Raw genomic sequence first — 72,089 nt, 5'->3', positions numbered from 1 at the left:
TGGGGTCCGTCCTGATTGGCATTGCGTTGCACACGTGTGACATTTGTGATGACGTGCGTGCTTCCTGGGGGGACCACGCACGCCATCACGAAGAGCTGCGTGGCAACGTGGCACAGTTGGGAGGGGCCCTGGTCGGAGGGTTCCTATATGTGTTGAGCACTCTGGCGGCCCTCTCCTCCTCTGTGGAGACTGTGCGCCAGTCGTTCTCCCTGCTGTCTTCCGGCCCAGATTCCACCAGGGCCCCCTGTGGACCTGGCTCGACCAACGCAGCCAGCTTGGTGGAGATCACATCCCTGCCACAGTCGGGAGTCGGAGGTCCAGCAGGGATCGACACTCCACCAACTGGAGACCAGCAGATGGAGGATATTCCGGCATCATCGGGCAGGGCACATGGACAGTAGCAGCAGGCTCAAGGTGGGAGCGATGATGGCTCGGGGCCATCAACATCAGACGGGCAGGCATTGGCCGGAGGGCAGGAGGACCCTGGAATGGGAGTGTCTTCCGTGTGGCAGCGGTTGGGCCAGCGGATAGATGCAGAGCAGCGGCAGGTGGAAGAGGCTTAGCTCACCATGGTCAGGGCCGAGATGTCCATGCGCAGGGCGTTGAGGCGGCTGAGTGCCTCGAGGCAACTTGCAGGGAGTTGGAACAGGCCATGACTGCATTCCTGCGAGACCTCGGGGCCAGGGGAGAGCCCCACCTCTGCGACATCGACATGGAGTTCGATGATGCCCTGGCCCGGGACATCACAGAGTGAGCCTTAGGACTTGCCCGCCGCCATTGTATATAGTTAATTAGTGTTAGGTTTCCTTTCTGTTTTTATTTCTTTTGGGGCGCTTGGACAATGTCCCACCTTTTTGTATATAGTTGTTCATTAGGGGTTTTGTAGGTTTCCTTTCTATGGTTGGGCTCATGGACCCTGGATTTGTACTTCGTATATAGTTCAACACTGGATTTCACTTCTTTTTTTTTTGTTCCATGGATCAATTGTTTTGTCTTATTTTTTCACTTTGGATTTATTTTGACGGACAGATACTTGGACCCATGTGCTTTTGGATTGATTTGGATTCTGCTTACACACATTTTTTATTTTATATTTTGGACATGCAGCTTTTTCTTAATTATTTCCATTATTGTGTGTTTCATTTCATTCCCTTGCTTTTGTGTTTAATACATTTTTATTTCATACTTCAATGTGTGGTATTCTCTATTTGGTTTCATGCATGTCACGATGTGTGTTTTCTCAATCACATGCACCCATTGTGTGTGTGTGACAGAAATGTGTTGATGTGCATACTTGTCATTTGGGATGTATCATGTGATGTGGATTTCAATGTGGGGTGGATGTAATACTTGGTTGTGTGTTTGGACTGGGGTGGCGTGGGGTGTGATTTGGGTGGCCATAATGCCCTATATTGTGGATCGTGATTACATGTTGGGGGGGACATGAGTCGAGGCCTGCTGGCAGGTGACTGTCACTGGTGGGTGGGTGGGTTGGTCGAGTGGGTGGGGGGACGTGGGGGGACGTGAGTCGGGGCCTGCTGGCAGGTGCCTGTCACTGCTGGGTGGGTGGTGGGACATGAGTCGGGGCCTGCTGGCAGGTGCTTATCACTGCTGGGTGGGTGAGTGGGTGGGGGGACATGAGTCAGGGCCTGCTGGCAGGTGCCTGTCACTGCTGGGTGGGTGAGTGGGTGGGGTGACATGAGTCGGGGCCTGCTGGCAGGTGCCTGTCACTGCTGGGTGGGTGAGTGGGTGGGGGGACATGAGCGGGGCCTGCTGGCAGGTGCCTGTCACTGCTAGGTAGGTGGGGGTGCAGGGGCATGAGTCGGGGCCTGCTGGCAGGTGCCTGTCACTGCTGGGTGGGTGGGGGTGCAGGGGGTCATGTGTCGGTGCTCACTTGTGCATGGTGACATGTGGGCTGGCTGGGGGGCATGGCCAGGGTGGATGGGCTGCCTGCGGGGGATGGCCAGGGGTGCAGGGTAGTCCCCTTTGTTGTGGGCTGCCTGCAGGGCATGGGGATGGGGGAGAGGGCACACCTGGGAGGACACACACTGCCAATTCGCTTTGGGGCACCCCAGAAATATATGTACCCCTTCCACGGCAGCGAAAACACGTGTAAAACTCCCTGCGCACCCCTCTGAATACACGTACCCCGCTCGGCCAAGGCCTATTGCATGTAAAACGTACAGCGCACCCCCGAAATACACTTACCCCACTCGCACAAGGCCTATCGCGTGTAAAACGTCCCACGCACCCCCAGAATACACGTACCCCTCTTGCAGCAGCGAAAACACGTGCACGGGAAGTTTTACACACGTTTTCGTGGTTGGGGGGCTGTACTCTGGTCCACTGGCCTTTGCGCCATGTGCTGGATTTGTGCGCTGGTCATGGGCCGGGTTGGGGGCGTAACTGGCACTGCTGCAGGGTCGCTGCGCCACTCTGTGCCACGGCTGCTTATGGATGTTGAAATCCATGAATACGCTGTGCGCTGAAATGGGTTTTGGTGCACGCGGCTGACACTGTGCGCCAGCCGCGTGCGCCACATGTACACCAAATTCTATGAATTACCCCCTGAACCTCTTTCTCCAATACATATTCACAGTAGGCAAATTTCCAAGGGTGCCCAGTTTGAGAAAATGTCAAGTTTACAAAATGTATCCACAAATTCGCCAATCATTGTCTCTCTTTCAGTTTTCAACATTATGTCACAAAATCCAATGTTTTTTCTAATTACATCATATGTAATACCAGTCATCTCTAGCTCTAAATATACTAGTTCAACTGGCAAGGCTGAGGGCAGTCCAAACAACTTACGAAGAGGCACACATGCTGTATCTTATGTAGTGCGTGTGATGCACTGCATATGACATTTGGGGGTTATAAATATGTCTATTAAATTGTGTTAATTAAAGTGTGTGTGTCCTTGAACTGATTATGTTTTCTTTTTTATCAGATACAAGGGTATTTTTATTATAATTTTTTTTTAATAGATGAATAACCACCACTACGGTGTAGTTCAATGGGCTGTTGGATGAGGAGGCGCAGGTACCTGCAGCAAAGACTGGTAGGTTTCCTAGACAAGGTTTTGATGAACTATACCCACGGCAATAGCTGTAATGCGCAAACATTCCACTCTTTATGTACTTTTTTATTACTGTTTGTTTTGTACTTATTTTTTAACAATAGGCATATGAAATTAAACATACACATTTTAATAGCTGCAGCTACAAGACTTGGGCCATTACTGGATTTTTCTGTAACCGTGGATGTACACATTTCCGGAGAAACAAAATTAAATGTTGATATTTTTTTAAAGGTGTATTGTATTGAGTGCAGGGTTTGTAAACAGTGTAACATTTTAAATACTTTTTAAACATTTATTAAACATATAAGTGTACATATTTGAAAAAGGTAAATAAATATGCAAACAATGTTTGTTGAAAACAGATTTATTTGGGGGATGTCGTTGTGGGTTTTCTTTTTTCTTTTTGTCTGAACACATGATATATCATTTTCTTTAGCCCAATTATCAGGATTTTTACTGTCCATGATTTGACATAATTGTTCAATGTCTGTTTTCATTGATTAGTTTTGTGGTTATTGTTTATGGTGTTCTTGCTTGATTCTTCTTGAACCGTGAATGACTTCTTCATCTGTTGGAACATATTTGCAATAGTTTTAAACAGCTGAAGATCTAATACACTTTAAAAATGTTTGCGTTGGTTGTATTTGCATTTGATAATAGGTAGATAAAGTATATCTGCTTGGTGATTGATATGTGTTCCCTAAAAGGTTATCTTTAGTCTCATTTTAAATAAATATAGAGAATAGACTTTACAAATTCCTGAATGTGGTGTATTTTCGTCTGGTTCATTTTCTTCAGCATCTTCTTTTTTAATATCTTCCTCTGCATGATAATTGTCCTCCATCCATTGCATGTAGTTTTGCATTTTAGTGTGGTAGAAATAAATACTGCTTGTTACTTTATAGACTAGAATTAGCAGTGGAGTAAGAGTACATGAGGAGAGAAGGTGGAATGTTTGTATTTATTTTCTGATTGGTTATTCAATGTCTGTGTGGTGGGTGGCTCACAATAGGATGTCCAGTACCTCAGATCCTGTTGAATCGTGAACGCATCAGACAATGTATTTTTTTGAGTGATGTATATATATGGCAATAAAACTGTAGGTTATATTGTATTATTGTATTAAATAAAATATAACACACCTGAGCCTACTGAATTAGGGGGGGGGCATTTTTTTTATATAGTGTGTAATTGTTGTATATAGTATTCTTTGGAAGGATTGTGTTGGGGTTTATTGATTGACATGGGTTGCAATAAAAATGCGTTTGACATTTTACTTGTTTGCTTTCTACAGTCCTCTTTTTGTGCTATCGATATATGAAAGCTATGAATTTGACCTTTTCATGAACTTTTCACATTCTGGTTCCAAATTTCAGAGTGTGCACATGTTCTGTGTTAGGCTATTGTGAAGATCTCTTCATTAATTGGAGCAGCTGAAGGCGATTGATTGCGTGTTTTTACATATTGTATGTACATTTTGAATTGTTTTATTTCTTACATAAATGCAGCATGTTTAGGTGTATGATTTAGTCAACTATATAAGTATTGTTTAACAAGTAGGGTTTTCCATATTTTACTTCTGTTTTTTTAGGATAGATTGATGAAGCCGTATGACATGTTATGCAATGCTTATGTGTGACAAAAAATATATTTCATAATAAAGGTAGTTTCTTATTGACATTAGAAGACATGATATGAATGTGGGTGTACAAGAAACCCTAATGTGAACCAAGGAGTATAACTCTACCCATGACCCATAATTTCAATGGGCCTCATTAGGACCCTGGCGGATTTCGCGGTGCTAAATGCACCGCGAAGCACGGCGGAAAGCCGTCGATAGCGCCATGGGGGTTGGCGGATTTACCGCCCCATTCCGACCTTGGCGGAGCGGTAAATCCCCAATCCCCATTCTGCCCTTCCCCATTCCCATTCTTGCCCCATAGGGTATAATGGGAGTGGGGAAGGAGTTAATTACGCCACCGTAAAATACGGTGGCGTAATTAACAACGAGGTCCCGTAGCGCCATGGTTTTCTCCGCCTGGTAAAACCAGGCGGAGAAAACCTCCATGGCGCTAAGGGAACTCGTAGTACGGCGGACGGGTCCGCCGCGATTAGCGCTGGCGGAAACCCACTCCGCCAGGGTCCTAATGAGGCCCAATGTGTGTGTGCTTTGTAGTTGGATATTACACTGTTTTTCTGTGACCCTATATTGTTCATTTTGTACTGTCTTCGAATTGTAAACGTGTTTGAATGTTTCTTTAAAATTGATACATTTTATGAGGCAGTGCACCTGGCAAATGTGAAATTGATAGTATTTTAGAAATAATAGTCAAGAACCTTATTTGGCAGTTCCACAATTTGCTTTGAAATGATGTGCTTTGGAGGGGCACAATTCTATTTGGGGTTCATGCTATGTAATGCAATATGTTGTTATGCAATACACTGACAGAGGGGGATGTAAAATGAATGGGGTTGCATAGTGGGATGGGGAAACAGTATTATTTATGAGGTTTGCTAAGATAGAGTTCTGGGACTAGCCAGTGCACTTGGATATTCAAACCCTAGTGAGGTGGGGATGGGCAGTGAAGGGAGGACATACTGCAAATATCGTTTGTTGAGTAGTAGTGATTAGTTTGTAGGTGAAATGTAGAATAGTGTGTCAGGCAGTTGGACCTTTGATGGTTGAATATGTGGAAACAAGTGAAGTGCTTGACTTTTCATGTTATTTGATGAGGACGACTAAGAAGAACTGATTAAATGGGTGGTAGGAGGAGGTTGGTTGTGACAGGGCACAGTTCTGTGACTAGCAGTAGACTGAATGATATGATATGATATGACATTTATAACAGGACTATACACAATTGTTTCAAGGTGCGATGAGGCAAGGGATGAGAGACATGGGGGGACAAAACAATGATATTTCTAGGCATAGTGACAATGAGATTGCGCAAGTGTAGGGAGAAGGGAGGGGGAAAGTGTTGAGAAGTTGGAGGATGGGTAAGTGCAGGGCATCAGATCAACAAGTAGTGTAGCCAACAGGTGGCAAGTGTGAGTGATACAAGTGCAGACAGCAAGTGTCTAATAAGTGCAAAAAGGGGACTGTAGAGTTACAGATACAGACTACAAGTGCAAGGGATACCAGGAGGTAATGCAGGTGTGCAACTGGATTGGTAGGGACCTGGGCCCCAATTCAGAGGGTGGCCAGGTGACCAGTGCAGTATCAGACATGAGATCAGCAGGGGAGAGGAAGCGAGAAGGCAGAAGTAAAGAGGAAGGTCTTGAGGTGCTACCAGAACCGGATATGGTTCTGCTCAAGTTCCAGAGAAGCAGGGAGGCTGTTTGTGATGCATGAGCTAAAACATGGAGCTGGTGCGCAGTGCATTCTCGGGGCACTTAAGGCCATAATGGATATTTATTCCATGCCTCAGTGGAAGCTACACTTGCTTTGCTGAAAAAACATGTTTTCAACATTATTCGTTGCTGAGCCTGGTATGCAGGCCTCAGCCAAGGACACTGCGCTGGGAAAGCTAGGATCCACAGGTGCTAGCTGGTACCAGATAAAAAGGTTTGTTATGGTTTGCTATGCGTGTGCCAAGGTCTCAAGATGAGTTATGGAATTGTTTTCCATGGTGCTTTAGGAGAGGGGAGCGCTTTGCTCCTTGGGGTTACTGTCAGTTGGCCTGGCCGGCAGCCAACAGTCACTCATCAATGCGCAGGCGCTAATGCCAGAAGGTTCGAGAAATTGCCACCCCTCTTGAGGAGGGCATACATGCGGAGCTCTGGAAAGGTCAGGCGGAAAAAGAACAAAGACCTCAGTCGGTGGGGGGATGCCTTGTTCCGACATACCTGTGGGCTGTTGTGCTCTCGGTCTGACTGTTACCGGGTTCTTCCAGCCGCTTTTGGCGAGATGAGGGATTCAGTTACGCCCATGGTGATGTATTCTTGCTAACTTTACTATGTTTACTGTGATTTATTTCTGTGTTATCGCTTATTGCTTATGTATGTTTAACTATGAATAAATAGCTGTATAAGTGCTCAATATCAAATAACTGCGTGTGTGGATGTGAGTTATTGTTCCGTCTACCTGCGTTCAAAGTATTTGCTCTGCTCTGCAAATGTACTGGTGATAAATAACTATCTGTGCAATCTTGGCGAGCAATACACTGTTCCAGAGGGAGGAGCCAGGCAAAGGAAGAGATCTGCCCAACTCGTTGCTTGGAGAAGCAACTGACCCTCAAGGTGCTGGAGGTGGAGGACCGAAGAGCTCAAGTAGGAAGATATTTAGGAAGAGAGAGTTGGAGGTATATCAGTCTCAGTCTCCAGAATGCCTTGTACACAATGCAGAGGGTCTTGAACTTGATCTTTGCTGCCACTAGGAGCCAATGGAGAGGTTTCAGGGCTGGAGAGATACGATCCCTGGGCTTGAGGCCAATGACAAGTCTATCAGCCTGTTCTGGATTAGTTGTAGAGGACGGAGAGTAGAGACATGCAGATTTAGAAAGGGGCTGTTGCAATAGTCCAGACTAGAGAGAATCAGAGCTCTGGAGACAGTGAGCTTCTGGGGGAAGGTGGGGAAAGGAAGAATACCTCTGAGGAGGTGCAGATGGTAGTGTGCCTTCTTAGATACATCAGAGATGTGAGGAGAGAAGGAGAGTGAGGAGTCAAAGATGACCCAGAGGTTTGTAGCCTCACATGTGGGAGCAGGAAGAGGGCCAGGGTGGGCAGCCGGAGAGAGATAGGAAAGAAGGTTGCAAGTGTACCGATGAGGAGGATCTCCATATTACTGGCATTAAGGCAGAGATAATTGGTGGCACACCACTCCTGTATTGCAGACAGACATTCCGGAATGAGAGAGGGAGAAGAGGCAAATGAGCCTGAAAGTGAGCTCAGTGTCATCCGCATAGCACTGAAAGTTGGAGCATAGAGCAGCGATGCAGTAAGCGAGAGGTGCCAGGTATTGGTTGAACAGCCAAGGAGGAAGGGTAGTCCCCTGAGGAACACTACATGTAGAGAGTGAGATAGAGTAGAGGAAGGACCCAAGTTGGACCTGCGATGGTCGGTCAGAGAGGAAATAGGTCAGCCAGGCCAGGGTCTGATCAGTGATACCCAGGTTATCACAGAGCCGGTTGAGCAGGATGGCATGGTTAACCATGTCAAAAGCAGAAGAGAGATCGAGTAAGATGAGGACAGAGGGTGTTTGACATCAAGGTGAAATAGCAGGTCTTCACGGATGTTCAGGAGAGCAGTTTTGGTGCTTCTGGCTGCTCTGAAGCCAGACTGATGGTCTTGGAGACAACCAACAGATTCAGTGGGCCTCATTATGAGGTTGGAGGTAGCCACTATTTGCGCCATGGCTGCCTCCAAAATCGTTCCGACTCCGGTCTGGTGGAAGGTGCAATTACCGGTCCATTCCGAGGTTGGCGGGACCGGCAATTCCCCATTCACCAGAGCCAGCCCCATTCCCATTTGAGCCTCCATAGGGCATTATGGGAAGGGGGAAGGCGGCAATAACGGTACCGCAAATTGCGGTACCGTTATTGACCCCGGCATCCCTTTGCGGGTCCCGTCCTTAATACCTGGTAAAACCAGGCATTAAGGAAGGACCCGCAAAGGGAACTCGTTGTAGGGCGGTAAGGGATTACCGGCACCGGTGCCTTTACCGGTGCTGGTAATTCCTTACCGCCCACCTCGTAATGAGGCCCAGTGTGAAGATTAAGCTGGGCGAAGCCAGAGGTAGATGAGAAAGTAGAGGGAGAAGAAGGAGAGGACGAGAGGGTGGAGAGGATGTTCTGGGTTTTAGAGATGAAATGAGTAGCCAAGGATGTGCAGAGGCAATAACAAAAGTACAATTGTCACTGGACATGCAGTGACTCTCTTTGCGTTTTTGTTATTTGTAGATAAATTGGATACAATACCTTCTGAAAGGATCAATTTCCCAAAATTAGATTTTTTCAAAACATATTCACTTATTTATTCATTATTTAGTGTTTAATGTTTTTCTTTTTTCTTCTGTAAACATTGTTCACACACTTATTCAAAAATACAGAAATACAAAAGTGCAAAAATGGCAATCACTAGTTAACATTACATACAAAGCCTAAATACTTAATAAGTAGACCTAAAAATTCAATTTATTGCATTTTAATTGTCTAAAAACACTACACCATACTGTGATATCATGCAAACCCATTCATCACAAACACTTCCAAACGCATTCAAACAGACTAATTCATACATGTGCAAATAAAGCAATAATAGCATTTGGTTAAAAACAACCATTATTTGTACCATCGATGTTATGACGTTATTCGTCGTCCTCTACGATACATCAATTACCTAATGTACTGTTGGCATATATTGTAATCATTCAAATATATTCAATTGCCACATATTTGTATATTGCAAGGAAAAAACACATTATTTTTCCTGAAAGGATTTTAAACTGTTGTTGTGTCGACTCGAGTTTCGAGCTAGGCTTGAGAAAACTCTCCTATCAAGGCCCTCATCAGGACAGAAAAACACATTTCTAATTTTAGATTTTTTCCATTAAGTTCTTTGCTGATTTTTTTCTCTGTGTATTCCTAGAATCCTTGAATAGGCAGTACTCTGTATTGAAGCTCCATCTTCAGTTGGTGCTGTCGCTTGTCTATATCTCAATACCCCAGAAGAGCATCCTTATTGTTTACAAGAGGCCCCGTGGGTCCTTGTTGTGGTAATTTCACATTGGGTTTTCTGGGTGGTAAATCACACGCTGCTTGAGCCCTGAGAGAGCTGCGCCAGTCCAAAATTGATACCAAGGAAAACCAAATGAGGGGTCGTTGTTTCATATACCTTAGTTTACTACATACATTACTGTCTGTTTGAGCCGGGTATCGGTGCTTCCTAAGTTCCTCTGATGGTTGCTCACCATAGACACTGCCGTGTACGGTAGCCGAATGTTCAAAGACTTACAAAAATGTTTTTTCAGAGGGCCTAGGAGGGGACAGGAGAGGTCACAACTGTGGCAGGATTGGCCAACTCCTTGCAAATTTTAAAGAGTTTGGCTGAGTTGTTAGATGCCAGAGAGATGCAAGCTTGGATCTGGGCTCCCTTCTGAGCATGGAAAGAGAGTCGGTATTGCCTTTGGAGCAGGCGGCAGGCCAGTTTGTCAAAGGATACACAGGATACCATCCATTTCCTCTCAGCCACCCTACACATGGGTTTAAGGGTGACAAGGTCTAAGTCATACCAAGAGTCGCACTTGGCTTTGGGCTTCACAACAACGGCAAGTACATCAGGAGTATCAGCAATAGAAGAGTGCAGTTTAGAAAGGGCTGTGTCAGGATTTAAGTCAGCCATAGGTGCAAGAGGGGGAGAGAAAGTGGCAGAAAAAGCCTAAACTGACACACGCTTCATGGGTTGGATGACCAAAAAGGTGGGTGGCAGTGTAGGGTTGGCTCAGGTTGAGGGTTAGAGAGAGAGAGATGAGAGGAGAGGAGAAAGTGGTCACTCCAGGAGAGAAGAGTGGTGAGAGGGTTAGAGAGGGAGAGGTCTGAGGAGATCAGAACATCCAGGGTGTGCCCTGCAGAGTGAGTTGGGCCAGAAAGGAGAATAGACAGAGAGTCACAGAGGTTGTGAAAGAGTCCAGAAGAGGGACAGGGAGCATCTAGGTGGATGATGAGGTCGCCTAGGAGGAGGAGATCAGTGGTTGAGGCCATGAGGGAGGAGGAGAGGCCTGGCCACTTGGAGAGTAAGCAGGTTACCTGACCATTTGGCTGGCAGATAGTAGCCACAGTCAAAGAGCAGCCAGGAGAGAGAGAGAGCCTGTAGACCAGGCATTCAAAGAAGAAGACAGACTGCAAAGGAATTATAGAGGCAGGGATCACCTCTGGGAAGATCAAGGCTACACCCCCACTGGGACGGTTGTGTCTGGGCACAGAGAGGATCATATAGCCATCAGGGAGGAGATTGTCAAAACCTGTGACGGAACTGCCCGTGAACCATGTCTCGGTGAGATCGAGAACATCAAGGTCGAGTTCTTCCGGGAAACGGCAGATGTCAGAAGAGTGTTTGACAGCTGAGCGAGAGTTGAGAATGTCAATGTGGAGAGGGTTGCCGCCTTTGAAAGACTTCCGGAGAGGGGAACAGGACAGAGGTACTCCCTGCAGAAGTGTCGAAGGAGCAGCAGAGGAAGGAGGAGAGGGCAGAGTAGCCAAAGAGGAGGATGAAATTGCCAGAGAGGAGGCAGAGGAAGGACGCAAGGAAGCTGGTGAAGGGAGAGAAGGGACAGCAGGAGAGGAAAGGAAGTTGATAAGGTGCGGGAAGCGCCTATCAAAGAGGAGGAGGTTGGCCTGAGGGCCTTGGACCAAGATGGTGCCATTTAAGTAAACAGTAATAATGATCTTAGAGGTGTGAACGGGGGCCAGTAGGGCCTCCCACCGGGTGCCACCATTAATGGGAGAGGAGGAAAAAGGAGAGAGCAAAGAGACCATATGTGGAACCATAGGTCTGGCAAATGAACATCAAAGAGGATGTTGGTGAGGGTCTGTCTGGAGGAAGCACTTTTATAGGTATCAGCGATAGAGTGGCTTTGGTTGGAGACCAGGTTTTCCTTTTTGAACTTCTTCCTACCAGACTTAGTGAGAAGGACAGGATAATCAATAGGGAAGCGCTTAGAGAAAATAGGAGAAACAGAGAGCACCATAGAGGATGCAGAGGTAGGGGAAGGGGAGAAAGGAGGAGGGGAGGGGTAAGGGGTATGGGAGCAAGGTAGGTGGGGGATACAAGTTAGTCGAGTAAATGATGGGCTCAAGGGACAAGAAGATGAGTAGTTAAGTAAGTGAAACACACTGGTTACAGAGTATGGACGAGGAAACCTCAAAGAAAATGGAACCGCATGAGGAAAACCAGGCAGAGCAAAGTACAATGCTCAAGGGAAACTAAAGAGAAGAGTGAAAAACTTACAGGGGTAGGTAGTACAGTAAACAGCAAGAACAAGAAACCTGAAAGAAAAGGGCACAGCAGGTAACAAGCAAGGCAGAAGATAAGAGAACAGTGATCATGGGGAACCTGTAGAGAAGAGGGTGGCAGTACAAATAACAGTAGTCAAGGGTTACAGGAACAGTGAAGCGATCAAGGATTGCGAGGAGCCAAGATGGCGAGTGTAGCCAAGATGGATGGGGCACGGAAACATGCATGATCAAAGATTGTGAGAGACCGTGTAGGCTGAGGTCGCACAGGTGCAAGTGTAGACACGGATGGAAGAGGAGCGGGGCACACGCGACCAGGGATTGCGAGGGACCACACGGGCAGAGGACGCTCAGGTGCAAGCGTAGCAAGGAAGGGATGGGGTGCAGAAGCATGCACAATCAAAGATTGTGAGGTACCACACCTGCTGAGGATGCATATTCGCAAGTGTAGGCAAGAATGGAAGGGGCACTGAAGCGCACGCGATCAAGGATTGCGAGGGACCACACAGGCTGAGGATGCGCAGGCACAAGTGTAGCCAAGGATGGAAGTTGTGCGGAAGCATGCATGATCAAAGGCTGAGGGCACGCCGGCGTGACAGGCAAGGATGCATGCAACGTGGAGCACATGCTATCATGGAATGCGGGGGGACACACAGCGGGAGAACGCTGGGAGGGGGAGACCGGGTTGGAAGAGCAAGAGGTGAACTCAAGGAGAAGTAGGAGCAGGCTGTGCAGGTAGGAAACACAGGGGATTGTGCACACCATGACAAGGGCAAGGGCAGAGGCAGGACGCAGGGGTAGGTGGGGTGCAGTGAGGGGAAAGGATACAGTCAGAAGAACTAAGAAGCACAAGCAAGTGATTCCCTGCAACGTCTTACCTGCTGGCCGCGGACAGGAGGGTGAGTCGTCTGGACCCACTGTCAGTGCAGCAGACCCCTTTGCTGTCAAACACCTGCATCATTGAACACAACAGCCATGTACTGCATGGGCTTTGCTGCAGAGGGTCTGAATCTTGCATTTTATATGCTCGGAAGCATGGACGCAGCAAACGTGCTAAGTGTTGTTGGGCAGTGTCTCCTGTGAACCTGTGTCGCTCAACACCGCAGCATTGTCCTGTGAGGGATTTGCTGCAGAGGGTCTGAACGTCTGATTTTATAGGCTTCGAAGCGTGGATGTAGCAAACGTGCTACGTGTCGTCAGGCAGCGTCTCCTGCAAACCTGCGTCATTCAGCACTGTGGCATTGTCCTGCAAGGGCTTTACACACCACCAACTCCAGACAGATGCTGACTGTCTGAAGTTGGTGATGAGTTCTTTTGGAGAGGCTTGTAAGGTGTTAAAACTGGACCTGGGTGGAGCAAGTAAGTGGCAGTGCATTATCTTGCAGCTCTGCTCTGATATTACTTTTCTCATTAATTGAGTACCCACTAGAGATGCTTGAATGGTTGGTTGGTACATCAAAGCAAAGATGTGTTAGAAAATTATCTTGCAACATCTTTTTGAATGTGAATGAAGAAATTATGCAAATAGTTATCATATTGTTTTCAGCAAACATTTTTTCTCTTTAGAAGTTGTTTGGAAATTGTAGTCTGAAGTTATGGTTACAGTATGTGAGGTGTTACTGAAGAAATGTATAGCGGTATGGGGGAAACAGTATTATACATGAGGTTTGCAAGGGTAGATTTGTGGGCTACCCAGGGCAATTGGCTATGAAAACCCCAGCCAGAGTGGGGTTGGGCAGTGGAGGAAGGATATACATGCTGAAATGTTTTATTGAATAGCAGTAGTAGCAATTAGTGTGTAGTTGAAAGGTGGATGGTGGGTCAGGCCATTGGCTTATGATGCTTAAATAGGTGGAAACAGGTGAGGTGGCTGATTTTGCATGTTTTCTTTATGAGGATGAGTAAGGAGAACTAATTAAGTGGGTGGTGGGAGAAGCAAAAGTGTGCCTGGAGTTGGCCTACAGTTGTTAAGTAGAGGTATTTAAGGTGTGAAAACTGGAGCTGGGTGGGGGAACTAAGTGGCAGTGAGTTTTGTTGGAGCTGTGTTGTCTTATCACATTACTTATGAATTTAGACACACCAGAGATGAATGAATAGTTGGTTGGTATATAAAAGGAAAGATGCTTTACATATTATTTTGGAACTATAAATGTGAATGAAGAAATGATGGTCGTTTTTGTCATGTTGTTTCAAGTGAACAATTCTTCTATTTTGAATTTTTTTGAGAATTGTAATCTGAAGTTTGGTTTGTTTGTTTGTTTGTTTGTTTGATTGTTTGTTTGTTTATTGATTTGTATAGCGCACCAAACCCAGGGGTATCTGGGCGCATTGCAAGATATTTCAAATGTTACTGTTAGACACATACATAGTCATACATAAATAAATTGCTAACATTATAAAATACATCGAGTGAGATGTTATACATATTGTACAAAGCAGGTTGATGGTTACTGATGTGACCTGGGGAGACATGCAGGATAAAGTGACATCAGATATCATTCGTAATTAGCCACCTTTTTGTGTTATTCCTGAAACTTTGGAAGGGCTGGTCAATTTGCAGGTGAAGAGGGAGGGCGTTCCAGAGTTGGGCGGGAAAACTGACACCACCAGCCTTTTTCAGGTTGAATCTGGGGACTGTAATACAACACAAATATGCAGTTCTTGTGGGACGTGATGATGGTTTTTTGTAATTTTGTCTCTTAAGTACTGTGGAGCAGCCTTATTTAGACATTTGTCGGTGATAGAGACTATTTTGAAATGAGTCCTATCCTTAATAGAAAGCCATTTATTATTTCTTCTGGTCTCAGAGATGTGTTGCCTCCTAGGAATGCTTAATGCTGTTCTTAGTGCAGTAGTTTGTAAGATTTGGAGTTTGTTTATGATGTATTTGCTAGCTCATTCATAGAGTGCATTGCAGTAATCCAGTTTGGAAAGTATTAAGTCTCTCGCTAGGGTAATGCAGCTCTTAGTCAAGAGGAAGGGTTTGCATGCATGTATCAGCTTGCACGTGTATGCATTTGCAGATGCCGTTGCATTAATTTGTTTGCCCAGGTTCAATACTGAGTGTAGGGAAAAGCGTAAGGTTTTGGTCTCCTTGGTGACTTTAATGTCGATGCCATCAAAATTAAATGAGGTGTACTGACTGTCAAGTTTGCCGAGGTTGGCCGGGGCTCCTAATATCAGGATCTCCGTCTTGTCATCATTTAAACATAGGCCATGGATTTACATTCATGCCTGGATGACAAGATATATTTTATTGACTAGGACCAGGTCTGTGTCGTAATCACCAGAGAAAGGTATGTATATCTGGGTGTCATCTGCATAGTTAGTGTAGGTGACATCCAGATGATCCAGATCATCAAACAATGGCTTCATAAATATGTTATAGGCAGTAGGTGAGACGCATGCGCCTGGCGGTACACCACATGTAATAGGGGACGGGTCAGCAGCGGCCGACTGAGAGAAGACACTCATTGACCTATTGTTGAGAAAGGATTGAATCCAGTCTGTGGCTTCTTGGGAGAAGTTGGCTGCCGTAGACAAGTGTTTGCAAAGCACTTTTGGCCTACCAAGTCGAAGGTGGCAGATAGGTCTAATAGGAGTAGTAGGGATAATTGGGCCTCATTACAAGTTTGGAGGTGGCCATGCTTGTAATACAGGCAGGCTGCCTCCAAACTTACGAAGAAATCAGGCACCCGCAAATGGGCAATTACCGGGGTATTCCAGCCCCTCCGGAGCCCTGTCGCGGGTGCCGGAATCGGGTGATCCCCATTTCCATTGAGCCCTATGGTGCCTCATAGGGCTCAATGGGTATGGGGATGGCTATAGCACCAGCACCAATCATTACAGTGCCTGTGCTACAGGCATGCTGTGCTCGTGGGTGCCTTTCATTCCACCAGGTCAGACCTGTGGAATGAAAGGCACCCGCTAGCACAACTCAGAGTTTGCCGGTCCGGATCCAACATTACCAGCAAGCTTACCAGAACCGTTGTATCCGGACCGGCAAACTCGTAATGAGGCCCATTGTCTCTTATCTTTAAGTTGCTCAATTTGCATTTTCAGATCTATCAGAGCAGTTTCAGTGCCATGAAGTGGTCTGAAACCCGGCTGTCTAAGTCCTAGGAGATTGTTGTTCTCTAGATAAAGCTGGATCTGGAGGTATGCAGCCTTGTCTATTATTTTAAGTAAGAACGGGACAGTTGTGATAGGCCTGTAGGTATTTGGGATGGTTGGGTCCAGAGATGATTTCTTTTGTAGTGGTAGAACACACGCATCCTTAAGGTTAGTGAGGACATTACGAGCACAGAATGAGGCATTTATTAGTTTGGTGATAAATGGAGCCAAGTCTCTGGCAGCTTCTTTGATTATTTGTGCTGGGCAAATATCGCCCTGGCATCAAGAAGGCTTAAGCAAGGCGATACACCTTTCCACCTCTTCAGTAGTGACTTGCGAGAATTTGAATTCCTGCAAAGAATTATGGGGGTATTCCTGGGGAGTGACATGGGAATCTGATTTATTGAGGTTTAGTCTTTTAGCTGCAATTTTATTTTGGAGGGTGGTGATTTTATTGGACAGTGCATTTTGGATGTTGGTACACCATGCTTTATCCTTTGTACATGAATCCTCAGGGGGGACAGGGGATTCCATTTCCCTGAAGATCACAAAGAGTTCTTTAGTACTGGAACTAGCTCTGTCAATCTTGTTATAAGTTTAACATTTGGTTCGTAGAATTTCTGCTTTATACTTGGAGGACGTTTCAAGCAAGTTGTGTTTATTTTCTTTGGAGGGCATATTTCTCCTTAAGACTTCCAATATTATTTCTCAATTCAGATGTTTTTTAGCTGTGGTGTGAACCAAGAGTTAAGGTGGGTTCTAGGTTTACCATTTCGCAGTTTGAGTGGAGCGATGATGTCCAGTGCTTGTTTCATAGTAGAATTGTATAGGTCTACTACGGCAGCTGGGTTCAGAGATGCTGGTGCAGAATTCAGAGTGGGAAGCAAGAGTGGCAAGAGCTTATCTATTGTGATGTTCCATTTTTTCCTAATGAGGAGCAACTGAGTGATCGGGATAGTCTTCACTATTAATTGCGCAGCATGAGTAGTGAAAGATATTAGGAAATGGTTGGTCCATGTCTGGGGTTCGACAGATGTGATTACAGTCTCACAGTTCAAATCTGCCACGCAGTCTAGTATTCTGCCTTTCTCATATGTAGGCTGATTTACTCTTTGTGTGAGCCCTAGTTCAGTAAGGGTATCTGATAGTGCCTTTGAATTTTGGTCATTGGTGTCTTGGAAACCAAGGTTAAAGTCACCTAACATTAATATCTGTGAGGTAAGTTTGATATTTTCTGAGAGTATGGTGGTAATGTCTTCCTCGAAGGATCCGATGGGACCCAGAGGTCTGTAGATTAGGTGTACAGTTAATGTACTTGAGTTGGAAGTGGTTAGTTTACCCGTGAATAATTCACAAGACTTCATGATAGGAGAGGTAGTTACTCTGAGCCCAAGGCTCGATTTTGCAATGAACACGATACCACCGCCTTTCGAGGTTGCTCTATCTGCTCTCACAATGTTGTACAAGTCGGGAATGGCCAGTAACAGAGTGTGTCCTGCCGCGGCATGAAGCCATGTCTCGGAAATAGCTAGTTCCCCAGTTATGTGTAGAGTATGTGAGGTATTCATTAAGGAATGTATAGTGACATGGGATTACTGTATTATTGATTAGGATTGCTAGGTAGCTTTACAGGGCTGTCTTGGGCACTTGGTCATTCACACTTTAGTGATGGTGGGGATGGGTAGTGGAGGGCGGATGTACATGCTGATATGTTTTGGTGAGTAGCAGTCATAATGATTGCTTTGAAGGTTGCTTTTCGAATCATGGCAGCCAATTAAGAACAGGTTTTTCATGGTCGCTGTCATACGAAAAGGGACGTAATCTCTTTTTGATGTGAATGGCGGTGGGATTTTTTTTTGTTCTGATGAGAGATGTGCTCCTGTCAGGATTTTAAAAAAAAGAAAATTATTTGCATCACTGACAGATTCCGAGTTGCGAATAACTGTTATGTCTGGGCTCACGAGTGGCTACAGGGTTTTACATCACACAGCCTTGACTGAGACCCTTGTTTCACTTGGCCCTGCAAAGCCTGGGATGGTGGTCCGTTAAACCTTGTCTTTGCCTGGCAGCCTGGGCATGGAAGTTATACTATATTTTGAAAATGTAAAGAAACACAATGCTTGACCTTCACTATCCCAATTTGTTTATACAGCTTTTTTATAAGATGCCATCCAGAAAGCAACAACAATCCATAAGAAAGGATAGTCTGCAGGGAAGTACATTTCTACAGTGTAAGATTTCAAAAAAGTAGTGATGTTAAATTGGTAGATACAAATCCTGTAGATAATACAATACCTATTATCGATAATACTTTTGAAAATGTGCAATTTTAAATAACCGAATATATCATGGAACAGAGAATATTTTTCTTGAAAGTTAAAAAAGAAAAACATTTATCAAATGTGTTACTAGCTTGTAAAAAAGAAAGATTTCTAGATGAAAAGGTGGCGAATGTGCTACTAACTTGAAACAGAGGAATAAATATATATATATATATAGGAAAATATATCACGCTCGAGTTTTTACAAATCTTTGGAGAAGTGTGAAACCAAAATCTAGATATGTGGTAAAGTGTTTTTTGCAAAAGAAGAAAGTAGAAGTAATAATTAAAAAAGCTTTTGATATGAAAATAAAATTGTTCATTTTCGTATTGAAGAAACATAAGAAATTACTAAAGGGGACTACACCATTCTATACAAATATAGAAACAGTTGATGTATTTACACATGACAACTTTTGTGACGTGTTTGGTGGAGAGTGGAAACACACTCCTCATATGGAAAAATAATGTTATGAGGAGAGTTAAATTGAAGGAAATAATGTTCCCCAAGCTATTGATGACAGTGGACGTAGCTATGAAGTCCAATATGGTGTGATTTCTAAAAAAAGAAGAAATAATACAGTGTGAAAATACCGAAATCGAAATTGTAGGTCAGTCAAAAATGTTATCAAAGATGGATTGTGAGGTATAGGCGTGCAATGTTTTGTGCAATATCGATATGTTTTCTTGAAAAGTGTTAAACATATTTTTTGATGTTTTGCACAAAACTAATAATGTTCAAAGACCGATTAAGATGCTATGAAGGATCGATGATTGTGAAGTTCATGTAAAACAGGACTTTTTGGTCATTTTCTAACTTGTCTTGATAAAAGTAGATGTAAGAGTCAGTTTCATCATATACGGATGCTGGCTTCATATCATACTAAAATGAGATAACTTGTAGTTAAACTGTATGAGTGCAAAACACCAAGTATGTCTCTTGCAGTTTTAAATCTAATACTTATGACTTGAACTGTAGAAAGTTTCGTTTATACAATGCAAATGATAAATATGATGAAGTGGAAATGATGATCCCATGCTTTCAAAGGATCAGATTTTTCAACAGTATAAAAAGTGTTGCATTGTTTGATTTGTCTTCAACTGAAAGTCCTGACATTGTTTGCATATTTTGTCAATGCACTTTTTGTAAGTCTCAATTACAACTAGTGTACATTGAGGAGAAAAACCCACTGTAGAAGATGTTTGGAAAGAATGGTATCTTTATGTGTTTCTAGAAAAACGATTTGACACAAGAGGTACTTTATGCTTGTAGAGACTGTGTTGGGTTTTATAATCAAAGAAATGATCCTCCAAGAAGTGTATTGAATGACATGGTAGTGCCTGATATTCCTTCTGTGCTTCAAAAATTGAACATGTTTGAAGTGATTGCATTTCAAATAGTTCATCATTTCTAAGTTATTGATAGATTGCAAACAAAGATGTCTATCTGCCTAAGAAATCCTTAGTGCAAGGTGTGAGAGGTTGTGTATTTAGCTCTTAATTTGGAAGAACACATGAACACTCTAGGAGTGACGTGTGAGATTGCAAATTCTTTGTTTGTTTTAGTAAATGGTGTTGCCACTAAAGACAAGAGTATTTGGCAACAGCTTGTTGATATTGAAAAAGTGAAAAACAAATTGGTGTTTCTATTGGAGCACTATGATTTATACAAAGGCAGTCTGATTGTATCAGACTTGTCTATGCTTGATGTTGAGTCAATAAACAAAAGCAGTGAATGTCAGTTTCAGCATACTTCTGTTGCAGAAGGGAATAGTTTGTGTGATTATTACACTATTCATCCTCTACACTCACATGAAGTCATGGGTGACAGTTTAGATTTGTATCAAATGAAAGCAATGAAAGGTACACCAATCAGTATCTGGGAAAAGACATTAGAAACCAGTAGTTTCCCAATGCCTTTTCCAACTGGTACAGGAGGGAGATTGGATGATTGGAAGGTGGAAATCTCTGCTTCAAAATATCGTTTATGAGAATGTATTCTAAAGATTCACGATTCCGCACCTATGTTGAATATATTTTTCACATATTGTTTCAAAGTGAATTTTCAACGTTATGTTATGCTCTTGCTCATACACTTCAGACCGGAACTAGATTTCAGAATCTTTCTGCATGTGAGATGCTGCAACAGGTGACAGAAAAAAATGAAGTTTTAGAGGGCAAATTTACTAATTTTCTTGCTACAATGAGATGAAGAAAGAATATTGGTATAGGAGACACTCCAAGGTTAGATGCATAATCAGAAACTCGGGATCTCCACCTTGGTTTGTGATTTTAAGTTGTGCTGAGTATTGTTGGGATGACCTTGCAGAGTGGTTCCGGGAAACTAATGCAGAGAAAGACAACATTGAACACATGACACCAGAAGAATTGTGTTCTATGGACCCTGTAAGTGTATCATTGTTTTTTCATCACAGATTTTAGCCATGTTACACTTCATATGTAATAAAGAAAATGATCCACTAAGCCCTGTAGAACATTTCTTTTGAAGGAAATATGCTGTTGTGGATTAAAGATGCTCCTCGTTTTGGTAAGGAAAGTGATGGCTGTGTGATGGAGTTCATTGAAAAATGTTACTTGTTCTATTCCAGTCAGTATGTGAATAGTGATCTACGGAACAAGGTGGAATTGTTTCAAAAGCATTCATGTGTAAAGTACTGTCAAAGAAAATACAAACGTAAAGACAATTACTACACTAAGTGCAGATTTGGCTTTCCAAGGCTTGTGACACCAGTTTCTCTTGTGAATAGTTTAATGTTATCTGTTTGAAATCATGTTACTTTAAAGTCACCAAGAAATACCTATCATTTAAAAAGAAATGGGGAATGCCAATGTATTCATAATTACAAACTTGCCTTTGCTCAGCTATGGAATGCAAATACTGATGTACAATTCATTGCTGATAATTCTAAAGCTGTTGCTTGTTATATTAGAGCATACATTGCAAAAGCAGAAAAGAGCAATGCAGGTTAAGTATTGGCAGATTTATCATCAGATGAAAGTCTCAGTCAGAAACTTGTATGCTTTGGTTTGAAGATGATTTCACATAGAGAGTGTGGTTGCTATGAAGCTGCAGATCAGCAAACGGATTTGCCTCTGTATGGATGTAGCGTTAATGCAGTTTGGTTAAGTCTTGGACCAGTTAGTGCTAGAAATTGGGTATTGAAGCCTTTGACTGAAATTGAGCAGTTAGCTGTAGCAGCACCAGACAGTACATAGATTTTGAAAACCAACTTGATTGATACATATTATCCAAATCGATCTTATTATTGGTTTATATAAAGTAGCACAATGCTACTCATATCAAAATATTGAAGTTAACAGAGACGTAGGACGGTTTAAAGTACATGGTTGTAGTGGTTGTCTAGTGATACATGAAATGGCAAGTCTCATTAACCACATGAAACTGTCTTTCTAAAGTGCAATGAAAAGGGAATTATTTTATTTTTGTATTTTGCAGTTATTCTTCCCATGGCGTGCAGAGAGTGATTTACTTGGAAGTTTTGAAACTTTTGAAAAATCATTTTTTGCTCAAAAATGCTTAATTGCATATTCAAAATGTGAGCAGTATTTGGAGTTACTGGAGAAAGAACTACGTGAAGAAGAACTTTTGGCAGCTGAATTGGCAAAAGAGACTCCCGAGGGCAGTCAAGATACTGCAGCAGGAAGTAAAAATTTCCTTGGTGGTCCAATTATTCAAACTGATGCTGAGCTTGCTATGGAGGAAATAGGAATTGCAATGGAACAAAGTAAAGTTGCAGACAAGAATTGTGATGAAATTGTTAGTAAACTGAATATAGAGCAAAAAGAAGTGTATAATAAAATTAAAGATAGCCTCTTATATGGTTTACTGCATGACAGGCATGAATGCTCTTGTGTGCAATGCAAACCTATATTGTTGTATGTTAGTGGACAAGCATGAACAGGCCAATCTTTTTTAATTAATGCAATACGTGCTATGATCCAAAGTGTAACATATTTCTCTTTGTCATGAATTGTAACTGCTCCAACAGGTTTAGCAGCATTTAATCTAGGAGGTGTTACTTTAAATCGCCTGTTAATGTTACCAGTGGATCATGACAACCGACTAGAATATTGGAAACTTGTTCCAAGTGCAGCACAAGAAGTAGGAAATGTTCTTAGAAAATGAAATACCCTGATTGTAGATGATTGTATGGTGTCTTACTTGATGCCAGCTTTCATTCACTTGTGAATGCAAGAGGTTTTGAAGACTGACTACAACATTTTGTTTGGTGGTAAACACATACATGTTTTTGGAGACTTGTTACAATTAACTCCTGTGAAAGGTCACCAGTTTTTAGAATGCTGCAATCTAGGGAAGCATTAGTCTTTTTAACCTTTGGAATTGTTTTGAAATACAGGAATTTACCATTAATATTAGGCAATCAGGATTCTTAGAGTATGCAGAAATGCGTAATAAGATTTGTGTAGGTGTTCTTGAGGAAAATGTGAAAGCAGTCTTAAAGGGAAGACTGCTTTCTAGCATGTTTTATGAAGATTTCAGTCCCTCTGATGTTGACTCTTAAGGGAAGACATTTTTTTTTGTGTTGCTTTAATGTACACACTTGCACAGTGTAACAAGTTTAACTGTACAATGCCGCTGTCAGAGAAGCAAAATATTGTAGAGATAAAATCATGCGATGTTAGATGGTCATGTTATGCCTTTAGAGTTGGATAAGAGAGCAAAAGCTTCATTAGGTTGCCAGAGAATTCAATTTCTAAAGCAGCAGGTCTGCAAGGAGTTTTAAAACTGTTCATCAATGCACAAGTAATTTTAAAGAGGAAATTGAATGCAGACATGTCTCTAGTCAATGGAGTGATGGGAAGAATGATTGCATTTCACACTTTTCCTCACAGTACAAGTATTGAACCTGTTGAATTTAAGTTTGATCGTTTAGAAGGAACTCACTTGATTTCTTGAGGCTCTGCATGTTTCATGATTTTTAAGGATACCTTTGTGAAAAGACTGCAGTTCAATTGTTCTCTGCTTATGCAATAACTATTCATAAATCGCAATGGTTGACTTTACTAGCAGCACTTATTGGCATTGGTCATACAGTGTTTAAAGAAGGAATGTCATATGTAGCTGTGTTACAAGGAAAATATAGAAGGTTTCTTTTTAATAAACTTTGATGACAGGAAAGTGACAGCTGACATGTCTTGCATTGAAGGATATAATAGGCTGTGTGTACTGTAGGCTCCTCACCTGAACCCTATACCTGTACCAGTGTAGCACTCATCCAGGAAATGTAAGGAGTCAGTGACAGCACATTCAAACGAAATCAAATCTTGTAAGACTAAAAAATAACTGAATTTAATGAAGTTGGAGAATTGTTTAACTGTAACATACTCTTTGTTGAATGCTATTCTTATGCAGATTTGTGTATGTTATTACAAAAGTCTCCATTGAGGCAAAAAATAGCTTCTACAGCAGAGAAGCAGCTATGTATTGAACTTTCATTTTTTAAAATATCTGTAGATGAAAATCCACACAGTTTACATTCGGCAATGTCAATACGAAATATATTAGCGGTTGCAAGTGGAAATCATCTATGTTCTCAAAATACACAAGAGGATAGTCAAGAATGTTTAATGAATGTCTTTGAGATATTAGTGAAAGAAACTGTTAATATAGATAGGTATGTAGGAATTGGTTACAAGCTGAATCATATGTGTACAAAATGTAAGAAAGGGTATTCTACTCCAGATCTTTGTGAAAGATTTGTGTAACTGCATGTGCTGGATCAGAAAAGTGTCACATTTTCTGATCTTGTATCTAAAGCACTCCATGGGATGCAATGCAGTCACTGTGGTTGTAAATTACAATCAACACTGCAAAATCTAGTTTTTAATAAGTATTTATTGGTTATGTTTCAAAAATACAATGTAGATGGTAGTAAAATTAAAACGTCAATAATTAATTTTATAAATAATCAAGTTTCAGTTAGTAAGAAAACTTTTAAAACATGTGCAATTATTTTTCATGAGGGGGCATCCATTGAATCTGGACATTTCACAACATGGGTGTGTAAAGATGTAGATTGGCGTGTTCTTAATGATGCTATAGTCACACACCTAACTAGATTGCCAAAGGGCTTAAAGAATACTTACTTAATGTTTTTAGAAGCAAAGTTTTAAAATATATGTGTTATATTATTTATGAATATAAACATGGAAAATTAAAATTTGAAATAGAAAAGTAGGCTAATACATTTTGTATGTAAAGTAGGACATGGTTTGTTACTAGGATGTTATTTTTTTAAACTGTACTGAATAAATGTAGAGGTAGTGATGTGAAGATTATGTAATTTAGAAGAGAAAATAACATTCTGCAAGTTTCTACTTCTGTTTTATTGTGCAAAACACTGTGTATTTTAATATGTACAAGTGTTCACTATAAGTGCAAGGTTACATGAATGGTTCCATGTACATTATTTTGAGTGTGAGGGAGTGTAGATGCTAATGACTGTTTACATATGAAACAAGTAAACAATAGGATGTAGATACAAAAACATGTAGTGCAATTAAAATACAAAATCAAAATAACTGACTGAATATGTTACTTTGTTAAATGTATAAATATGTTTTATGTGCAGTGTACAGTTTTAAAAAAAGTAAGACAATCTATTCAGTCATTGAACTATACGCATTCTTTCATTTTGTATGGTAGGTTTAAGATAATGGTGATTAGCTACTAAGGTGTGCACTTGGCCAGAGAAGGATGCACACCAAATTATGAAAGGCGTTATGAAATGGCAATGTAGATATCATTTTTATAATTTAGAATACATTTGATATAGTAAAAAAAGGTATTCCACACTGTGTAGCAGTATCATTGCTAATAGAAGTTTAGATAATAATTTGTAGTTTCACGTTTTTTTAAATATATGTCTATGATATGAAATGTCATTATGATTATGAACGTCTCATATGTGCAGGTGGCCAAAAAAAGGACGCACACAGATTTTATAAGAAGCATGGACATGACATTTGTTATGTTATTAGTGTAGTTTTTGATAAGTGTTAATATGTTTATTCACAACATTTTCTATTGTCTACATAATATTTATAATATAGGTATGATTATAGTTTAAAAAGATCGATACTCAAAATAATGTTACAGTGTGGCATTTCTTTGTAAAACTGAAGACATAGTTGTGTTATATGTCTTGGTTTCCTGGTGAAGGTAGCGTAAAGTAATCTGTAAATTAGTCATTATGTAGTATAAAGTAATCTTTGTATAGCATTGTAACATCTGTGCATTGTAGTGAAATGCATCTATTGGTGTACAAACTATGGATGTTGTAGGCAATTCTTTTTTGAATTTGCTGATGCAAAAAGTAGTTTGTGATGACTTAAATGTTAGGTATTTAAAATAGCGGAACAGGGGTTTTCTTCTCCATTGAGAATGTTTTTTCCTCTATAGCATGAATAATGAACACAACTTGGTAATGGTTGTGTACTTGGAATACAATCAGTATTCTTTTAGTATCATTCTGGGAAAACATAATTAATTTTGTGGTACTAGTGCATGGTATAAGTGGCCTTTACCATTAATATTAAGTACATTGTATTTTTTTCAGAGTTTATATATGGAAGAAAGAGGCAAGGACATATGCAGGTATTTGGTAAGACTTTGGATTAATATATATGCGTAGTGTATATATGCACATACAAAGAATTGTTTACTTTTTTACTAATGGTATTTCTAGCTGCGGTTACGGTATTAGCCAATGCATAGAAGGATTATTTTCCACGTCTGAGGGGAGCAACGACTGTAGAGCTTTTAAATGCGGCCTCTGATAACTGCGGCTACAGGCCACACTAGAACATTTTAAGTATGGAACTGCATGAAATAATTTACAATCGATATTGTAATATATTTTTGCAGTCTGTGTTTAATTGTATCTATTTTTGTAACATAAAAGGTGGCCCTTAAAAGGGCTGTTTTGGGGGATGGAAAGAGGTGGGTGGAATAGGGGAGGAAAATACATAAGGGTGAAACATTTAACAAAGGGAATTAAAATAAAAACCAACATATATTATTATTTTTTTTAAAAGAAGGGGGAATTAACACTTATAAAAAATTAGATAGAGTGGAGGAAATGCATAGAGTGGACGGAATGAATAGAGTGGATAGAGTAGACAAAATGGATAGAGTGGACAAAATGGATAGAGTGGATAGAGTGGACGGAATGGATAGAGTGGACTGAATGGATAGAGTAGAGGGAATGGATGAAGTGGATGGATTGGATGGAATGATTAAATTGATGGAATGGATGGAGCGTATGGAATGGATGGAATGGATGAAATGGGTAAAGTGGATGGAATACATGAAATGGATAGAATAGATGGAATGGATGACATGGATAAAATAGATGGAATGGATAGAGTGGATGGAATAGATGGAGTGGGTGGATTGGACAGAATGGATGGAATGGATGGAATGGATGGAGTGGACAGAGTTGATGAAATGGACTAGGTGGATGGAAGCACAGAATGGATGGAATGGACAGAGTGGATGCAATGGATGGAGCGGATGAAATGCAAATGTAAATGTTAACATGCCCACACATGTATCACTGTGTACCCTGCTTTCCTGTTCCCCATGCTGTTGCTATATATCAGTATCCCCCCTCCTGTTGCTGTAAGCCCAGCCCCTGTCTCCATGTATCCGTGTGTCGCTCTGATCCTTGCCATCCTTTTCATGTGCCTGATCTTGGGCACTTAAAATATAACAATCATATTACATCACTACGCTTACTCTCTACTATACAGCATCATTCAGCTAGAAAACAGCTATACCCCTGATTATTTCAGCCTAGCTGTCCACATAAGAACACGACCCCATGAACACCTCATCACCCTATAAAATGCAGCTAGCCGAGCAAATTCCGGCTAATTGCTCACATATGCATCCTTCGGGCCTAATGCAACAAGAGCCCAGTCTTGGTGTACTCCCACCAGACTGCACACATCTAACTGATATCTTCAGCAACACACCTAATGTTAGGATGCAGATACCAACCGGCAAATACAGCAGCTGCACACATATCTGGTGCACCCACGCACCCTACGACACTATCTCTCTCTACTGACCAGAACTACGGTTCCTGAGGGCATACAACCTACCAGTGCTTTGAGGTCATACTAATGATATACAGAGCGCTATAAAAATGCCAAGTAGCATAACATAACAAAAGAAAGCTCTACGACAGTACCTTGACGAGCATTTACAAAAAGGCCTCATTACTGAATCCAAATCTGCTGGAGGGGCATCTTTGTTTTTTTGTCCCAAAGAAGGATTCCCCTGAAATACGACCTTTTTAAGATTAGCATGGATTGAATAAGATCACTAGAAAAGACAAGTACCCTCTGCCACTTATCCCTGATATCCTGGAGGCAGTTCATACTGCTAATATCTTCAGTAAGCTAGACCTTCAGGGAGCTTACCATTTGATCCGGATTAAAGGAGGTGACAAATGGAAAACTGCCTTTCAAATACCTTTTGGGAACTTTCAATATCGAGTAATGCCCTTTGGACTGGCCAGCACCCCTGCAGTTTTACATAGGTACATGGATCATGTCTTCTGCGACCAAGTTTTGCACTCCGTCGTGATATACCTCAATGACATTTTGGTGTTCTCGGAGACCCAGGAAGAGCACAACGATCATGTGCACCAAGTTCTAGAAAGATTGCAAAATCATCGGTTAAAGGTCACATTAGAAAAATGTCAATTCGATGCAACTACAGTACCTTACTTGCGTTACATACTATCTAAAGATGGCGTGTCTATGGACCCTAGGAAAGTTTCAGCAGTGTTACAGATGCCAGCTCCCCGTTCAGTTAAGGAACTCCAAAGATTCCTTAGTACAGCCAATTTTTATCGGAAGATCATTACCAACTTCTCCGGAACTGTTCTTCCTCTGACAGCACTTCTTAAGAAAAACACTAAGTACGATTGGATCAAGGCTGCCCAGAAGGCCCTTGAGGACCTGAAACACATGTTTGCGTCTACACCACTATTCAGGCAGCCCGACCATGAGCGTGCCTTTACTCTGGAAGCTGATGTTTCCAATTCAACTGTAGGTGCCATACTAAAGCAGCAGATGGAGGACAATGAGGAGCATCCCTTAGCTTACTTCTCCAACACATTGTCTCCTGCACAACGTAACTATTCAGTCCTGGAAAAAGAACTGCTTTCCATCATATTGGCCTGCTCAGAATGGAGGCATCTGCTCCCTCGAGCCCAAGAACCCACAAAGGTACGGACCAACCATCGGAATCTGATTACCCTACAAAACTTTGAATGTCAAAACAGCAGACAGGCCCGATGGGCACACTTCTTTGCTCACTAGCCCTTAGTGATGTCCTAAACACCCGGCACTAAGAACTACATAGGAGAGATATGGTCACGTAATGGCCACGCCAGCATGGAAAACGGTTCTCTTGGGAGTATGTTTCGTGCTACTTCCTTTGTGTACATCATTGACACTTGGCTTCAACAACTGCAAGAAGACACCCCCAGTGATCACCTGCAATACACCTGAAGGAATTGCTTACCTTCTGGGGTGGTCTGTTTTACCATCATACCTCAATTTATGTACCGCTATAACTTTTCATCACAAGGTCTTACATCTGGATCATGGTTCTTTGTTAGTGGGTCACCAGGGTCACAAAGTTACCTTGGAGCTCATCCAGCGTTATTTGTGGTGGCCCGTTTTGGCCAAGGACATGAAGGAGTTTGTTCAGACCTGTTCTATCTGTGCCCAAAACAAGACACCTTGTCAGTTGCCCGTTGGTCAGTTTTGCTCCCCCGTGTTGCCTGTTCAATCTTGGCAAAGAATATCTACCGACTTCATTGTCAAACTCCCCAAATCTCAAGGATGCACCATTTTAATGGTTACCATTGATACCTACACCAATTGTCTCATTTCTTAGGTCTGGGAAAGATTCCAACAGCCGAAGAAATGAGTTTGGTGTTTCTAAAGGATATCTTCCGACTGCACGGTCTTCCAGGGGTACAATACACCTCCAGATTTTGGGGAGCTTCATGCAAAAAACTCGGCATCTCCTGAAATATGTCATCTGGTTACAACCCAGAGACCAACGGACAGACTGAATGAATAAATAAGACTCTTGAACAAAAACAATGTTGTTTCAACAATCTTTCCCAGCATAATTGGATGTCTCTGTTACACCTGACTGAGCTTTCCTACAACAACCCCTTATATGCAGCTCTAAATAAATCACCCTTTTTCTGTTCTTATGCTTTTCATCCCACATGGTTTCCACAGATTTTTCCTTTGACCACCCCAGCGCCCTCTGTAGACAACATCTGGAGCAACCTGGTGAGATACAGTGACAAACTCTCCAGGCATTGAAGGACTCCCAAGCCAACAACAAGAAGTACACTGACCACAAAAGAAGAGGTACAGACAGGTACCAAAAAGGTGATTTGGTTTGGCTCTCATCCAAATACCTCCCTACGAGACTTAAATCTGGACGGTTTTCTCCAAGGTACTTTGGCCCATTTTCAGTGCAGAAGAGAGTTAACCCTGTGGCCTATTGGTCGAAGTTACCTGTCACTTGGAATCGTATTGACCCTGTGTTCCACATCTCTCTTTTTAAACCTTTTGAAGGGAGTGGTCGAATAAACATAATTCCTCCTTGTGAAGACCATACTGAAGAATTTGAGGTGAACAAGATTTGTGTCTCCAGGTACTTCCGGGGATCCGTACAGTTTTGATCGACTAGAAGGGTTACTCTCTTGCTGAACGGTCGTGGGAACCAGTGAATTTCATTCATGCCAATCATCTGGTACATATGTTTCATCAACAAAACCCATGGAAAGTGGGGGGAACCAGACAAAGAAGGGGGCATGATGTCATGCCTTTCAACCCCTGGTGCATGAACGATTGTGCATCTCTGTAAAAGGGCTTTCGGTTTACTTCCCAAAGCAAGATGGCATTGCCACATCCATGCCGCATCATGGGAGCATCACTTTTACCTGTTCTCAAACGCCCAGTTTACCGGAAATAAATAGCTTTCTGTTTTTGATTACATCGTGTTGCAATTGTATCCACACTGCGTAACTCTAGTTTTCGTGTTACCCCTATCTGAGTTTTCCTACACCAACTCCTTACATGCTGCTCTAAATAAATCACCCTTTTTATGTTCTTATGCTTATCATCCCACCTGGTTTCCGCAGATTTCTCCTGTGACCACCCCGGTGCCCTTTGTAGACCAACATCTGGAACAACTTGGTGAGATACAATAACAAACTCTCCAGGCATTGAAGGACTCCCAAGCCAACCAAGTACACCGACCACAAAAGAAGAGGTACGGACGGGTACCAAAAAGGTGATTTGGTTTGGTTCTCATCCAAATCCCTCCATAGGAGGCTTAAACCTGGAAGGTTTTCTCCAAGTTACTTCAGCCCCTTTTCAGTGCAGAAGAGAGTCAACCCTGGTGCCTATTGGTTAAACCTACCTCTCACTGTGAATCGTATTCACCCTGTGCTACACATCTCATTTTTGAATCCTGTTGAAGGTAGTGGTCAAAACAACATTGTTCCTGCTTGTGGAGACCATACTGAAGAATTTGAGGTGAACAAGATTTGTGACTCCAGGTACTTCCGGGGATCCCTACAGTAGTTGATCGACTGGTAGGGTTACTCTCCTGCTGAACGGTCCTGTGAACCAGCAAATTTGATTCATGCTAACTGTCTGGTACACAGGTTTCATCAACAAAAACCATGGAAACTGGGGGGAGCCAGACATAGAAAGGGCATGGTGTCAATCCTTTCCACCCCTGGCACATGACCGATCATGCATCTCTGTAAACGCGCGTTTGGTTTGCTTCCCAAACCAAGATGGCATTGACACGTCCGTTACCAAACACCTATCTGACCCGAAATAAATAGCGTTGATTGATTGATGGATTGATATTTTATTTCTATTGCGCTCGTACACAAGTGTTTCTGAGCGCGACAAGGCAAGGGAGGGGAACAGGGGAGAACAAAACAGCGATCTTGCTAGGCCCAGTGACATTGCGAACGTGCAAGTGCATGGGAGAGGGGGGAGGGGAAAAGTGCATGGAAGGGGGAGAGGTGGAAAGTGCGATGCAGGGGAGAAACAGATAAATAACAATACATAAATAATAAAGGCAACAAACAGTGGTAATGCAGCCAGCAATTTGCAAGTGCTAGGTTTAAGGCAGCAGACAGGGTAGGTCTGATAAGTGCAGGAAGAAAAAGGGGGGGCTCTATGGGTACAGATACAGACCCCAGTGCAAGGTGTGGCCCGGAGGCAGTGCGGGAGGGTGGCAGGATGAGCAGGTACCTGTGCCCAAAGGATAGAGGGTGGCCAGGTGCATGGTGCCAAGAGAGAACAGATCAGCAGGGGAGAGGGGGAGCGAAGGCAGAAGAAAAGAGGAAGGTCTTGAGGTGCTTCCAGAACCGGTGATGGTTCTCCTCAAGTTTTAGAGGGGCAGAGAGGCTGTTCCAGAGGGAGGCCCCAGCCGAAGACAGAGATCTACTCCCAGCTCGTTTCTTAGAAAAACGACTGACCCTGAGGGAGTTGGAGGTAGAGGAGCGAAGAGCTCGAGAGGGGAGGTATTTGCGGAGGGACAGCTGAAGGTATTTTGGACCCGGGTCCCAGAAAGCCTTGTGGACAATGCAGAGGGTTTTGAATTTAATCCCTGCATCCACTGGGAGACAGTGGAGAGATTTCAGAGCTGGAGAGATACGATCCCAGGGCTTGAGGCCAAGGACAAGTCTTGCAGTCCTGTTCTGGATTAGTTGCAGAGGGCGGAGAGTAGAGGCAGATAGATTTAGAAAGAGCCTGTTACAATAGTCCAAGCTAGAGAGAACCAGAGCTTGGTATACCATGAGCTTTTGGGGGAATGAGAGGAAAGGCAGAGTTCCTCTGAGGAGGTGCAGTTGGAAATTTGACTTTTTAGAGACCTCAGATATGTGGGCGGAGTAGGAAAGGGAGGAGTCAAAGATGACCCCGAGGTTCTTAGCCTCGCAGGTGGGGGTAGGAGGAGGGCCAAGGGAGGCCGGCCAGAGAGTGAGGGGAAAGGATGGTGAAGGTGTGCCGATGAGGAGGATCTCCGTCTTGCTGGCATTCAGGCAAAGATCATTGGCGGCACACCAATCTTGAATGGCAGTTAGGATATCAGAGATAAGAGAGGGAGAGGAGGTGGCAGAGGGCAGCCTGAAAATGAGTTGAGTGTCGTCAGCGTAGCACTGGAAATTTGAGCAGAAAATGGCAATGCGGTGGGCGAGAGTTGCCAGGTATTGGTTGAAAAGCCAGGGCGAGAGGTTAGACCCCTGGGGAACACCACAGGTAGAGAGGAAGATAGATGAAAGGAAGGACCCAAGTTGGACCTGGGAGGATCGATCTGAGAGGAAAGAGGTCAGCCAGGCCAGGCCTTCTGGTTAGCAGCTCCTTGGATTCTCTCCTGTTTTCTCTCACAGGCTCTAATCCCTTGCTCTCTTCTGGTGATCTCACTCCAGTGTACGTATATTTGGTTCCACGTTCCTGCCCTTTCATGGACCATTATCAGGTTACTTCTTCTCCCGGTGCTTCCTGGGAGCTGAAGTCTGCAGCTTGCATTCTGTATTCTGCACCTACAGCCACTACTCCTGACACTTGAAAACTCCTTAACACATCTCCAGGACACAATCCAGACCTACTTCATCTCTGGATGGAATCTCTTCTCATTTTTCTCAAGGGGGAATTCTTCCCTGGGACCTGGTTCTCTGGGTGGCCACAGTGTCCTCCTGTTACGGTTACTGATAATTGGGTTGCACAGTGGCTACTTGGAAGGACAGGCCTTACTTTTTCACTACTAAAGAAACCAAGACTAAAGATGTAAGGGCCGATTCTGACAGTTATGTTTTTGTGGATGTGGTGATTATTGTGGTGATTATTCGGAATTGCATTTTCTGCTGGTCTAGGAGCTTTGAAGATCAAAATGTACCCTTGCACAGCTCCTACACCTATTCTTACCCACTATCCATTAACAATCTAGCACAGAGCACATACTTAGGAGAATATTAGCACAACTGCTAATTATCTTACAAATGGCCTCAGCTATTGCCATTCCTCCTCCCCAAGAGGCAACACCACCACCAGCTGGAGTACCTACACAACAAATAAAGTGCATTACTTCAAAAGACACTGAAGAGGACCATGAAGTTGAGGGAGAGGAAGTACCTACCTAGAGCACCCAGAGAGAATCATGGGTGTGGCAGTTCTTTACCAGTGTTGGGAATGTACCAAAGGCTAAAGCTACCAAAGTGAAATGTACTGGACTACCTGGACAGTACTTCTACGGGACCACCTCCATGCGTCACCACACACAATCCATCCACTGCAATGCTCTCAGAAAGGTTGTTTGTTTCTCAGCAAGTAGTAGGCTGTCTTCATCCGCCTCATCTTCCTCACCCAATACTGTAACTGCACAGCCTACGTCAATGGGACAGAAAATCCCACAAGCTACCTTACAGGTGATAAAAGAGGCTGTTGATCCATATCTTTCAAAGACAACAGTGCTCTGTATATACTGCAACACACAACTCTGCATGGGGGATGATCAATTTTGATTGTTTTTGAAGCTGTAATCAAAGAGCATGAGAAACACCTACATCTTCACCTGTCCACCTGCCCCTCCATATCTGTGGGTGTTGCCTCTTGCCTCATTTCCCTACCCACTTTATATTCTGACCTCTCCTGCAAATAGAAATAAAAAAATAATCTTATAGACTCCATCTACGTTTAATTTCTCAATAAAGTAAATAGACTCAATAAGATTCTATCTCCCTAACTTCAAAGGCCCTTGCAGCACTGATTATGCTCGCCCGCTCCTAATGCTAACATAACTATCGCTGGATGAGCTCTACCTATTTGTATGACATTAGTGGATAGCGTAGCCAAACATACACTGTCATCACCAAAATCATAAGGTTATCTATCGCAGAACTAAGAACTTAAATACACACATCTGCAACAAACGCAACGCTTTTGTTTCTTTTTTACAAAAATAGTACAAACATTTTATTTTGAAGAAAACAGCAATAGTCAGGACTGTAACAAGTACTTTTTATTTTGACACAACAATGAAAACATTTAATTAAGTCCACAAAAACTTGGTTCACTTTTTCGAACACAGTGTATAGCTACCAAACTTTGCATCATTCTCATTTTTAGTGTAACTGTCAACTGTGATCTTCTAATGCCAAATCCAATCATCGATCGATTAATGCAAGTCTTTGCATTTTTCACCAAAAATTATCTTTCTGACCAACGAGTAATTTATGCACATGGCACTCCATTACAGAGGAGAAATTAGTGCTTTAAAATTGAAAAAATGCAAAACTTTCACATCCGCACGTTTCTAGAAACTATACGCTATCATGTTGCCCCTTGTTACTGCAACCACGAAAGGACAGATTGTTGTCTGGCGATCATCCCAGATGAACGTTATCACAGATCCATTGATAATTGTTGTCCAAATACTGTTGAAGAAGCTGTCAGCCGGTAGACTGTACCCATGACATGCGCACATCAGGATTTTATAACTATATAATATCGATAATGCAAAACAAATTTCAGTAACTACTTTTTAGTTAAACATACACAGTATATTCTTATTTTGGCTATACATTTAAGTTACAATTAACACGTACGATGTCTATTCTTTGAGTCAAATTGAACATTCATCCGTCAGAACATTCATCATATGGCACACAGCACACTTTCAATCCACACTTCAATAAATATTATTTAAAATCTTGCCTACATTGCATTTTGCGAATCCATTCTTCTGATATAGCAGAGGACCAACCGCTTCAAAACACAGTTTTCTGAAATAGGAACTTTCCTTTGTGACGTAAGCTTTCAATATAGTCAATCTTATAATTTAATTGTGTGTGACACATTTAGTCCTTGGAATTCTTAGTGCTGTGTTTTCAAGGAGACATAACAATGAGACCCTTCATCTAGCATTCACAGCTTGGCCGAGTCAGTTTCATTTTTGGAAACAAATGCCACAAAAATGATCAATATTTAATAATAACATTACTGGCAATCAGTGTACTGAAAAACATCTAAATATTTTCAGTAAACCACATATCACAATATTTACTTCCACGTTACCGCTATCAACGCGCCTGTTCCAAAAACGTTTACTTTTCTTTCAAAGATAACCTCAGGCGCAGTCCACACAGGCACAGACTTCCTTATACATCAGTAGTAATCTGCCCCCTGCTCTCTGGTATGAGAAGTATTTCAACAGCAGAGAGTTGGAGCGATAGGACCAAAGGTATTGTGAACAATAGTTGTTTGTCAGAAAGAGCTACAGTTAGTGTGTTCCCACACCCCAGAGAGCCTTGCGGATAATGCAAAGGTCTTGAATTTCATCCTGAAAGCAACCACAAAGGCATCAGAGTTTGTTCGGCATAATTGCTAAAAACTGAAGGGATAATAGTGATGGAAACAGAAATACATTGTTCACGTATAAGTTGTGAGACACAAACAATGGAGTACATGCTTACTAGTATCTGTTTACATCTATTCCCGCAATCATATCCATTTCTGTATGTATGCACGCTCCCCTCATTGCTCTCCACAGTAATATGTAAATGTGAAAAGGCCACAAGCGCATCATGTTCATAATGCACAATGGCAATACAAATTCCATTGCTCCTTATTTCAATGTTGGTTAACACTGTAGCACACAGACATTTGGTCTATTGCAATCTGCAGCCACTTATCATGGTACATATTTTCCAACATTTCCAGACTTCATTTACTTCATTCATTTATTTCTTGGTTATTTGTAAAGCACCTACACCGAAAATTAAATGTGCATGTCACCACAAGACAAAAAAGGGTGGGGTGGGGCAGGGAAAAAACAACAATGATGTTATATGATAAACAGGTGTTTCTAGGTGTGACAAGACAAGGAAGAGAAAAACAAAAACAGAACAAATGATCTTACAGGGCCTTGTGTCATTCATATCATGCAAGTGCAAGGGGAAGCGAGAGGAGAAATGCTAGGGGGATACAAGGGGAGAGTGCAATAAGCAACCTCCAGTAAGTGACGCTGCGGTGGCTGGCTCTAACTAAGTGCAAATAGGCATGGCACCATGGGGTTGCAGATACAGTCCATCATGCGTGGTGGGCCCAGAAACAGTGCATAGGGCTACTGGTCATGAGGGAACCTGGCTCCCATAAGGTTTAGAGGGTGGCCAGGTAACCAGTTAGAGCAGGAGAATGAGAACATCAGCAGGGGAGAGAGAGATAGAGAGAAAACAGAAGCATAGAGGAAAGTCTTCTATTGCTTCCAGAACTTGAGGTGTTCCTGCTCAAGTTCAAGTGTTCCAGAGGGATTCACCAGATGAGGAGAGCAAAGCCCCCCTTCAGCCCACTCTCTACCTAGAGAAGCATCTAACCCTCAGAGAGTTGTAGGTGTATTAGCAAAGGCCACAAGAAGAAAAAAACTTAGGAGGATAAAGTTGCATGTAGTGTGGCCCCTGGCCTCAGAAAACCTTGTGAACAATGAAGAGGGTCTTGAACTTGATCCTTGCTGCAACCAATTGGAGCCAGTGTAGACATTTCAGGACTGGAGATATATGATCCCTTGGTTTAAGGCCAATTACAAGTCTTGCAGTCCTCTTCTGGATAAGTTGAAGAGTTTGAAGAGTAAAGGCAGGCAGATTTAGAAAGCAGGTTAAAATGATCCAGCCTAGAGAGAACGAGGACTCTTGAGACAATGAGCTTCAGGGGAAAGTGACAAAGGATACAATACCTCTCAGTAGGTGCAGCTGGTAGTGGTACTTCTTAAAGACATTTGTAATGTGAGGACAGAAGGAGAGGGTGGAGTCAAATATGACACCAAGGTTTTTTTTCCTCACCAGAAGGCGCAGGTACAGACCCAGAGAAGACAGCTGGAGTGAGTGATGGAAAGCAGTAACAGGGGTCCAATAAGAATGATCTCAGTCTCACTGGCACTAAGGCAGACTTTGTTGGCGGCACGGCATTCTTGAATTGCAGATTCACAGTCAGGAATAAGCGAGAGAGGAGAGGATGCAGCACACAGCTTGAAGGAGAGCTGACTGTCATCCGCATAACACTGAAAGTTAGAAAAGAATGTAGAGATTAGGTGTGCTAAAGGTGGCAAGTAAAGGTTGAAGGACCATGGTGAGATATGCGGTCCCTGGTCTTGAGGCCAATGATAAGTCTTGCAGCCCCAGTTTGAATTAGCTAAAGTGGGCCAAGAGAGAAAGTGGGACAATTAAGGAAGAATCTGTTGATATAGTACAGCCTAGAAAGTACCAGAGCTCTAGAGACATTGAGCTACTAGGTAAATGTGAGTGGGCGGATGAGGACGGGGCAAGCACGATAGGCCCGGGGCAATGTTCAATGGAGACATACATGCAAAATTGTAGGAACAGGAGTCTGAATACACTGGGCCTGCAGTGGCCATTTGGACAATAGTCACAGTGCGTAAGATGAGGTGCACATTGTGTACCACACCTTGAGCGTCCCCATCCACCCAGCCCCCTTGCGAGCACACAATCACAGGTTTCAACTGCCATTAATACTGGTGGCGGGTATATGAGGATGAGATGAGTGCCATAGGCCAATGCATGTGCTATTGCACAACAATATGTAACAATACTCTTATATGTTTTAACGTGTAGTGCACGTACAAAACATTCTGACAACTGTTTAGCTTGAATTATCTTGAATATTTGTATTTAGTTTAGTAAGGTGGATATCAATGACACTACACATTATACTGCTGCGGTTGAGATACTTGCTGCATCATTCTATGGTATTGTCCGCTGTCACCGGAGAATTCATCAATAATGGCTCGAACCAGGCAAGCGGGTATTACACTTCGGATGCAAAATCCCAGTCTTCCATGAATCCACCATGTAAACACGGGATATGCCACAAACCCTGCAGCACCTGTGTATCAAATACATAAATAACTGGAATGAAGGCAATAATTGCATTTTTTTATTTGCACTACCTTGTAAAATGTAAAGCATTGTTTTCATACAATGTATTGACAGTACCTGTGTTTTGAGATCCACAAACAGAACTCTCTGGCCCATTTAAATTCAGTAAGCCAAATGGAGTACATTGTTATGCTAATGTAACAAGGAATCTTCTCTCTCAATTGTCACCAATTGTTCACAGCATTTACTTAAACGACTTGGACCAGTTATGTTTGCAAATTATTGTCCTTCATAGAAATGCCACAAACAATCCTGAGAACACTTACAGTGTCTCAGGTATAAAACAATAATTTGAATACTGTGCAGGAATGGTAAAATGTACCATATATGCACAAGAAAAGCCACAAGAATTCCTAAGGTACTTATTACAAGTACTGGAAACCCAAAACATCCCTATAAATGAAATCTTCCAAATTTCATACACATGGAAACATACATGCACTCTCTGCAACCATGTTGCACAAAAGCGCATCCCTAATGTACGCTTTGTGTATTATCCATACCCAATCTGAAACCATTGCATTCCACCACCTTCTGCAGTATGCAAATCATGGAATATCATGTCCTTTTTGCAATTCAGACAATCGTTCCACCATACAAATACACTCACATAGCCAATATGTCATACTAATGCTTCTAATGTACAATGCACATGGTACCAAAAATAACTGTAAGCTTAAAGGCTTCACACACAGCCAAGTATCTCTTGCAAAGAAAACCTTCAAAACAGTAGGTATAGTATACCACACTGGTGCCACAACCACATGAGAGAAGTACACTGGATATGTAAAAAAAATAAGTTGTTGGTTTAAATGTAACAATATCTCTGTTACTCTAAAACATAGATAGTGGCACATTTAACAAATACCTACTTAATATTCCTTCAACCTGAATTCAGTCACTAAACTATAGCACAATTAACAGTTAGAATCCACCAGTAGGTATCTAACTACAACCATAATGCTACAATAATACTTTTGAAATGTAGTTAGAATACGCCAACAGGTATCTAACTGCATGACAAATACCCTTAATTCCAAAACACTTCAAATACGCCATGTCAATTCTTATATGACAATCATCTTCTAACCTCTAATGTAGTTGGAATACGCCAACAGGTATCTAACTACTTGAAGCATTCCCTAAATCACAACATACTTCAAACAAGCATACTATCACCCTTACACTCCCGTAACTCTCATTGTTTTTTTAAAATCCAGTACAGATTTCTTTTTCCAATGACCATATGATTATGTAATGTCAAAACAACAACAGTGTTCCATACACTAAAGTTGTACTAAGCACAGTACTCATACAATATTTGATTTTCTTAAAACCAATTTGGGCCATGAACTTGGCCATGACAAAGGCTGTGGTCACTGGCCATCACCAAATAGCATAGCTAGTGGTCAGTTAGTGTTGCAAAATACTAATGTACATGGTTAAAAGCCATGCCTTGCGGCCCGTCACTGTTTTTATACATACAGTGTGCAACGTTGAAAGCTGTTGTCAGTGGCCATAGCTAAAAGCCATAGCGAGTGCCCATTGATATGTTTGAATATACAGTCAGCACCACCAGAGGCCGTAGCTATTGTTTAGTATTGTGTTGAAGACCATGGCTAGTGGCTGGTTAGTGTATATAATATACAGTGGGCATGGCGGAAGGCCATAGATAATATTGTATAATACAAAGTGGGCACATCCAAAGTTGATCGCTTATGGCATGTTAGTATTTTAAATATACAGTGGACATGGTCAAAAGATGTAGAAACTGCTCATGGTCAAAGGCCTTGGCTAGTGAGGCCAATTTATATATTAGAATAAATAGTGGGCACAGCCAAAGATTGTGGCCACTGGCCAGTATTGTGCTAAAGCTCATGACTAGTGGCTGATAAGTCTATATAACATGCAGTGGACACAGGTGACAGCTATAGCTACTGGGGAATGCCAAAGTCTATGGTTGTTGGCCTGTTAGTGTTTTAAAATATACAGTGCACATAGATTGAAGACTGTGGCCAGTGACCATGACCGAAGGCCATGATCAGTACCCATTAATGTGTTAAAAAAATATTTGCCCATGCACACTGATCATGGCTGAAGGACATCCTTAGTGCTGGTTACTGTTGTAATGTAATTAGTGATGTCATCAGTAATCGATATGTGATGTCATAGGCTTCACAACAGGGGGCACAACGTAAAGGTGTCTTTAGCTGAATTTCAGGGCTCCTCCTGTTAGACCATAAATGGGAGGCTACTGCAAAGAAATGAAGACACAACAGTCAAGCGGAAAAATATATAAACGACAGTTTATTCACACTAGAGTGGTCTCGACTTTGCAATGCATGGCATACAAGCATAGAAACATTGAGCCCAAATATGTGGGTGTAGATGTGTTTCATGCACCTTGGGAATACCATGACGGATTCGGGCTAGCTCATCACGTGATAATGGGTTGTGACCTATACTTTACCACGGCAACATGAGTTTGAGCACTCTACGTCTCCTTGTACACTATTTACTGTCTGGGAAGCAAAGCAGAGAGGGATGTAGAAGGATATCATGTCCTCAAGCACAAGGTAACATTCCTTGCACTACTTTATCTATGTTATTGCTAGACTAAAGTCAGTCTGTATTTCTATTCAGTAGCTCAATTCTTTAATACAACATATGCTGTGAATTGTGCTTTGCTTTAATTGTCTGGATGCACATTCACAATTAGCTGCGGAAAAGAAATGGAATCAAGGAGGATAGGATGGCACCGAATTTGCTAGAATTATTTGACCATGAATCATCGTTATCCTCAGAACAACCAGGGTCATCACTATCATCTATATTGATAGACATAAATTGTTTGATAGTGGCGTCTTGCATTATCAAGGTATTAGTCATTTACAGGATGATGAGCACCAGGTCTTAGTTTCATTAAGGATTTAGAACAACACTTACCTAATGCAGAACCTAAAATGGGCAGGCATTGGATACAGCAGCAGAAAAATAGGATTACCTCAATGATAATAGCAAGCGCTGAGAAGATTTTCCAACACCAGGATTTTAGCAGATTCCAGGCCCATGTTCCTGTGTCCCAATCCCCTTCGGGAACGTGAACTTCAGTACTAAGTATGTGCAGTTGTTTAATCGCTTGGAAAACCATGGAGAAGGAGTCAGGTGTGTACGCACAACCCACGGACCCGACCATTTTGCATACACCACCATGTTCAGCTAATATGACATCAAAAACCATTCTATTCTGAAGAGCCACTAATCTAACGAGATGCCATTAGTTTCATTGAAAGTGTTATCTAATACCCTACCCAATCTCCTAATAACTTGTGAATTCATGATTTGGCCGCACAAAGGAACCATGGCTTTCGCTACATCACCCAATACCTGAAGGGGGGTACCGTCCTCTATTTCCCTCCAAGGGCGATGTTTCAGTATGTCTGCAGTGGATGTGATATAAACCCCAGGCAGCAATATCCCCAGATAACAAGTCCCCTTCCAATCTTTAGGCAACCATGGATAGGTCTCTTTTCCACAAACAAAATAAATGGGTCCCCCAATGTATAAGTGCCTATTTTTATTCACCCAAACAACGGTCTTTTCACATTTATCCCCATATACCCGGATCCTTCTTTTCTCAAACAAAATTGTACTATATCCAGATCATGATTAATGGTGTAAGATGGAGGAAATACTTCCCTGTTTCCTACTGGTGCCACTTTAAATGAGATCATGGACTGATAGGGTCTAGCATGTTTCCCAATGTTCCCAGTGGAGGCAATATTTGTCATACTCTTATTTGCAAAGACAGAACATCCTAAGGGTGGCAAAACTAGTTGATCGATTTCATTGATGTTTGTCCCATCGAAGTTACCAGTTCTAATTCCCAAAGAATAGAGATCTAAAGGATGCATAGCACAAAGTCGATAGTGGAAGTGGATAGATATACCATCCCAAACCTTTCTCACTGTGTTGTGATAGGTGAGAACATACTCAGCAATTTGTCTTCTTCAGAATCGAATGGGTAGCATTCATAATCTGTATGAGCGTGTTTTTATGGTACCCTTCTCGATGTTTTAAATCAAGTGGACGAAGAGCATGAGAATGCACATAGAGAGAAGATAAAGTGGTGCAGGCAGTAGTATCCTAAGCAGATATGAACTCTCCAAGTACTATAAAACAGGTATTAATATGATCACAACACAAGCTGCGTGTGATTATTTTAAATGTCTCCTTTGTTGACCATGGCCCTCTAGATATGGGCTTTTCAGTAGCAATGCTATCTCTGTCCTTGTGTCTATGTGCCCCAAAGATAGGCATAGTTTTCAGTGTCCGTTATGAAGCCTCACTGAAACAGGCTCTATAAATTCATCCGTAGGTGGCACTTGACCACATGGCCGATCTTGCTTGTAGTCTTCTTCTTGCCCTTCCCCCCTCTGGAACTCCTCTAACCGTCTTTAGGGGGATTGGAGGAAAGGCTGTTGGTTTCTTGTGTGTGCAGTATTCAAACTACGCATTCCTAATCTATCAAAAATGACATTCCCTAACTATTTCCGTGGTCGAAGGTTGTATCTCGGGACTCTAGGTACAGTATGATCGATGAATAGGGAAGCAGGATCTGAAGAAAGTGAAGAATTCTCGAGTTGTTTGGGCTCCAAATTCTGCCCAGGATCAGAATGGGTTCCCTTGTTCAAAGGCATATCTTTACAATCGGGATCATCAACCCCCTCCTTAACCCATTTGTCACAAGGTAAGGGCAATCGTTTCAGGTGTGCTGCATTAATCCAATGGCGGTTTCCTTCAACTCGAACCGCTGTCTGAGTAGCCAGTAGCACCTGATATGGTCCTTTCCAACAAGCTCCAAGGCAGGACTTCCTCTCAAAGTCCTTCACCAAGCCGAAGACCACAGGTCGAATGCAATGACCAGCTCCTTCGTATTTCTCAGGCAAAGCAGCTCAAACCTGTTGGTGAATCAAACCCAGGTTTTGAGTCAATTGGTCACAGTAATCTGTTAATAGCGGATATTCTATTTCACATAATTTCTTATGTCTGGGTGCATTCCATATATTGGCTGGTCTTCTGATGACAATCTCCTAGGAGAAAGTCCCATTATAGACTGTGTCGCTATCCTCATCGACAGTAAAGCTAACAGTAAAGAATCAGGCCATTTCAGTTTGCTATGTGCACACACCTTTGCTAGTTTATTCTTAAGAATACTGGTATGGTGTTCCACTAAACCGGTACTCATGGATGTCTCACTGAATTAAAATTCGTATCTATTTGTATCACCTAGCGTATCTGTAGTATGATAGCTGCTATAAAATGCGGTCCATTATCAGAACAAATTACTCTGAGTAATCCAAATCTAGGGCAACACTCTTTTAGCATTACTTTGGCAGTTGACATGGCAGTGTTATCCTTCAGAGGGAAGGATTCGACCCATTTACTAAAGGCACATATCACTACTAAGACATACTTGTAGTTTTGGCATTGCTCCATCTTGATCAATTAAAAGTGTATCACCTCAAATGGCATAGCGCGTGGTCCAAAACTACCTCTGGGTGCTGGTGTACCCTTACCAATATGTTGCTGTAGGTTCTGGACTAATTGTTCTGCAGTTTTGGGAATGTTATTGTTATACCAAACTGTGTCTAAGTGTTTACAAATACTCTTTGCATCAATGTGTGCTGGTCCATGTGCCATAGTGACTATCGCTGTTACATATGCATTGGGCACCATCCATTTCTGCTCTTCCCGATCATCCCTCCTTATCCAATGCCGCAGGTCCAGAAGCCCAATGTTCAATCTCTTCCTTCTGGGCCTCAGTGTGAATCTCTTTTACATCCCTCCTCCATCGTCCCACTCTCAGCAACCTATTTAGCAGAATCAAACATACATACGTGAGTGTGGGTCAGTAGCAGTTTGTTTAGCTATTTTGTCCGCAAAGGTATTTCCTTTCCCAATGTTGTCTGTCACCCTCTGGTGTGCTGCATATTTCAATATAGCTAATTGTTTGGGAAGGGCTAATGCAGATAATAGTTGTACTATCAAGGGACCATGCTGGATTGTTGTATCATGAGATGTTAAAAATCCTCTTTCAGCCCACAATCTATCACAGTTATGAGCTACTCCAAAGGCATACTGACTATAAGTGTATATGTCAACGCTAAGCCCTTGGGATATCTCACAAGCTCTAGTCAAGGCAACTATCTCCACAGCCATGAGCGGAGTTGTGTGGAAGTCTCTTGCTTTCAATAATGTTGTCTAAAGTGGTGATTGCATAGGCAGCAGTAGAAGTGCCATCAGGTAGTTTAAAACAAGAGCCATCACAGAATAGCTCATCTTCTGGCATTGTCAATGGTGTATTGCTTAAATCAATTTTGCCTTTTGTATCTTGTTCAGTAACTTACAGGCAGTCATAAGATGTATTATCAGTGCAATCCTCATTCAAAGGAGGCAATAATTCAGCCGGATTCAAAGAACAACATCTCCCAATTTTGATGTGAGCTGCAAATAGAATCAATTCATACCGTGTGAGTCTAGCAGATGTGAGATGCTGAGTCTGTGTATTATTTAACAGAACATCCACTGAGTGAGGTACCATTACAATCAAGGAGTGACCCAAGACCATACCCTCACTTTGTTTGACTGAGGGGCAGCAGCAGCTGCAGCCCTAAGACATTTCGGCAAAGCGCATGCAACAGGGTCTAACATGGAGGAAAAATAACTGCATGGTCTGTTTCTTCCCCCATGTTAATGTGTCAGAATAGCCAGGGTGCATACACTCCTTTCATGTACAAATAAAATGAACTCCTTTCTATAATTTGGTGTGCCCAGAACTGGCGCTGAACATAACGCGGTTTTGAGAAGATCAAAAGCTTCTTGACAATCCGTATCCCAAAATAACGGTACAGTTCATCCTTCCTAGTTAATACCAACATTGGCTTAATCAAAAGTGAAAAATGTGGAATACATTGGGCCTCGTTACGACCCAGGTATTAAGGGGTTAACAGCGCCATAAAAAGTTGTGGCACTGTTAACCCCATAACACCTTACTACGAGGTCCCTTTGCGGCTCCCGACCTTAACGGCTGGTCTGTACCAGCCATTAAGGTTGGGACCCGCAAAGAGACCTTGAAGGTAATTACGGTACCGCAATTTGCGGTACCGTTATTACCGCCTTCCCCATTCCCATTGAGCCCTTTGGGGCAAAAATGGGAATGGGGAAGGGCCAATGGTAAATGGGGAATTACCGCCCCGCCAACCTTGGAATAGGGTGGTCATTCCCCATTTCACCATGGCGGATTTGGTAAATTACCGGCATTAAACATGGCGCTAATAGCGCCATTGGTTAACGCCAGGGTCCTAATAAGGGCCATTGTCTACAATATGAAGCAATGCCGATAAAGGCCCTAACTTCTTTCTGCATATTTGGAACAGTCATGCCAGAGATGATTTGCATACATTCAGGTGCAAGCCGTCTACCCTCCTTCGACAGGATACAGCCTAAATAGGAGACCTCATGTTGACAAAATTGGAACTTTTTCAAAGAAGCGTTATGGCCATGCTCAGCTAGATGCTTTAGCAATTAAACAGTGCCCTCCTTGCAAGTGTTTTCAGAATCCGCAGCTAAAAGTAGGTCATCAATGTACTGTATCAATGTGCAAGTGGAAGGCAATTCAAGCATATTGAGTTGTTCTTTAAGTGCTCTGCTGTATATACTTGGACTCTCAGTGTATCCCTGTGGTATGCGTGTGAAGGTAAAAGAGTGTCCTCCCAGGGAAAATGCAAACCAGTATCTGCTGTCTGGATGAATAGGTATGGTAAAAAATGCATTTTTCAAATCAATTACAGAAAGATGTGTAGCCGTAGCAGGAATCATAGTTAAGATGATGGTGATGTTAAGGACAGTGGGAAACCGTGGTGCTACTACCTTGTTAATTGCACGAAGATCAATAACAAAACGGTAGGGTAAAGCATTGTCAGCTTTCTTATAAACAGGCCGAACTATTACATGTACTACCAGAAATCTCTTCACTAACACCTTGATGTATTAAATCTGAAACAATACTTTGAAGTGCCTGTTCACCGTCTAGATACTTTACACTGTGGAATACGTGGCAATGTAATACCAGATTTTAATACTATTCATACAGGTTCAACATTCAATATCCCTACATCCTTGTGGTTTACTGCCCATAAATGTGTAGGCACTTATAATTCACTTGGTAGGAAACAAAGTCTAAAATTGTGAAGTGGAAATCAGCTGGGGTAAAATGGTCAAATACACTCCATCTGGCGAGCAGTAAATCTCTGCACTGAGTTTCTTCAACAAATTTAATCCCAGAAGATTCTCACCACAATTTGTAGTCAACAAAAATAGACACCAGTCAGTGAATGGACCCAAAGCTACTGGGACCGGTCGAGAAACCGGACCTACTACTGGAGTACCAGAGAACCCTACGGAAATATTATATTGCCCTGACAGTGGGATATCTGGAATCCGCAGATGGTCAATGTAACACTTCTGTGACCCCGTGTCTACTAGAAAAACATGCTCTCTATTCCCTACTTTAATTTCTACGTAGGGTCCTTTCTGATCTACGGGAATAGGAATATGTTCCAGACTCTGCTTCAGGCTGTCCTAGTGAAATAAAACATCATCAGATGTGAAATCTTCAGTAAAATAGGAGTGCAAATTTGTGTCAAAAGTGTTTGCATTACCAGTATTCTGTTGCTGACCTCCCTGACTACCTGAATTATTATCCTGCGGCTGGTTCTGTTGACTCTGAGCAAACTGATTCCTACTCAGACCAGGCATGCCATTGCATGCTCTCGATCTTCTACCGATCGTTCCATTCGCTGGTTTCTGCTGGTTGGTCGGACACTGTGCCCTCCAGTGACCTTCCTGCCTACAATAGGCACATTGGTTCATATGCACTGGCCCTGTTTGTGGCATGAATAGGCTCCTCGATTGTGTATTCCCATTGTTCCCACCCCGTGCTCCTCTGTCTATTTGTTGTAGAAGTACACTAGTGTTTAAATCTCCTTTCTTCTCTCTATCTTCTCTTTCTCATTATTGATTGATTGATTGATATTTTATTTCTATCACGCTCATACACAAGTGTTTCAGAGCGCGACCAGGCAGGGAAAGGGAACAGGGGAGAACAAAAACAACGATCTTACTAGGCCCAGTGACATTGAGAACGTGTAAGTGCAGGGTAAAGTGAGAAGGGGGAGAAGTGTATGGAAGGGGGAACAAAAGGAGAGTGCGGAGCAAGAAGGAAAAAAACAAAAATAATAATAAAATAATAAATAAAAAGGCAACAAACAATAGGAGTGCAGCCAGCAAGTGGCAAGTGCTGGGTTAATGGCAGCAGGCCGTGTAGGTCTGAAAGTGCAGGAAGAAAAGGGGAGGGCTGCATGGGTACAGATACAGACCCCAGTGCAGGGGGTGGCCCGGAGGCAGTGCGTGAGGGTGGCAAGGTGAGCAGGTCCCTGGACCCATAGGACAGAGGGTGGCCAGGTGGATGGTGCCGAGGGAGAGTAGAATCAACAGGGAGAGGGGAGGAGAAGTCAGAAGCAAAGAGGAAGGTTTTGAGGTGCTTCCGGAACCGGAGATGGTTCTCCTCAAGTTTTAGAGTGGCTGGGAGGCTGTTGCAGCGGGAGGCCCCAGCCAAAGACAGAGATCTACCCCGAGCTCGTTTCTTTGAGAAACGACTGACCCTGAGGGAGTTAGAGGTAGAGGAGTGGAGTGCTCAAGATGGGAGGTATTTGCAGAGGGATAGCTGAAGGTATGTTGGACCCAGGCCCCAGAAAGCCTTGTGGACAATGCAGAGGGTTTTGAATTTAATCCTTGCATCCACTGCGAGCAAATGGAGAGATTTCAGAGCTGGAGAGATACAATCCCAGGGCTTGAGGCCAAGGACAAGTTTCGCAGTCCTGTTCTGGATAAGTTGTAAAGGGCGGAGAGTAGAGGCAGGTAGATTAAGAAAGAGGCTGTTGCAATAGTCCAGCTTATAGAGAACCAGAGCTTGGGAGACAGTGAGCTTCTTGGGGAATGAGAGGAAAGGAAGAATACCTCTGAGGAGGTGCAATAGGAGGTTTGACTTTTTTGATACATCAGCGATGTGGGCAGAGAAGGAGAGTGTGGAATCAAAGGTGACACCAAGGTTCTTGGACTCGCAGGTGGGGATGGGAGGAGGGCCAAGGGAGGCTGGCCAGAGAGTGAGGGGAAAGGAAGGTGATGGTGTGCCTATTCTCATAGTAATGAGCCATGTGTAAAACTTTTGATTGAGATTTCGACTGCCATGCACTTTGAGAAGCAGTGATCTGCGACTGAATGTCTGGCAATAATCCTCGCACAAGTGTGTCAACAAATAATCTCTTTCCAGGCTCTGTACTTAAGACTTGACCACTAAAATCTGAAAACACTTGTTGAAACCTATTTAAAAAACTTGGTTGCTCCCTCTGTCTTCTCTTGCATACACACGGCCAATATATACCCAATAATTCTCTTCTCGGGCACCAAAGTTTTAAGTTTAGTTACTATGTGATTCAGTAACATTAATATGCTCTGCAGCAGTTTTCTCCAGCGTTCCTAGATCTATCAGCTAATTCCAAGGCAACCCAAGTATCTCCCAAAGCAGCTTGATCATCTATGGTCCTAATATGCTTCCATAAATCGGTCGGTAGAATTACAGGGAACAGTAAATCGATGTCACCTATGGTGAAAACCGACAAATTCAGGACTGACTCTATTTCTTTGTAAAATACTGTAGGATTCTTTCTAATATCTGTAATCAATTGCTTAAGGGTGTTTACTTCCTGTAGTGAAAAGGGAACATGAACAAATTGTGAAATGTAATGGTTTGGAATAGTTGTGGCTGGTGCTCCCCCTACAGCAGGTATCTCTACCTTTGGGACAAGAGTTGGAGGAACCTCCCTCATAGGTAATTGAATAGTGGGAATGCCCGAACGTCTATTAAGGAGTAAAGCCAAATCGAGTGACAAGGAGGTTAGCGTGGTGTCAGCAGAAAACGCATGCTTATAAATTACCATAATGTCAGCAGGACAACACAATTTCTTTTTCAAACATTCATCTTGCAAATATTCTACCATAACTTGGAATATCTTCCTCTGCATAGGCGGATAATATTGGCTAAATGTGTCATGTCAATAGGTGTAATGGAGGTGTCTGAGATCCTTTTAAGTGCATCTCTTGTACATATCCATGTTTGTTCACTAACTGCTTTTGATGGCACCAAAAATCTTTTCTACATATACGATGGTAGTCGTGTACTTTTGTCTAATGCTATTTGGTGCAAACGATCTAATTCATGTTTATAAAAAAACAGTTTCGACACATGGTTGTTCACTTTCATTGCGGTATCTCTAGTACGAGACAAGAAATTCAAATCCTGCAATTCCTGTGGTGCAGCTGAATCAGTTAAATAACCCCAAATCTCGGCTAAGTAAAAACCCATTTGTTCTATCAATATCTTTTGTTCAGGAATACCCCCATGGTCTGATAGAGAATGCGAAGTCGCTGCTGCATCAACCCCTTCTATATACTTCTCTACCCAATCCCGTAATTCCCTCTTCCGTGTAGGCGATATTGTGCTACGAGTTATAATCCTTTGATTGCTAACAGTATAGTCATGTGTCAACAGTGGAGTGCTTGAAGTAGTCGGTAATAAAAGTAAGAGTTAGTTGTGTGCACTCGGAAGCAAAGGAAAACTATCAGCACGTTTAACTGTACCAGGCCATGCTGGTTGCACTTGTGGTGCTTGTGGCGATACATATGGAGGTGGTGCTGTAAGAGACAGTCTCCTCTCATTTACCAATTTATTTATCAGTTCATCAGATGCATGCAAATCTTTTGACAGATATATTTTCTGTACTTCCAATCCATCTTTCTTATAGCCTCTTCCTCTTTTTGCTGGTCATGTGCTAAGGATTTACCAGCCTGTGTACTGTGTTTATGTGCATGTTTCTCTCTACTTCTGAGACATCGGGTGGCTTCCTTCCACCAATCCCTAATGACATGAAATGCTGCCGGTCACGCTTTCATTTGCAACAATACAGTTTCCAAATGCTCAATTCTCGCTATCTCAAAACTCCCCAGTTTCGGCCACTGAAGTTCTGGTTCATGTCTGGTTTGACGATGCCAAATAGTATTGAATACTACAGCTCCTATACCATATTTTATGAACATATCATACACCGGCGACCCTGGTGGTGGCGCTCGCTGACTATGTTGCAAATCATTCAATTGTCTTCCCCCACAACAAAGTGTTGCCCAACAGGATGACAATTTACTGAAGCCTGGCATATCTAAACAAGCAGTTCTACCAGGCCAATATTTGTATGCGTTCAAATATCTCAAATCAACATCAGGCAGGACTGTCAGTTTGAAACAGACTCACCTGATTCCAAATCTCCCATCAAAGATCAAAGTAACCAATTGTCATGGCTGGCCGTCTTGGCAAAAAGACTCTAGTCCGGTATCTTGCCGTCAGGACTTCTGGGCGAAGCGTGGTGTCCGGAGATCGCAAACAGCAGTCTGCTGAGGAATCACATCTCAAGATGTGCAGGGGCCCCCGATAGTCCGATCTCAGTCCGTCCATTCCGTCCTCACCAAGCGATGGGTCCTAATCAGGGACGTCATTTAGGGGTCACCAGAGGTCGCAACTGTGACCTTTGAGGTCTCCATTGTGACCTCTGTGGGCTGCCTTGCAACCTCTAAAAAATAAATGCAAGCTCCTGGGCTGTGGCCAGCACATGTGGCTTTTTACTTCTGTAGTGGCTGGCTTCCTTGTTCAGGCCTCTTAAAAAAAGAAGAAAAAATAAGAACAGGAGTGCCACACGTCTAACACTTTCAGCACTGACACTAAATAAGAAAGAATAGGAATACCAAATAAAGTGTCTTTCTGGAATTCTATACAATAATTGCTAGACTCATTAAAGGTTTATTTCAGGCACATTTCATGGGTTGAGTCACTGATTTAGTCTGTTGTTAAATGCCTCAACTCAGCCTTTCATCCTTCTGAGGTCGATAAATAAGTACCAACACAGGTTGAGTGATATTGGGTGTATATTTTTTCAACATAAAGCGCTGAAGCATAAGTGCTATATAATAACACATCATTATCATTTGGCCATGGACGTCTGCTTGCATTCACAGTAATTTGATAATATGGGCCTATACACACTGATCTTAACGATACATATGGCCATCCATTCTTGTATGAAATGTACATCACATATCGAAACCATATTTTTCATAGTGTACAATGCTATGTGATGCCACATCCTGTTTTGTCAATGGGTGAAAGGTCGTGTTTCATTGCTTCCCGTGATATCATTTCAGGATGGGGTCAAATGATACAATTTCCTGTGATGTCATCAGGGGTCAAGGGTCATGGACTGTCACTTCTGCTACCTCTGGCATTTTGGTGAAATGACGTCCCTGGTCCTGATCATAAGAGTCCACATTCTGGGTGCCATTCTGTTAGTCCATAAATAGGAGGCTACTGCGAAGAAATTAAGGCACACCAGTCACGAGGAACAAATATATAAACAACAGTTTATTCACACTCGAGTGGTCTCGACTTTGCAATTCATGGCATTTAGGCATAGAAAACGTAAGCCCAAATATGTGGGTGTAGATGTGTTTTATCCACCTCTCGCTACTTTATCTATGTTATTGCTAGACTAAAAGGTCAGTCTGTATTTCTATTCAGTAGCTTGATCCTTTAATACAACATATGCTGTGAATTGTGCTTTGCTTTAATTGTCTTGATCCACATTCACAATTAGCTGTGGAAAACAATGGAATCAAGCAGGACAGGAGGGCACCTAATTTACAGATTAGCTACGTGCGTACCAGTGATTCCATCTTCTCTGTTACAGAGTTCAGCGTGCTCAGCGGTTTCAAAATTTCTGTGTAGGGGCATGTTTTAGGGAAGCTTCCGAAGCAGTGACTTTGTGAGTTCTCACTGCGTTCAGAATGAAAACTCGGAAATGAGAGCAAAGCAGCTAAAAAAATTTTTTCGGAAACAGCGATGGTGCGGTTCAAAGTGTACTTGCTTAGGCAAACATTATAATGTGAAATACATCTGTCCCAGGCCCTCTGCAAGACAATGGCCTCACACTTCACCATAAAAACTCTAGACATCATGAGCACCTTTGCTACCCACCCTCCCAACCCTTCCCTCACTCCCTTGACTCTGATGGCTTCTCACCCTCCTTGTTCCCCTTTCTCCTCCTTCACCCCTATCACACCTGAATAAGTCACCAGAGTTGTCCACTCCATGTACAAACATGTTTCCCCTTTCTCCTCCAGAACCATCAAGGACAACATTGGTTCTCTTGGCCCCATAATCGCTGATCTCTGCAACCACTCTTTTGTCACTGGTTCCTTCCTCTCCTCCCTCAAGCACTCCCTTTGGCACCCTATTCTGAAAAAACCCTCAAGAGACCCTACCTGTCCAGCCAACTGCCACCCTATTTCTATCACCCCCTTCCTTGTGAAATTGCTCGAGAAGCTGGCCTTTCCTCAACTTATCTCCCCCACTAAACGATCAATCTGGATTCCAAGCATCCAGAGGCACAGAAACCGCTTTTCTGAACACCTGTGAAGAATTGCTTGCATCTCTGGACTCTAACTCTCCAGCTGTCCTCATCCTACTCAATCTCTCCTCTGCATTTGACACCCTCAACCACTCTATCCTCATAGAATGGCTCCATGATACCCTTGGTATCTCAGAGAGGGCACTGGGAAGGCTGACCTCCTTCCTAACTGACTGTTCATCCCAAGTCATTCTGGGCACCTTCTCATCGCTAACTTCCTTCTCCATCTTTATTGTCCCCCAGGGCTCAAACATCTCTCCCTAGCTCTTTAACACTTACCTTGCTCAGTAGGCTCTCTTCATCTCCCCCTTCTCTGCCAACTTCCAGTGCTACGCAGATGACACACAACTCTTCTTCAAACTTGCTGCTGACCCTCTTGCATCCTCCATCATTCCAGACTGCTTATCTGCCATACAGTCCTGGTGCACTTCCAACGATCTGTGCCTCAATGTCAGCAAGACTGAGATTGTTCCCATTTGTTCCCCTCCCCCCTCTAGTTTCCCCGATATCTGGTCTTCGTCCATGGGTTCTCCCCCTGCTCCTTCATCTGAATCTACAAACCTCAGAGTCATGCACAACTTCTCTCTCTCCTTCTTCTCTCACACTCAGGACATTGCCAAGAAATCCCACTTTCAACTCTTCCTTCTTAAAGGAATCCCCCCTTTTCTGACTTTCCCCCACAAGCTCAATGTCACCCGAGCCCTGGTTCTCTCTAGGCTCGACTATGCAACAGCCTTCTCCTGATTGTACATTCTTCTACTCTACGACCCCTACAGCTAATCCAGAATAGGGCAGCACATTTTATATATATATTAAATTTAAATCCCTCTGCATCATCCACAAGGCTGTCTGGGGCTGGGGACCATGCCATCTGCAACATTTTCTCTACATTCCTCTGGCACAACTCTTTATGTGTAAAGAATTTCACCAAACAGAAGGCTGAAGGCCGTTCTCTTTCTTCAGATGGCTCCCTCCTATGAAACAACCTCCCTCTTCCTCTTCGTCTTGAGTAGGACTTCCTCAAAGTCTGAAAGCTCCTCAAGACTTTAATCTTCACCTCCTCCTTCCCTTCCTCTCTCCCCTGCTGATTTCACAATCGCTGTGATTGCAGACGAGTGCCCTTATGTATCCTCAGGGTCCTGGTGTTCCAATCGCCCGAGCCTCTGCCTACCTCACAGCACTTACCTTGGCACCCAAAGGCCTTAGTCCTGTAGGCTTACACTCATCTATCCAATGTGGCTCCTGGCTGCATAGCACTTACCATATTATGCACTTCATCTGCTGCTCTGCCTTGTTTAGTCCAGTCTGCATGAACATCCAAAACTGTGAGAGGTAATATAGAAAGACAAAGGGAGAGCCCAGAGGCGACTTCCCCACATCAAGGCACTCAGGTGAAAACTGTGCTTGTGAAAGAGGCTACAATGAGAGCACCCCAATGCTGTTTCATGTCATTACATGCATTCCAGCACTTACCCCCACACCCCTCGTCTTCGCTGCACTTGCACTTTCTCAATACTCACAAGGCATAATGGGTTTGTCTTCTCCTCCACTGTACTTATTGTTATTTATTTTCCCATGCACCCTCCTTGTTGCCCTGTGGGCACTTTCAAACAAAATTGACTTACTGTGTAAGTGCCTAATAAACACATAATAAATGAATAAATAAATAATCACAACTAAAGTTTTTTCCTTGAATTTCATTTTTTTTTACAATGTATTTCCTACCCTAACGTCCATGCAAGTAAAGTTCTTTCCTTGAATTTCTAAGTTTTATTTACAATGTTTTGCTCACCTTATTGTCCCTTCAACTTAAGTTGTTTCCTTGAATGTCAAGGGTTTTGTTAGACCATACATACTTGACATTAATAATTGGGCTAATGAAAACAATGTATCATGTGTAGAAAGTAAAATAAAAAGAAATTGTGCACCCGCATTTCCCCCAAATGGACCTGTTCTTAAAAAACTGTGTTTGAATACTTTACTTAACTTTGTTTAAGTGTTTACATTTATATGTACTGTTATAGAAAGTTAGTAAAGTGTTACAGTAACTGTGTACAAAGACTACATTCAATGAATCCTAAAATAAATCTTTACAAGACTACTGGCCACATATATGTACATATGTTTTTTTTTTTTTACTGTCTTATAGAAATGGTTTTGCCTGCGACTTCCAAAGGGGATAACAGCGGCTATAATGAAATACATAAAGGATGTTGGTTTTTTTTTTAACACAAACTGTACTGAAAGGATCAATTAAAGGTCTTTGATCCATATATACAGTGTGGGCCTCATTACGGGTCCGGCAGTAACCCTGCCGGTGCTACCGGCGGGTTGCCGCCGGACCCATAATTATTTACTGGCACCTGACTACCCAGTGCCACCGGCACATTACGAGTCCGGCCGCCCGGGAAGTCATGCGCTGGCAAATTGTCGCTCCCCATTCCCATGGGACTCTATGGGAGTGGGGACATGGGAGCAACGGCACTGTCAGGAACAGTGCCAGTGCTCCCGTGAAGAGGCTGCCTACCATGGGAGCTGCGCCCAGCAGGGTCAGACCTGGGATTGATCTCTACAAACCCACAGCAACCATATATCCAGGACATAATTTCTTTTAAACTGGTCCAGATCCCTAAAAGACAACTCTTAGGTGTCAGGATGACTTACTTCCCTCACCTGACAACATCAGGCTCTAGCTCTGTGGGTTGTCGATTATTGTCTCATTATGAACTTTGCATGGCATTGGGTATAAAGGATCTTTTTCTTGATGATCATGCTTTTAGAATACAGCCATTGCTCTACATGTGATGCTTCTATAGTGTTGTGTCAGATTTTATTCACAAATGTATTTTACACTTGTGATTTATGCATTGAATCTGTCATGCTTGATGCTCTATTCATGACTGTATGAACTTTGTTGTTTGTTTTTTGTATGAAATGTGCCTTTCATGAACAGAAAGAAACACTAAGGGCCTCATTACACGGAAGGTGGTAAAGGTTAACGGTCACCGGTAATGGTACCGGTGACCGTTAACCCTTATCACCTTACTATGAGGTCCCTTTGCGGGTAGGTACTTTAACGCCTGCTGTTAAGCAGGCGTTAAAAACCAACCCGCAAAGGGACCAGGGTGCTAATTACGGTACTGCAATTTGCGGCACCGTAATTAGCGCCTTCCCCATTTCCATAGAGCCCTATGGGGCAAAAATGGGAATGGGGAAGGGCAATGGGGGAAGGGGGATGGGCAATGGGGGAAGGGGAATTACCTCCCCTTGGAATAGGGCGGTAATTCCCCTTTCCACCAAGGCGGTGCCGGTATTTTACCGGCATGGACCAAGGTGCTAATAGCACCTTGGTCCTCCGCCTACCGTGTAATGAGGCCCTAAATCTCTTTAATAAATAACGCCTACCAAGTAAAACAGTAGCCGGCTATACATGTATCTTTTTGTTGATGCTCATTACGCCAAAATAGCTCACCATGGTTAATTAATGTATACACCCAGGGCGCCTATAGGGTGCTACGTTACCTTTTCTGTGAGGCTAATCTGAGGAATGCCTCTCCCATGTCTTCATGAAAATGCACCAGAATTAGAAGTGTGCTTTTTAAACTGTATGGGAAGGCCAGACCCCTCTTGTTCACCGGGCACAACGGCCATGGCAGGCAAACACAGAGTTTGCCCGTCCGGAAACAAGAGTGCCGATGAGCTTACTGGCACCCTTGTTTCCAGACCGGCAAACTCCTAATGAGGCCCAACATGTTTTTATTGTCTATTTTTATAACTAAAAGTTGGCCCTTAAAAACGTGGATAAGGAAAAAAGAGATAGGAACTCGGAAGGGAAAAACACTATGATTCATACATATAACAAAAGGTATTGATATTTAGGACATTTGTTTGTGTTTTTATTCTTCTAAAGAATAGAGTAAAATAAATTGACACTTAAAAATATACCTAGCATTGGCAATTGGCTGTATGATCTGAAAGAGTCTTGCCCAAAATTGTCTAGGGTGCTACCTCCCACCTCAATCAAGCTGTGACAGGTTTTGCTCATCACGGAAAAGTTAGAAAGATCAGGTGCAGGCAGGATGGACTGAGGTTGGTTGTTAGTTGGTGGAAAATAGCTAGCAATAGTGTTGGAAGTCTGTGACACAGATGATGAATACTGCTGTGCTAATCTTGTTCCATGTGCTTTGACCTTATGTTTCACATGAGCCTTCCTATATGAATCATTCACTTCATCCCAATGAACGCAGACAAGATGTTGAATTAACATGCATGTTTCCAAGCTTTGTGACGACTTGTGTGAAGGTCGTCTCTGCAAAACCTTATCAAAGAAATTGCACATGACCTCCTCAATCTCCTTTTTGCTGTGTTGGTCCTTTATGCGACAATATTGGCAACTATCGAAAATGTTTTTTTCTTCACATTGCTTCTTTTGTATTGGTAAAACTGAAGCCACCCACACCACCTCATCATCACTGCTGATCATAGTCATTTTGAAATACAGTGTCGTGGAAGAAAAATAAATACTGTAAAAATGCACAACACGAAAAGGACTCTGCCAATTAATATCAAAAAACATACTAAAAAAAATAACAAGTTAAATAACAAAATAATTACAAGCTACAAAGAACAAAGACAAAGGTGTAGGAAGAAGAAAGGTTAAAAAGTAATGGATAAATCAAAGTACTGCTTTTAATAGTACCTGAAGTCTTACAAAGAAGCTCACCCACCAAGATACATAAATGAATGGGCCTCATTCCGGCTTGGCCGGTAAGGGTTAAGGTCACCGGTAATGATGCCGGTGCCGGAAAACCCTTACCGTCCAATTCCGATGTCCCTTAGCAGGAACCGCAAAGGACGTGTGGTCTGACCCCACCGTTAAGGGACCTTGGAGCTAATAACGGTACCGCAATTTGCGGTACTGTTATTAGCGATTTCCCCATTGAGCCCTATGGGGGCTCAAATGGGAATGGGGAATGGTCTTCAGAATGGGGACTTACTGGGTCCTCCAGGGTCGGAATGACCCGGTAAGTCCCCATTCTGCCAGACCGGACCCGGTTTGGGAGGCAGCCATGTTGCAAATAGCACCATGGCTACTGCCCAACTCGGAATGACCCCCAATGTTAATACAAGAAAAGAGGTGCTTGGGAGAGGGGTATAACCCTGGTTATGCGTTATAGCGAACCAGAATGTGTTCATCAACTTCTGTGGGAAATGAAGTTTCTGTAATTATCATGGGAAATTTGCCACAATGAAACTGACGTCATTGCGAACACTATTGAGGAGACATGCACTGTTTCCTGTCACCCGCATCACTGCAAAAGCACTGTATTGTGTCACCCGCATGACTTCAAAAGAGAGTGCTGCTAATGTCTGCTAGAATGCCGATAGTGAATGAACTGCTGATGTTTTCATGAACTGCTGGACATTAGGAACAATGATCGCTGAACTACGACAGAACATCAGAGCGAAGAGCCATATGACGGGTAAGCATTGCAGACTGCTTAAAAAAACAAAGAAACTGAAAAAGGTATCTTTTATACTTGTTACATTGTCTACACCATGGAACCTACCTACATGTCAAATTTTAACACACACACACACACACACAAATCCAACCATTGCAGACACCTTAAAAAAAGAAAAATGTAGATTTTATACTTTTTACATTGTCTACACCATGCAACCTACGCACATGCCAAAAGGGTTGAATCATGTAGGGAAGTATGCTGAACATTTCGAACAGACACATACACATACACATATCCACACATTTGCCTTTATATATAGAGAGAAAGAAAAGAAAGTGACAACCAGTACATTGAAAATAAACTGCAATAACATGCTGCTTCTATGGCAATCTGCTGTAAATATGTCTATGTTTCCAACACCTTTTTTCCTCGACTGCACGCATTCTGTTCTGAAACCACCCCCGTTGGCTGAAGCTCAAAAAGGAAATCATGAAGACAGTAAAACATGCAAATATTAAATTCAAACACCTGCTTCATGAGTACAATTTGCAATTCATTTCGGCTATTTGATCAGCCGAGTTTGGACGATTATTGACAGCACCTCAACCTGGGCTTTATAAAAATTTAATTTGTTGGAGTACCAGGGGCAATCACTCTTTTTTGAATAGTCCCTTTGGCATTCTGTACGTTCGCTCTTGTGACATTTTCATTTTACAAGAACCCTGGGCAGTGGCAGATACATATGTTGACGGCTATAATATCTTGCTGTGCGTGGCCCCGTGGTCACCCCTCTGGTGGGTTCGCTATTGGTGCTCAAGCTTTCTTTAGTCTGGAGACCTTCTGCAAGGAAATGGTTTCCCTTTATGCTCTGTCGGCCATACTGAATGTTCATTCTTCTGAGATTAGCCTTTTAATTATTATCATTTATTCTCCTCCCGGGCGCCTCTGGGTTAAAGAAATCTTAGGGGATGTGGGGACCAATTTGTGTAAATGGTATGCACGCAGACCTCTGGGTAAAATTATTGTGGCTGACGATTTAAATGCACCTTTTCTTGCTGAGTCTTGCTGAGTCTAATTCGGCTTTAGCCAAAGATTCATTCATTGAGGGATTTCATTGTTCACAAGAGACAGAGGGGCATATGTATGATCTTGTGTGTTTGAATCTTAAATACAGAAGTGATGGGCCTTTGTTGTATGCATGGACTAATACAAATAGTTTGCCAAGCTGGGATTATGTATATACGGAGAAGGATGTGGGGCACTTTCGCCCATATTTAGCACTCTAAGGGCCTCATTATGACCCAGGCGCTAAGTGTTTAACGGCGCCGTAAAAGGCTGCTGTGACGTTAAACACCTAGCGCCTAATTACGAGGTCCCTTTGCGGGACCAGACCTCAACGGCTGGTTTTACCAGCTGTTAAAGTAGGGACCCGCAAAGGGACCTTGGTGCTAATTACGGTACCGCAATTTGCGGTACCGTTATTAGCGCCTTCCCCATTCCCATTGAGCCCTATGGGGCAAAAATGGGAATGGGGAAGGACCATGGAGGAAGGGGGAATTACCGCCCCGCCAACCTCGGAATGGGGTGGTAATTCCCCATTCCGCCATGGTGGACTCCGGCATGGAACATGGTGCTAATAGCACCAGGGTTTAACGCCGGAGTCCCAATGAGGCCCTAAGCGACCATGCGATTCCGAACCTGGTCGTTTGAGCTGCTATCTAAATTGACCTTAAAGACCACATCTCCTCCAATTACAAGGGTGACCATCTCATATGGAGCAACAGAAATGTCACTAAGATGAGTGCCTTTGTTGATAATAGCAGCACGGACATTCATAAGTGGCTGGCAGAGACGCAGTAGGACCCGCCTATATGATGTTTCTCCTGAGCAAACATAGTTAAATCTCGGTTTATCAGAATCTTATTAATATGGCATTAAATGTTTTGACAAAACAATACACCAGGCCAAGAAAATTCTCTGGAAAAGGCATTCCGAAATTAATAAAGTTCTGAGGTATTCACAACATGAAAAGAATCAATTGAAGCTGTACGTCACCACTCGATACAAAAATCGGTTAAAAACCCACAAATGCTCCATGGGCAGTGCAAGCTGGAGACGTATATTCCAACTTATTAAAAGCCACGTTGAAAAGAAGTTTTGGCCCAGAATTAGAAAATGTATTAATACAAATACTAAACTGGAACTGAATCCCATTGGCGAAACCGAAAGGATTGCAGTGATAAAGGAACTGTGTTGGGCCACTGGAGAGTACAATTACATTGGTCCCAAATATGAGCCAAACACTTCTTTTTCTGAGGGCTTCAATCTGGAGGATATTGAATTGATTATTAGCACCCGGCCCGGATTCCTTAGTTAATGTTTTCCTTAAGGAAAACCTAATGTTTTGGAATCCTGTCCTCGCACAGCTTTTCCATAAAATATTAAAGGATGGCCTGATTCCGATCAGATGGCAGTGAGCCATGCTGATACTGGTGCATCAAAAAGGTGCCCGGAATAACCCCTCTAATTATCACTTACTGCCAATGATAGATGTAAGCCAAACATATGTTGCCACTATCCTGCTGTAAAAAAAAACTAGCTAAATGGGCAATTAGGAGCTTACTGCCTCCGTTCCAAACAGGTTTTCAAAAGGGCCATAATACCCTACATAATTGATGTGCTCTGCAGTATCTCATTGCGTCATGCAGGGCCTCCATGGGTGCTAAGCTTTAGGTGTGCTTTGTTGATTTCAGCAAAGCCTTAGATACGGTTTCTAGGCCATTATTGTGGGCAAAACCGAGGAAATGGGGCATCGATTCTTCATTGCTCTATTTTTTGAAAACCCTACACACTGATAATACAGGGTAAGTATGAACCAAGGTGGGGAAATCACCTCTGAAATACCCACCAATATTGGTGTTAATCAGATGTGTGTTTTAGCCCCCCTTCTTTATAATTTATGCATCTGTCTATTAGAGCTGTTTGCAATCCCCCCACCCCGAATTGCTGACTCTTGTACCATGATTAGTCAATGCATTTCTGTTCTATCGTATTCCTTTTTTATTGTATTAAATATGTGTTAAAGGTTTGTATTTAACAAATAAGCACAATTAAAAAAAAAAACAATTTGCAAGTCAATTTCAGTATTTATTGTCGATGGGCTACATTGTCTATAACACTTCTAGCCAAGGCCCTCTGAGCCAGTGCCACCCTTCTGCATTCAAGGAGCTGTGCGATGCACTTCTGGGCGAAGAGACATCCGAAAAGCGGTTAATTTAGTCAGATAACAATTGCGTGGGACTAATTTAATGGGATTGTGTCATTGTAAAAGGGCTTTGTAAATCAGGCCGACGGACTGCAAATCTACGCACAAAGGGTTTAACCTCATTGAAGGAAGGAAGGGGGACATACCGAGGAGGTGGAAAATGTGATGGAACCGGACAGTGGTGAAACGGGGCTACAAGGAGTGGACGATTTTAATTTCCCTCTGTAGTTCCAGCTCTTTCCGAAAGAGCGCAGCATTGAACTTCGTTCATGCCTCACTTCCAAGTGTGCTTTTCTCAGAAGCCGATGAAATTGATAAAAATAATGTTTGACCTTTGAACTCAGCGACCATTTAGAAGGTCCCAGGGTAACATGGCATGAATAAATGTTGAACGTAAAAAGGCTAATATTCTGCACACATGGGTAAACATATGGCACGATTTTACAATAGATACCATGTGACAGTAACAAATACTTCCAAGGAGTTAAATAGCAAGCAGATTAAACCTAAATTAGATTAGTGAGTAATAGCACCAGCATGTTTTTTCCTATTCAATTAATAATGCTTAACTCTGCCATCACACAGACTATGAACTTGACAGATGTTAATATCGTTTTTATTTTTTTAGCAAGAACCTGTACGTGGATCTGGAATGAATTATACACGTTTTCGAAATCCCTGAACTACCTATCAGGTAGAAGGGCTTGTCTGCCTCTTTTTTTATTTATTTTTTAGCAAATTCATGTTTAGCTCCATTTTACGATGTGTTTCACGAACATTAGAGAAGAACGACTTGCTGATTTTGCCTTCAGCGCAATTGTTCACAGAATGCAATTTACTGCAATCTTGTGTAATTTTCCTGCATGAAACAGTCTCTGGTCTGGCAGAAAAATGGTTTGTAAAACAAGACAGAATGACAAGAGGGATGAAGAGAAAGCACATGATGGAGATTGCTGCGGCTGATTTAAGGCAGCAGAAAAAGAAGCAGTGAGAGATGTCTTTTGCATATGGTGACTTTAACAAGAGGAATTATCTAATCATGATAAATAGATGTATATATCTTGTTTTACATGTTAATAAAAACACAATTAGATTACATGTTTTGTATATATTTAGGAACACGTATTTTTTAAAGCGGGTATTTTTTCTGGTGTTGGTTATCACATTGAATTTAAAATTACCCTAACCAGTCTTTTCCTTAGGTCTTTTCATTTTTCAAGTCAAGTACGAAGTATGTGCATGTCATTTGTGTCAGCATATGTAGTATCATGATCAGTGCATGTCGAAAATGCATTCGGAACCCAGAACTGGCGTTTTTGTGGGTGTCATTGTTTTGTGTTATATAATCTATTTTTGACTGAACATTATTGTATATTTTTTAGGAAAATAATATTCACTTTCATACTAACAGTGTCCACTGGGAATGGTCTGAGGTAATGTTAATGGGGAATTTCCTGTGTCATGGACCTCAGACATGCACAAAGCCCCAATGCCACCCAGAGTGACCACTGTCTAAGATCTGCACCAATAGCATCTTGCTATTTTGTCCAAATCAGTTATTATTCAGGTACTAGGATTTGAGAGACACCCCAGTTGCATAAATATATCAATGTTCCAAATGATGGCAGTTTATGACCTAGGAGTAGCACAGTTTATTTCAACCCTTTCTTGAGGGTGTGGGAGATAATGACCAACAGTTAGGCTACAGGATATCTTGTAGCTGTTCCCTGTCTGATTAAGTGGGAGTGATGTCTGCACAGGCAAGGTCAACTCTTAGTAGGGGAGTCGGATTGGTTTATAGACACAGTGTACATTTATAACAATATATAACAAATGTCAACCCACTAATGTTACCGCAATAATACTTTGCCTTTTGTTACGGTAAGTGAATGATGTGTAGGTTAACATTAGTGCAACATTATTTGGTTAGCTAGTGAAACATTATTTGGATCAAACTTTTTTAGAATAAATAGGAACATCTCAGGGTCACAATACATGCCCAAAGACAAACAGGTCCTATGGTTACCAAGGTATGCATATTTACTCAAATAAGCATCTGTCTTCCATACAAATCATTTGGAGAGATGAACCTGCTTCACAACGGATGATAAAAATACGGTTCCTAATGTTGCAATAACAGTGTTACGTATGGTCGATCCAATGTTAATGAGATGTCTGTGGTTATGAATTATCCAGATGCATCCCCAGAGGAATCTGACACAGAGGAACTTTGTGACCACACTGCATGGGTTTCCAGGCACTAACCGCAAATAGTTTTGGTCCGTGCAAGGTTGGATGCCAATGACAACAGTTTTAAGTCTCTATTCATGCATCTGTATTGTAGGGTGAATGACCCAAAACCCGAATGATAAAAAAGTATTCCAAGTAGGCCAAATGGTCAATGCACCATTTACAAGGAAAACAAAGTCACATAGAACCAAACTAACACAGAGCTCCCCCCACCCAAACGTGTTACAGCTTTTATAGCAGAAAACAGCAAATGAACAGAACTATGCATAATAATGAGCACCACATAATCCTGCACGCCCCATTGGCTAAAACCTTACCTCTCACAGAGCTGAAGAATCCAGCTTCCCAGTCCTCGCTGCCCACTTGTGGAACAACCTTCCACCTCCTCTACGATCAGAACCATCATACTGGTCGTTCAGGAAATAACTAAAAAACTGCATTTTCATTTGACGATGACCGTAGTGCCGTAATTCCTGCAATTACCTATACAGCCCCTCATGTGACACTCCTCCTCCCCCACCACACCCCCTCTCCCAGCCACCTCCCACCCTTCATGCATCCAGCGCCTTGATGCCTGTGGGTTTTGTGCGCCCTACAAATGTAAAAATAAAAACATATATAATTATTCCCTAAAGTGCATTAACCTATTGGTCACACATTATCAAAAGCACATTTCCCTAAGCACATGACTTGCTACATTGTCACTTGGGAAAATTAGATGTTGATTGACTACCAGGTACATTATGGCCATAATATATTTAGTTGCTGATTAAGCACTCTGTATTTGGTTGCTGATTATAAACTCTCTACCATCATGTGATGTGCATCCCTCCTTTGGAGCCTGATCAAAGTGTGAAGAGCGGAGCCAACTCTGCTTTTGATAATATAATGGACCTACTCATTATCCCAGACACTACAGCATGCACATACAGCCTCGTGACCTCGTAAATGAGCTCTGCAGAGGGACCCAATTCACTGTTATCACCACAGCTCTGCTGCCTGTGACTTTGCCAGCATAGATTCTCTCTGGGAGCAGGTGCAAGGGCATCTTGGTCACCTGGCCTAAGCCCTACCCACCTAGTGCCTTCATGGTTACTACTTTTTTTCCCCAGATAGCACGCCCTGCCCCCACAGGTGCCTTCCTGGCTGCCACTCTTTTTCCCTACTTAAGGAGCCCTCCAGCCTCTTTTCCTTTGCAGAGGGGGAGCAGGTGCAAGTGGATCTAGGTCACCTGGCCTAAGCACCACCCACCTTCTTAGCCATGCCTCTTCCTTCCTGCTCTTAACTCTTAGATCCAGGGTGTCTCTCGCCCGGGCATCCGAAGCAAAGGGCAGACAAAGAAACTGGCAATTCCTGTTCAGAGCAAGAGGATCCAGGGCCCGAACCCCTGCTCAGACAGCAGGTAACCATGCATCAACATGGTTACTCCCTCTGTCCCCACAAGCCATCCCCGCCCCTCTCGTCCCCCCGTGATGTTCCCTTTTGCCCCCCTCCCACATAGAAGTGTTTCCTGTTTTGCTTGATTCTTCTACCCTGCCCCCCTCCAACCTACTGCAGGAGTCTGTCCTGATAGATTATGGTTTCATCATTACCATCTTATGCCCAATGCTGGATTTGCATTTTATGGACTTCATTGATTCACGATGCATCACCCTATCTCATGGTGGCCCTGAATCATCCTGTCCCCATCTTCATCTTGTATCCAGGCTTGCAACATTATGTTTTACTACTGACTTCTTCAATTGTATTCGCTCTCCCCTCTTGCTTCTCCACTCTTTTCTACTGCTTACTCTCTGTTCTCTCCTCCTTTCCCTTTCTCCCTTTTCCTATCTCCTCCACTCCTCCCCTTACTTTCTTCTATGTACTTACTCTATCAGAATTGTCCCTGGACCTAGTATGATAGCAACCTTGTCTGTCTCCTCCCCCCTCCCTTTACCTGTTTTTTTTCTCCTCACCCCCTCCAGCACTATCTAAAATGTTGTCAGGCCTAGTACGATAGTAGCTTGTTTGTTTCCTCGTCTCCCTTTCTGCACCCCTCTCCCTCACCTTTTGTTTTGTCCGGCTCTACCAGAAATGTTGTCAGGCCTAGTACGGTACTCGCCTGTCTGTTTCCATTTCCTCCCCACTCTCCGCCTCCCTTCCTTATCTATGTCTTAGCTCTTGCACTATTTGAAATGTCATCAGGCCGAGTACGATAGTTAATTTCACATCCTTATTGTTCATGGCCTGTAAGAATGTCATTGTATTTTTCCCTCCCTTGCCCTGAAAAACTTTGAAAAACAGGCACTATATAAATAAACAATCATATCATATCATACCCTTGCCCTGACCTCATCTGTGCCACAACACTTCCCTGACTCTATCTGTGCCCTGCTGAACCAGAATATTGCAGTGGCAGCCAGGTCATGTTAGTGCAGGGGCTGCATTTAAGATATGCACCCCTGTTATGATGATATGATATGATATGATATGGTATTTGTAACGCGCCTATACTCAAGTGTTTCAAGGCGCGACGAGGCAGGGAGGGGGAACAACGGGAAGACAGACAACGATCCTACTAGGCCTGGTATCATTCAGATCGCGCAAGTGCATGGGTAGAGGGGAAGGGAAAAGTGCAAGGGGAAAGGGAGAGGGGAAAGTGCAGTACAGTGGTAGTAGAATAACAAGATAAATAATAAGGGCCAGCTGGTGGCAAGTGCAAGGTAAGTGCAGACAAGTGCTGGGAAGGGAGGCTGTAGGGCTACAGAGACAGTCCCGCAGTGCAGGGGTGCCAGAGAGGCAGTGCAAGGGGAGAGTGGCTGGGCCAGGGACCGAGATCAGTGAGAGTGGCCCAGTTGCAGATTCAGTGCATTTACAGTCAGGAATTTAGCAGGGAAGAGGGGGAGAGAAAGCAGAAGCAAAGAGGAAGGTTTTGAGGTGCTTCCGGAACCGGAGATGGTTCTCTTCAAGTTGCCAAAACCACATAACAGTGAGCGTTACTATCCTCGTGGCAGCTGTAAACTTTAAATATAAGCCATACCTGAGTTTAAGGCATGGTGGCTAGTATATCTGATACTTATTAAAGCCACACCAAATTGAGATCACAGTCACACATGTGACAGCCCTGTGAACTCAGCTCAGCCTCGGAAGGGCTATGTGTTTTCTGGTTAGACAGCTTGCCTTGCCAGCTTGCACGTTAAGAGACAGAATCAGCCTCTCCTTTGATCCTTTGTGAGGTCTGTTAACACCTCTATCCACAAAGACAGATTCCAAGCTGGAGCTGTCCTTGGACACAGATATCAAAGGGCACACATACCCCAAATGGGCTAGCCTCACACTGGAGTGCTGCATACCGAAAGGGCATCAGATGCTTTTGACAAGGGAACGGGGCAGAGTTAGTGTAGACAGAGGCAGTTCAGCATAGTGGGAAGAATATTCCACTATCTTGTTTCTTTCTATATCTATCGTTCCTTCCTGGCCCCCGCACACTTTCTTTAGCCCAAAGCACACTGGTTGTATTGCCAGAAGGCAAAGAGCACTTTTCTCAAGCTCAGGGATTGGACCTGTTAAAGCAGGCTTGCTTTAGTCCAATCATCTGTGGACTTTTGCTTGTAAAGAAGGGGTCAGCGACTTAATTTTGATTCACCGTGACCTCTGTTGGGACAATGTTATTTCAAAAGTCCTACGCATTGAGGTGAAAACCATGTGTCCAAGGCAAAGGAAATCTCTGTTCCCGACCAGCTCCCAGGGACATTGGGGGTGAGGCCATGCTGGAAGAAGACCTGTATCTCTGCCAACCATATGGCTGGCTAGGACCTCATTGTGGACTAGGAATCATGAAAGTGTGCAACATTTTCCCTGGCATTCAGAGCCTGAGAAAAAGGACAACACTTGTCTCGTAGACCCAAGAATGGGACTCACAGCACATCATATCAGAGCCAAGAGAGCCATTATTTCTACATTTTAAACATTGAACCACCGGGTGCCATGATGTATGGTTGTTCGATACTCTGGAGGTGCCTTCGGCCTATCTTCAAGCCACTATCTCACACACTCACACAAGTTTGCTGCAGTGCCACACCATCTGTGCATGTTTCTGCTTCGGCTCAATCTTGAAGTCCATCATTGCACCCGCCATGTTTGAATCACCTTTTGAACTACCAGAATCTTCACTGCCCATCTACATGGAAAGTCGAACTGACCCTTGTGAACTCATTGTATAGTGGCCATCGAATGCCACATCGAAATGCACAACTTTAACTGTGCACTCACTTACCAGCATCTTCAAAATCAAAACAACCATCCAAATTACCCTGTTGGCCCTCACAAACAGATCCTCCTTTGGCGTCCCATTGAACTGAACACATAGACCATCTCATCCAGTCAGCAGAATCTTCGGCATTGAACCAACCATTGAACCAACCGTGGTGACCCTCATGAACTGTCCTTCTTCAAGCATTGCTCCAAACCAACTGCAACATGACCCTTGCTCAACACCGCTGCCCATCTGGAATAATGTGACCGCTGCGTTCAAGATTATTTGAACTGCGTAGTAAGCACCTAGAGACCTTGTTTGCCATTTTGTTGAACCATCAAGGTCCACAAAAGGTACTATTGGCTGGTAACTGCCGGCTTGATCCATGTTTGGGTCCTAGAGACTAGCTTGGTCACTATTCACCCCTTTCCACACCAGAACATTTCCTTTTTAAAATCATTGAGGATATTTACGGCCTTTTTCCTTGCTTCAATACCCAGAGAGATGCCCCTTTCCGTCTTGCATTTTCTCTGTTCTTTCCACAGGGGTTGGTTTTGTGTAGTGTTTTTCCATTTAGTTATTATTGCAGATGGTGTGTTTAATTAAAGTACATATATATACCTTTATTGGAATTTCCCTTTATTTTAGCTGTTATGTTTTGTTGGTTGTATTGCTACTGGATCACATTCACACCTCTTGTTATAGTACAGTCTTCTATCAGACCATGTTACAGCAAAAGAGATGTAGCTGTTAACTCTACCCATTTTACCACTGGGATTGGGTTCACTTTTATTTTATAGAAGTGCATGGGCTGAGTATGCGGTTTAGCCCCTACTCATCCTTGCACTCTTGCAGGGCTCAAGTACATTTATAAAATCAATATTAAGATGTTCAGCTCGATTGATTGAAATGGAAACCAGACAAATACCATTTGGGAAAGAGGAGCCAGCACATATTATGACCTTCAGGATGCCATTGGGATGAAAAGAGTCAAAGCTGTGGAATCCCCACGAGGGAGAGGAAATAAGAAGCCGTCAAGTACAACTGGAGGGTGGAGAAGCACTAATTCTCATTTTCCGGTTCTGGACCTTGGAAGTAAAGGAATTCTCTATACATTCCATAGAGTCTGTTTAAAAACCATGTGTCTGGGGTGTGAGAGCCGATCTTCAAGCATTGGGATAAAAGTAGAATGGAAAACACAGCTACAATTGCTGACTCTCAACAGAACATGATGGCAGAATTGCTAAATGGGTGCTTTAACTTGTTTTTTTTTTAGTTTTGTTACAGGATACGTTGCTTAAGAAGGTGAGAGAGGTAAAGAAGTAACAATACGACAGTTAATGCTCATATGAAGGTGGGATCAAGGATATTATGCACAATCACAACAAGTTAAACAGAGCCATTAGGGCAGGAATGTTGTTCTTTAATGGATATTATATGATATGGCATTTGTAACGTGCCTAAACACAAGAATTTCAAGGTGCAACAAGGCAAAGAAGGGGAACAGAGATCAACGATCTTACTAGGCCAAGTGACATTGAGATTGCGCAAGTGCAGCGGAGGGTGGGGGAAAAAGGCCCAGGGGAGAGGGCAGTGCTGTACATGGGATCAAAACAAATACAAGAAGTGTGGCCAGCTGGTGGCAGGTGCAAGGGTAAGTGCAGACAGCAGGTGTCCAAAAGTGCAGGTAGGGGACTGTAGTGTTACAGATACAGACCCAAGTACGAGGGTTGTCGGGAGCCAGTGTGGGTGTGCAACTGGGCGGGCAGGGACCTGGGCCCGAAATAAGAGGGCAGCCAGGTGACCAGTGCAGTATCAGACAGAAAATTAGAAGCAAAGAGGAAGGTATTGAGGTGCTTCCGGAACCGGAAATGGTTCTCCTCAGGTGTCAGAGAGGCAGGGAGGCTGTTCCAGAGGGATCCTCAGTTGAAGAAAGACAGCTACCACCAACTCGTTGCTTGGAGAATTGACTGACCATGAGGGAGTTGGAGGTGGAGGAGCAAAGAGCTCGAGTAGGAAGGTATTTACAAAGAGAGAGTTGGGGATATTGAGGGCCCAGGCCCCAGAAGGCCTTGTGGACAATGCAGAAGGTCTTCAACTTAGTCCTTGCAGCCACTGGGAGCCAATGCAGAGATTTCAGTGCTGGAGAGGTACGATGCCTGGGCTTGCTGCCAATGACAAATCTCACTGTCCTGTTCTGGATGAGTTGCAGAGAGAAGAAGCAGGTAGATTTCCAAAGGGGCTGTTACAGTAGTCCAGCCTAGAGAGAACCAGAGCTCTAGAGACAGTGAGCTTCTGGGGAAAGGAGAGGAAAGAAAGAATGCCTCTGAGGAGGTACAGTTGGTAGTTTGACTTCTTAGAGACATTGGAGATGTGAGGAGAAAAGGAGAGTGTGGAGTCGAAGATGACCCTGAGCCTCACAGATGGGAGCAGGAAGAGGGCCAAGGGAGGCCAGACAGAGACTGACAGGAAAGGAGGGAGCAGGTGTGCCGAAGAGGAGAATCTCCGGTTTACTGGCATTAAGGCAGAGATTGTTGATGGCACAGCATACCTGTATAGCAGACAGACAGTCAGAGATGGGAGAAGGAGAAGAGGTGGCAGAGGGGAGCCTGAAAACAAGCTGAGTGTCATCTGCATAGCACTGAAAGTTTGAGCAGAGAGCGGAAATGCGGTGGGCGAGAGGTGCCAGTTATTGGTTAAGCAGCCAGGGAGAGAGGTTAGACCCCTGGGGAATACAACAGGTAGATAATGAGAAATAGGAAAGGAAGGACCCAAGTTGGACCTGGGAGGGTCGATCAGAGAAGAACAAGTTCGGCCAGACCAGGGCCTGATCAGTGATACCCAGGTTATCACAGAGATGTGTGAGCAGGAGGGCATGGTGACCATGTCAAAGGCAGAAGAGAGATTAAGATGAAGACAGAGGGGAGATTAGAATCAAGGTTAGAGAGCAGCTTGTCACAGATGTTCAGGAGAGCAGATTCCATCCTTCTGGCTGCTATGTAGCCCGACTGATAGTCATGGAGACAACCAACAGATTCAGTGTGAAGATTAAGTTGGGAGATGGCCAGCTTTTCCAGGAGTTTTCCCAGGAAAGGAGTGATGGAGATTGGGTGATAGCTGGGCAGGAGGGGTCAGCTGAGGATTTCTTGGCAAGAGGGTGCATAAGAGAGTGTTAGGAAAAGTTTGTATGCAGTACCCTCTAGGACCGCTACACACAACCAGGACTACAGGTGTAAGCAAAACCAACCTTTGGTATAAGTCTGTAGCACACAGTTTTTGGTAGCGAGCTGAGGAGCCAGGCTTACCTCAATGCGGCATTTGTCAGTGGCGAAACACAGAGGAACTTGGACTCCATATGGCTTGTTAACTTTCAAGCAAGTACACAAGTGTTTACAGAAACCTTGAATCTAAGACACTGACCACATCCAGTGTCCCCTTGGTGGAGAATATAGGGATCACGCATCGATGGTCCCACACCCCCTGAACTAACTGGCCTGTAGTACACCTGGCGGGGAAAAAACAACACCTTGGTGGAAAACGAGAGACAACCTCAAGATACAATAACATCGCAACCAAGAAGGAATTCTGTCTTTGGCTCGGTCCTGCTCTCATTGCATGAGGTGACTAGATTCGAAGCCACCGCACTTTTGGAAGTGGCATTCCGGGAAACACACTTGGTTTACTGCAAATTCACACCT

The sequence above is a fragment of the Ambystoma mexicanum genome, chromosome 1q (assembly GCF_040938575.1).
Source record: "Ambystoma mexicanum isolate Mex_15411 chromosome 1q, UKY_AmexF1_1, whole genome shotgun sequence".
NCBI classification, from domain to species: Eukaryota; Metazoa; Chordata; class Amphibia; order Caudata; family Ambystomatidae; genus Ambystoma; species Ambystoma mexicanum.
The sequence above is the reverse complement of the archived record's forward strand: the minus strand, read 5'-3'. Positions refer to the sequence as shown.